A 71,389-nucleotide genomic window follows, 5' to 3' on the forward strand; every position below is an offset into this window, starting at 1 on the left:
GAGGCCAGAACCTGTTGGGGATCTGTCCTGACCATTCGAGCAGCAGCTGAGGCATCTCTTGGGAAAAGAGCATGGCAGACTAAAACAAATCAAACCTTGGGAGTTTCAGTGAGAGCCCCGTTCCCTCTGTGAACTTCACTTTAAATGACAACACGGGCTTCTGTCCCCTATTTTCTCAGCCCCTGGTCCCACAGCACTCTGCCACACCTGGGTCTCTGTTCAACACGATCAGTGCAGGCAATTGGAGTCACCTTTTGTATTGCCTTGATTTTATGATGCTTTCTTTTCCTCAACAGCTTGTTTCTGCAGCTTTATTGTCTTTATAAATCTAGCTGAGGTGCAGAGGTCTAACAGAATCCAGTCACTGAAAATAAAATAAAAACAGAATGATAAATAAGACAGATTGGCTTAGTCCACAGCAGCTTAGTGGTAATAACCTTGCTAATGTGCTTTTAAAATATTCCTTTACCACCTACCACTCACCCTCACACAGAAAATATGGGACTCATAGTTTAAGCTCAAAACTCTTTGAGTCAAGGGACTTTTTCCAGTCACATTCTAACTCTTTCTTCAACAAGACCTTTATTCCATTCCTTTTCTTGTTTCTCTGACACCACTTTATTGAGAAAAATAGGAAGGAATGGCATTACAGGGAGAGCTTAATGTTTTCCATCTATATTTAAGACCAGCAGAACCAGACCTTTTCTTCCAAGGGACAATTCAAGTCTTTCTTGGTAGGAATGGTAGGAAATAATATAGTTGTCCAGATGCAAAAGTTTAGAGCTATTTGTGATGTTTTAGGCATCTAAGACAACCGGAGTCTTGTCAGATATGACATGAAACCTATAGGAGAACTGGGCTCACCTGGAGGAGGAGCCAGAGGATCCCAAAGGCAGCACTAGATAACTACAGGTTTCCACTTGACTTGCATGCCAAGTGTTTAGGACAGAGAGGAGGGATCATCTGGAAGTGCCTGTCATTCTCCACAGATAACAGTTGGAATGTAACAGTGGCATTTTGCCTTGTACCTCACTACAAATGGTCTAATCATCCTCCTCTCCTTAAAATCAGTGGAGAGAGAAAGGCACTTCTAATACCCAGAGTATCTCACCTTGGGATGATGAAGAATGCCCTGAAAGGGTGTACTTTCCTCAAGTATATATATAAAGGAAGCCAGTAAAGGACAAAAGCTCTCATACACATTTTAGCTTTCTAGAAGTTAGCACAAGTTACACCTTGCAGCATCAGCTTTAGACTAAACCTAGGGGCTGTAACAAATATCCAAGGGTGTTTACAGCCATGATGTGAGGAGTTAAGCTGAATTAACCAGGTCATCCTCACCTTCCAAGTGTATGGAAGGAAATATATAGTGCTTATGGTATGATGCTGTTCCTCTGGAGGTCAGTAGGGACATTGCCATCACTGTGGGAAAACACCATAGAAAATGAGTCCCTGTTTGCTTACACAAGGAAATCTGGGGAAAAAATCCTATGCTTTTGCCCAAATTTGTCCTTGCTCATGGTAGGTAGGCAACTTAGATACCTACTCTAGTGCTATCCAGGCACCATCCATGTGTAAAGGTGTATCTCCATTAAGGTTTATCTCCATTAAAGGTGTATTTCCACAGGACTCCATCTCCTTAACACACTAAGATCAGATAAGTGCCTCAAAAACTTTAGTGAATGAATTTTTCACTCCAGCACTTCTGGAGAAATGCTAAAAATCACATGAATGATCCTCAGTGGTGTCTTCAGCAGAAACATTGTAGAGCTGTCCTAGAACATGAAATACTTGAGCGTGAAAGTAGGTAACCATTATTAAAAGTGAAAAGGAATCTCATTCTGCTTTTTCTATTGCCCGAACTGAGGGATTAAAAAGGGGAAAATCAAAATTTGACTATGTCAGCTATGCAGATTTGCCACATGAAAGTTTGCTGTAAAACAATTTAATTGTGAACCTCTACTTCTAGATGTGGATAAATTTAAATTAGATTTTGATGGAGGGGAAAAAATGCAAGAAAAAAGATTTTAACATCCTTTTCAATTTTCTCCACCTAAAATATCAACCTTCTGAAGACGGAGGAAAGACTGGTTGGACAGATTAATCTGTGAAACTGTTGGGAAAAAAGCATTTTATTACCATCAAATTAAAATTTCTTATACTAGAAATAATGTGCATACAGCATTATTTGAAATATTTGCCTCTCCAGGATATGGTCCAAAGTCCCAACAATAATTTATTTCAAGACTTACGTCTTTTGCTGTTACATAATCACTATGAGCCTCTGTTCTGCAGGCAACAAATTATTTTTGACCTGGATTACCCTTTGATCTATTAATATTAATATTAAATCTGAGCACTCTTCAAGCCCCAGAACTTCTACTCTTTGACTTAATGACCCCTATACATTTTTGGTAAGGTTCAATATAATTCTGATTCAACCTGATTGAACTGCTATGTATTCTTACCATTAAGAAGCTACCTGTACTTACATCCCAAACTTTCTGGTTTTTCCCATAGCACATTTTAAAAGCAAAATTCTTTCAAAATGTAGCTCCAAGTCTGCTGACATTCACGGGCTCTCTGTTTTTTATTTTTAATTCCACTCAACAATTTTATTAAGAGAAAAATTATTATTTCTGCCTTTTCTGCTGAACTATCAGAAAAGTTTGGTGTCCAAATACCTTTAGTTTTTGAAATTGGGACTTTCAGTGTGGTTTTAAGCAATGAGTTCACTGATTTTCCTGTTAAAATCTCGGCCTAGATTCTCATCCATTTATATTCCTGTGTTATCCACATGCCCAAGTTCCCATGTTATGGTTTTGGGGTTATTTTTATTATTTTCTTAGTCCTTGTCTCTGTGGAAGTCTTTCCATCTCAAAATACATTCATGGAGTAGATTAGCCTGCAGGAAGGGCACGATTTGAAGTTAGTGGGTGCTCACTGGTGGCAAATTCAATTTTCTTTGTACCATTTTGACTTGGAAATTATCTGACCTGAAAAAGAAAAAACAAAGTCTTCCTTTAAGAGATCGTGGAAGTGTTTATTCAATATCAAAACCACCAAAGGAGTACAGAAAAGTATCCAAAGTTCTGTGGCCAGGACAATGAATCATTATGATTTTTGAACTCCAAAAATTGATTCATATCCCAAGTTCTGTCTGAGTTGGATCCTGTTGTACTTCAGCCCATTGCTCAGCTCTGTATGAATTACACCTTTCTCACCACCAATCTCAAAACATTTTAAGTAGTTCCCTGAACTTACTCCTTATCCTAATCCCTGACACACTGGCTCAAAAAGTCCAGATCCCGATACTTGGATTTATTAGCAAATTACTCATGGAGTAAACAGAGTGATAACCACACACCTATTTTTGTAGAGCAAGGTGTTAGTCACTGTGAGTACAAACAGTTCATGTGCTGACTAAGATTAGAAGGTAAAAGTCTGGAAGAGCAGGAGAAACATTCCCACCCCCAGCCCCTGCCCTAAGATTTGGTTCTCTGAGCACACAGTCCTCCTTTAGTATCATTGCATGTCAGATATGTGGAGTAAAGGCAGAGTTTTATCAGATGATGAGAACTGGAACAGAGTTCATGTGGCCTGTAAAAAAGGGGAGTGACCACAGACATGCAGTGATGACCCTGCCACCCACAGCTGAAGACTGTCAAGAGTTTTGTCCTTCATGCTGCCATCTCTAACCCTAACTCCTTCTGGGTGTCATTCTGTTGCCTTGGAGAACTGGCACAAGGGGTGAATTTGGACCTTTCATTTACTTCTTTTTTAAAGATAAGCTCCAACATTCATTGGGAAAAGACTTCAGCTCTCCAAATCAACATGGAATCTGCTCTTTTTGAAGCTTCTCTGTAACTTTTCCTAAAACCAGAAAAATCTGCTCCAAAGCAGGCACAATGTATAGTCCTTCCAAATCCTGGACCTCTGTGTAAATATTTCCCCAGCTCATCTCTTCCTTTCAACACGACTCAGTGGCACAGGTGCAGCTCACAGTTTTGCAGCCAGGCTCCTTAAGGGCTGTTTATTGTCCCAAGAGCCAATTTCTCTAACTGCTACTTTTTGTTTGTTTGTTTGTTTCCTAATACCAACAAGCAGTTTTGGTCTTAGATATCTTAGGTGTCCAAAAGGGCTGCTGGTGAATTCCAAGGTCATTTGACTTTCGTTTATCCTTTGGAGAAATAGTTCTGCTGCTTTAATTCTTTATTTTAAGGACGAGAAGAAATGGCATTAGTAGAAGACACAAGCCTGCAACACAATGGAGAATCAATAAACATAATTATACAGGAACTGTATTTATAAAAATATCCTTTGCCTCTGTCCTCATTACAGGTTGGACAGGAATTCACATACAGCTGTGTGGGGAATGGGGGAGGAAGATATAGTCATTTTTCTTTGCCAGGTGAAGGTCATTTGGAGAGGTCTGATCTTTTTTATTGCTATTCTTTTCTTTATTTTGTACAATTAATTCTGTTCTGTACAGCAGCTGTTGTGATTGTATTTAAATGTGAGTGCGCACTTGGTCACCAACAAATGATGTCCTATTTATTGGTTTGGGGTTTTGGTTTGGTTTGGTTTGTTTTTTTTTTTCCTTCCACTTAATTTAAGTTAATTTATACTTCAGTGGTGAAAACATAATCTTTTATATTTCTATTTCCTATACAAGCTACCTGTTTTACATGAGTCTATGAGGATAATGACCACATTTGATCAAGCATTTCACGGCAATAAAATCTATGTTGATTTAACCCTGATTTTTCTGGTGCTTCAAAATAGTTTCCATCTCTGAATAAGTCTGGTTCCCAACTAGGAACCAGACCTATTACTTTGCAGGACCTAGAACTACCATCCAACAGGTAAGACATACAAAGCAGAGAAGTAGCAACAGTATTATTTCCATATTACAGCAAAGAAATCAGTTTATTCAGAGATTAAAGTTGGGATTTATCCCACCTAAATGTGGCTGGATTAAATAGTTATCTCATCTAGAATCTCTTAATGCATGTATGTACAGAGAAATATCTAATGCAAGGCGATTTGTATTGTCCTAAAGCAGGAATTCAAGCTGGTTGGGATGATTTATATTAGATTAATGGTAGATTAGATTAGTAAAAGTAGTAGGAATCCTCATAACTATTAACTCACAATGGAAGCAACCTAGAAAGCTTGCTAACCCTTGATATTTAATATTTAGATGCCCTCAGAGATGCCTTGCCCATGACTGCATGGAAAGTCTGTGACGTCACATCCATATCTCCACCGTATCAAACTAATTATTTAATTTTCTCCCTGAAAACTTCCAGCATTTCCTTTTCAAGTCCTACTTCAGCCAAAGGTTTTGGCTAATTGCCACTGCTCCCACTCCAGATTTTGATTCCAGTGTTGTGGCAAAAGGTTAGATCCTTCCCAGGCAGAAACAAGAGCCAAACGAGAAAAAAGCCCTTATGTGTAAATAGTATCCTCTTTTAGGTATGACTTAAAGCAACTCCAGCTCAGAGGTTTAACCAAACTTTCCAAAAGAAATGGATCTGAAAATTTTAACCAAAAAAAAGTGTAAAAAATATATGATTCTTAAAAGCAATTTTCTAGACATAGCCAGTTCCAAAACTGTTTGGGACTCTGATGGCAACCCTTTATTCTATGTTATTTCAATGCTTTCTGAGTAATTCTAGATAACAACACACCAAGGGCAAAGCTGCAGTGGCAGAAATTTCAGAAGGGTTTCAGGTGCAAAAGGAAATGGGTTGGGAGGAAGGTCCCACATATTTAAACTTGTTTTATCCAACCCCCCTGCCCCATTCCCTAAAAAGAAATGAACTCTCGATAATTAACATCACCCCTCTAACATTCAGGGTTTGGAAATTGTACAATTTCCCAGTGTGACAGTGAATTCCTCTGATCAATTCTGTATATGCTCTTCTCCAAAGTCAGAGGAAACATAATTACGACAAATTCCTCAGTATTTTAAATACAGTCACATGAGAGGCTGCCTCTCCTATCTCTCTTCACTTTGGTGTGTAAATTTTCCACTCACTCCATTAAAACAAAAAGGAAACAATCCTGTTGAGACTTGCAGAGGTGCAGTGCCAAAATACATGTCAGTGTACAGAAGTAACCTCTAACCTGTAGACACTGCAACATACAGGCAGATGAAAAGGAGAAAAGTAACAGGTAAAAATTAATCTCTGTCAGATTTTATATGCAAACTGCATAAAGAGAGCTTGGGAAAATTTGCATTCAAAGTGAACGACCAGACAAAAGAAAAAATCAAATCTATAGAATACTGAGTGTCCTGAACTCCTGGAATTAACAGAATTGTTGAAGTTTGTATAGAGTAATGGTAACATTATTCTATGATTCCACAGCAGAGCTCTCACTTATGTTATAAAGGCTGGGTGCTCATATTTTGCTGAAAAGTACAGTCTAGTTTCTAAATAGGCACCAAAAGCCTGAACTAACAAAATTTAACATCTTAACTGCTATTCAGGCTCACCTTTTCATTGAAAGACATGAATAAGAAATTAATGGGAACTTCGAGCCTTAATGGAAAGGGCACCATGCTCTGGGCAAAGTTTATGTTGTGAGTTTTTTTAATGGAAAGATATTTGAATTAGTGATATAGAAATGTAGTTCCTGAAGCAACTCAAAATGTCAAAATTTGGAGGATAGCCCTGTCTAACCTGCCTGGCTTCCGACTGATTCTCCAGCAGGATCGAGGTTTTACAGCTTCACTATATCTGTCAATCCCTTGTGCATGTTTTGAAATCTCAAGGAAACCTGAAATTGTGCTAAACATCATCTCTCAGTGGTAATAAATGTACATTGCAGTCTCTACATGCTGTCTACAGGAGTAACATTTTGGTTCAGTGGCCTGCACAGGGGAGCTGGGGTTGTTCAGCCTGGAGAAAAGGAGGCTGAGAGGAGATCTAATTGCTCTCTACAACTACCTGAAAGGAGGTTGTAGTGAGGTGGGTGTCTATCTCTCATTCCAGGATGAGAGGAAATAGCCTCAAGTGGCATCAGTGGAGGTTAGATTGGATATTAGGAAATATTTCATCACTGAAAGGGTGGTCAGGCACTGGAACAGGTTGCCCAGGGAACTGGTGGAGTGACCATCCCTGGAAGCGTTCAAAAAACTTGTGGGTATGACACTTGAGGACACTGTTTAGTGGTGAACGTGGTGGTGGTGCTGGGTTGATGGTTGGATTTGAAAATCATGAGGGTCTTTTCCAGCCTTAGCGGTTCAATGAATCTGTGATATAAAGTCTTACACACACGTGCAAGAGGATGAGTCCCATTACTGTTCTCACCTGGAGCTATCTGGTTTCCACATGTGCTCTTTTTTATTAATTAATGCATTTAACACAAATATTAATGAACCACTCTGGGCCATCATTATGGCCAGCTAAATGAAGGTGTTATCAAAGCACTGAGCCTTTGCCAGTTAATAGGCAGTGTGAAACCACTAATAAAACTACACAGAAAATTAGGACTAGTCAATAGAGAGCATATTAGTGGAACTGGATGCTCTGTGAATAAACTGCTGCCAAGATGTTATCTCCTTATTTGTCAAATTTGGATCTGGGAAATGAGTGGGAAAACTTTCCCTTGAAAATTACCTATGAAAATAACACAGACAATTGTGAAAATAACAGTGAAAAACGAGCACACAACCCTTTATTCACCAAACAAAAGTCTTGCAGAGTGAGCTAGGGAAAGGTGTATCAGGAAAACAGCTTAAAGAATAATGATTTTGAATCAGGTAGAAAGAGATTATGTTGGTGTTTCTCTCCCTTTATACCTATCAATTAAAACCAAAACTAGAAATGCTGTGTGGCTAAACCACTTTTGAAAACTGCATCAGGAGAATGAGGTGTTTGTGGTGGCACCAAGAAAAAAATCTTCCCTGCCTGATTAGGAGCCATATATGCTGTGGCAGCACAAGCTTCTGTGAACCGGTCTTGTCATTTTGTAACAAATTAATAGAGAGATACCTCTGGGTTTTGCTTGTTTTCATTATTACCACACCTTTAGTTTTTAACTCCTTTTAATCTGCCTTTCACTGAGCCCTTAACCAAACCCACAACTTTGTGCAGGTCTCTAATTTTAGACATAGAAGTCAGGTATGAGTTTAGACCAGTTGGTTGGAGCAACTCCATTGACTGGAGAGGAAGCCTAGTTTGACTAAATGCCTAACTTTTCAACAGAAAGGAACTAAAAAGGCACACTAAACTCACCTTCAGTTAAAATTAAATGAGAGAAACTTCTCATTACCATTAGCTCAGCTCGGAACTAAACTGATGCTGTTGAAGAAAGAGTTGCAACAACTCTCTGTCCATCCTGTCCTCTAGTTTTTCAGGTTCAATTCATCCAACAGATTGGATATTATTTTCAGTTACAGTCAGTTTGCTGGTGGTACAGCCCCTGCTCCAGATTCTGCACTGTTATTAACCTGCTTAGCTGACTCAAAGTTGTTTGCTCGAGGAAAAAAAAGAATCAGATCACCTCAAAAATGATCACTGCACAGACAAGCAAGAATTTGCATATGAAGAATATTCCTCATGGCAACCAACAGGTTCGCAGCAAAACTACACCAGTGGAAAACTAAGCAGTCACAGATGAAGTTATGAATCATTTGGTTTATTAGTTGGTTGGGGGTTTTGTGTTTGTTTTCTTTTTTCATTAGTGCTGCTAAACAGTGCTTAGACTGACCTCTGGCACTGTACAATTAAACTTCAGCCACAAACCAGACAGGGAATGGTCTCTAGACTGTGCTGAAAAGTTTCCGCCAGATAACCAAGGATGTGGTGAGATCCCTGACATGTGGTGTCACCTGCAAGACAAGCAACAGGACCACGTGATCTACATGCTCTTTCAGCTATTTCAGTCAGCAAAAACAAAATTGGGGGCAGTGAATATATTTCAGTCTTTATTGGTACATATTTCAACTCTGTGCATATTTTTTTTAATTAATTACCTGCCAAAATTTTAGCCAGATTCTATTCATTACTCATTCAATTAAGATGATAGAAGATGGATTTTGACTATCCAATCTCAAGTGCTATTAATTATTTCTGGGTAGCCTTTCTTAAGGAGTCTGTAATCTCAGGTTTCATAAGCAGCTTCTTGCCATTTTACCTGCCCCTTTCAAGTAGCTGATTATGTTTCACTACATAAAATGTTCCTATCAGTCACTTCTGACACACAGACCATCTTGAACTTTGTGCAAAGTGCAGTAAAGACAGCCTGCCCTCAGGAAGGTCATTAGAAACATTCCATAAAATATCAGCACATAATTCAGATCAGACAGATGTGCCACTGCAACTATCAACCAAGACCATATGGTAAGAGCACCAAAGATGAAGCCAAAACGAGAAGAAATCAATCACTCATTAGCTCTTGGATTAAGCAACACTAATCTTTTTCATTTTATAATGTAAAAATAAGTTTACAGAATTATGATCTGGATCTCCTGTAGCTCCTATTTCATATTTGTCAGTCCCATATTTCAGGGAAATCTTGTCAGGATCAGAGAAAACCTCAATGAGGTGGACATCCCCAGGCTCCAAGACATTCATGTGAAAGGCTGCATCGACTGTAGCTGCTGAATGACTCCGGGATCAAAGTAAGAATCCCGCCTTGTAGACAAAATAAAGAACTATATTATTCAAGTGATAATGATGTTTGTCAATCAAGACAATCTGTTCCATCAAATAACAGTAATAATAACAATACAGCCAGTCTATTTATATTCCAAAATGCTAAAGATTTCTTCTCGTTTTAGTCGTGCTCTAAGAATCCCTGGGATGAGAAACAAAAGTCTGATAATTTGAATAATATTTAAAGATGATTATATAGAGTGTATCTGCTATTTAACACAGTTCAAAATGGGCTTTCTTCTATCTCCTCTAAATGCCAGTTCAAATGGAACCTCCTAGTTTCTTGTTTTCACTTAGTTACAGAATACTCAAAACCAGTGATAATTCCTTTTATTTTCCAATATCACACTACATCCTTGATTTCTGGTACCCAAGTACCTTGGGGTTGTCTTAGTGACCCTATTCAGCCTTTACTTGAGTCAATAACAAAGTCACCATGGACTTCAATAGGACCAGGACTAATTCCAGAGAGCTCTGTTTATTAGCACTATATTCCCTCTTATTCTATAGGACTTCTTCTTGTGTTCCTCACAAATATGATTCTGAAGAGCAATACAGCATGGTTTTTCCCTTCAAAAGAGGTGACTGCATCCAGATTGCACAATAGGAAAAGTCTCTCTGATGTGTGCTACCCCTTTTTCCCCATGCTTGGGAGACTACTAGTTAATCCAAGCCCAAACTTTTCCAGGAGCTGTTCTAGCACTAGAAGAGTATGGGAGATCAGGAAAGACTGAAGAGCAGTGCTCAAGCTGTTTATTATTTTACTATTCCTTCATGATTACCCAGAATTCCCATTCTCAAAAATAACACTGGCAACAAAACTGGATTCTCTTTAGCCCCTGAAACCCAAGTGGCTGTTCCCAAACATCTCCTGTCCCACTAAAAACCTGCCCTACAGCCCCACTGTATGTCTGGCACACGGCTGAGCAACATTCAGCTGCTTCTAGGAGGAATACCAGGGGTCAAAAGAGTCCATATGTAATCACTGATCTACAAATTTCAATGTCCATTATCTGTATATTTTAGAGTTGTATGTTATCCATGTAGAATTTTCTTTCCTTGTGTTTCAGTTTCTGCTCTGCAGAGAATGTGCCAGATCAGTACAAGGAGTTGTTCTGATTTCATACCCATGTTGAGGGGACAATGTGGCACAAGGAGTGGAAATGTTTCAGTCTTTTTCAGGTGATTTCTTTTTCTTACATCTAACACCTGCTGGGTGGGTTTTTTTCAATATTCCATCTGAAATCATGGAAAGTGATTGTTTCTGGGTTCATGAGATTTCAAAATGAGAAAAAAGGTCCTATTTGTTCTTCAATATTTTCATTTAAAAACATGTTCATATTTGACTCTGTGCACATGAGTACCTGGGAGAAGATGTTAATAGCAGGTATCAGTGCAGTGCAATAATGGTATTAAACTAGACCAGCAGGTTCAGTAACCTCTCACAGCAACTGTTACTAATCCCTCAGAAGAAGAAAACAAATGCTATGGATACAAACAAAGGAATAACTTCATCTGTGGTTGCTCAATATTTTACAATATGACAATTTGAGGAGCTCTCAAAGAAATGATCACATGTCTGGAAAATAAATATTTCTTTTTTTATAACTTGGTGAAGCACTGAAGACAATTTGTTGCTAATTTTTTTAAAATATGAACAGAAAAATCCACATAATTAGATGCTTAACAGTCTGGCATCAGTTCTGTTCCCACTAATGAATTATCTGACTGAGGACTCAATTAATAAAAAAATTAAAGGAGGATAATATAATTAATACTAATCGATATGAGTTTACAGAAAATAAATGCTGCAAATGAACCTGTTTTTCTTGCTTTTAATGAGATGACAAATTTGATTGTGTTCTAGAGCATATTTAACTCACAACCACAGCGATGTTGACTACAAATATAACAATTAATCAAAATGTTAAATGGATTAAATGGATTTAAAGTTATCTATTTGAACCTGAAATGGATGAAGAAGAGAGAATAATGACTAAACATATAAATTTCTAGTAGATATTTAGGTTTCAGTTCCTACTCTGACAATAGTTTATCTTCTCATCTATGAGAATAAATAATATCTATTGATGACAACATTTGTAAATGAATGAAAGATTGCAGCAAAACTGTCTAAGAAGAAAAATGTGCCATGATCTGTATTGTACAACAAGCTGGATGTGAGTAAACAAGTTATTAACAGATGAAAAAGTAATTTGTATATCCAAGAAGAAAACACATAATTTTTCCCTTTGAGATGGTGGAGTCTGCTTAGGAAAGCAGCAGCTCTGAAAGCGAATTTTTGGGTTTAGGGGATGATACACCAAGTATGACCTTGAACTTGAATTTGAAGGCAGAAGGCCAGGAGTGTCTGGTCTCTAAATAAACAAAAGCACTACATAAGCACTAAATAAGTACTTAAAGTACTTATTTGTAAAGGTCATGTTGCGTCTCTCACAGATGTGAAGCAATGGAACATGAAATAATATCCTCCTTTTTTATATATCCCTTTCAAAAAAGCTGGTGGTGAGCTGAATAAAGTCACGTTGCACCACTGATGTCAAGCCAAAGCACTGTCTGAATCTTTACAGAAAATGACCTGAGGTCCTCATGGACACCAAGCTGGATGTGAACCAACAACATGTCCTTCCCACAAAGGGGATAAAACGGTATCCTGGTCTGCACTGGGAGTGTTGGAAGCAGATGGGAGGTGACATTCTCCTCTACTGAGCACTGATGAGGCCATACCTGGAGTACTCCATCCAGTTCTAGGCCTCTCAGTACAAGAAGGACATGGATGGGCTGGAGAGGGCCCAACAAAGGACCACTGAGGTGATCAAGATTCTGGAGAATCTCTCATGGGGAAAGGCTGAGGAAGCTGTGAGAGTTTAGCCTTGAGAATAGAAGGCACGTGGGGATTTTATCACTGTATATGAAACCTTGAAGGGACAAAGAGAACAGAGATAAGCTCTTCTCAGTGGTGCCCAGTGACAGGACCAGAGACTACAGGCACCCTCTGAAACACAAGAGGTTCTTCTGAACATCAGGAAACATTGTTTGACTGTGAAGGTGGCCAGGCACTGGCAGAGGTTGCCCAGGAAGGTTGTGGATCTTCCCTCCCTGGAGACATTCAGAAGTCATCTAGATGTGGTCCTGGGCAACCAGCTTCAAGTGGCCCTGCTTGAGAAGGGAGGATGGACCAGATGACCTCCAGAAGTTCCTTCCAACTTCAACCATTCCATGATTCTGTGAAGCGTAAGGGAATCTACTGTATAATTAAAGACAACACAAGCTTAATTTATTCATCTTAATAAAAAGGTGATTCACAGAACTGAAAAAGGTTAACAGATGCACCCAACCAGAATATTTTTTTACTGGTTTAACATTCACCTTCAACAAAACCGAGAATGGAAAACAGATTTGCATCCTTATCATATACAGTGACTAAGAAAGGAATAATTTGTTAAGTTAGGCAAAGATTTTATGTTCATGGCCTTAAAAACTAAAAACCAAGATAATGTTATTATTAATGCTTCTACAGTTACACTGTAGCTTATCCAGCAGTTGTTCCAGGCAGATTTTCTGGCCCTTGTTCTGCGGAAGTTAGATTAACCGAGCCACTGTGGCTTTTGTTTCTGTGGCCATCCCTCAGTTCCTGGTCTATTTTCATGACTTGCACAAAATGGTTTGGCTGCTGTACTTTACATGAATTCCATATTCAGAGGACGCACAACTGGAAACCCCTGGGGAATGAGAGAAGCTGACCAAACAGCAACACCCTTCATTTGCACAAGAGATCCTGCACAGCACAAGGGATTTTGACACAATGGGGAACTTTGCTGAATGCTGTTCTTGCTTCTGCAACACTGCTCTCTTGTACTTTTGGCAGCTAAGCATCTTCCTGATGTTCATGCCTCTCAGATGTGATCAGGTTCCTTTTAATTAATTGTGTGACAAGGCCAGGGTGAACAGGGCTTTGAGTAACCTGGTCTAGTGGAAGGTGTCTCTGCCCATGGCAGGAGGGTTGGAATGAGGTGGAATTTAAGGTCCCTTCCAACTGAAACCATTCTGTGATTCTATGATTTTAGGGTTCTAGGGTTCTATGACTGATGACTAACAAGGAACAAGATAAGACAAAATGGAGCTTCAGAAGCAGCTGTAGACCAAGGTCATACACATGGGAAAAATACAAGCAGGGCTAAGAGGGAACGATTTTCCTGAATTCCAGTCTCCCTTTCCACTACACCGATTAAGGTCCCTTCATTTATATCCCATATGTTTTAAAGGATATTTCTATTTTATATTTTCACTGAGGTTTTACAGATTCATCATAAACTTAGAAACAACTCTAGTTATCAGAGATTATTTTTTAAAAAGAGGATTGAAAAACAAGATTGGTCATTCAGGGAATTGTGAAACTGCTCTTGTGATTCCAACATGTGAGAAAACCCAGTTTAAGGCCCCTGAAAAAAAAAGTGGGCTGAAACTTGTAGTTACCCAGTTGGAGAAGAAAATCATCATGATAAATTTAAATAATAAAGACCAATGTTATCACAATGGAGTAGTAATTCTGTGAGCCATTTTATAAGGAACACTGTCATTACATATTTAGGAAGGTATTCTGAAAAACCCATAAAAAATCTGATTATCAAAGTGCAGTTTCTTGTAAGTTTTTGCACTGTAAGTTGTCTTCTGGTGGCGAAATCAAATCATTAGATGCTCATTTCAAAACTAGGGGTGGGAGAAAGGCTAAAATTTGAATTTTCAAGTCTCTCATTTTAATACTGGAGAACAAAATATTTAATTTCAGAGCTGTTAAAAATGATTCATTTACACTTGCTCATTCCTATGCCTTTTAGGCAGGAAACATTGATTTTTATTGTGCTTCTGCATTTATAATAATGAAAGCAATGATATACAATTACCTTAGGATTACAACTCTAAATTGCATGTTTATATTAATATTAATATCATGTTCTATTGCTAGAATGAATATTGCATGGAGAGCAGTGAGGATGCAGTTAACCTAATTCAAACAAGTCTGTGTCTAATTTTTTAGACTACATCTGAATTATGTGCCATGACTTAACTAGCACAGAATAGCTCATATCCATATTACTAAACTTTAAGGGACTGAAGGGACTCTAAACCAAGGTGGTCATACCCTTCTGATTCCTGGGAATACTGTCTGGTCTTTGCTGACCCCCAAAATGTGCCTGGAAGCTGCCCAAAATTGCTGATAAGGACCCAAACCATGGAAGGGAAGGGAAGGGAAGGCTTGGGAAGAGAAGGTTTGGGAAGGGAAGGTTTGGGAAGGGAAGAGAAGGGAAGGTTTGGAAAGGGAAGGTTTGGGAAGGGAAGGTTTGGGAAGGTTTAAGAAGGGAAAGTTTGGGAAGGTTTGGGAAGGTTTGGGAAGGTTTGGGAAGGTTTGGGAAGGGAAGGGAAGGGAAGGGAAGGGAAGGGAAGGGAAGGGAAGGGAAGGGAAGGGAAGGTTCTGGAAGGGAAGGGAAGGTTCTGGAAGGTTCTGGAAAGTTCTGGAAGGTTCTGGAAGGGAAGGGAAGGTTTGGGAAGGGAAGGGAAGGGAAGGTTTGGGAAGGGAAGGTTTGGGAAGGTTTAAGAAGGGAAAGTTTGGGAAGGTTTGGGATGGGAAGGTTTGGGAAGGTTTGGGAAGGGAAGGTTTGGGAAAGGAAGGTTAGGGAAGGGAAGGTTTGGGAAGGGAAGGTTTGGGAAGGTTTGGGAAGGTTTGGGAAGGTTTGGGAAGGTTTGGGAAGGTTTGGGAAGGTTTGGGAAGGGAAGGTTTGGGAAGGTTTGGGAAGGTTTGGGAAGGGAAGGGAAGGGAAGGGAAGGGAAGGGAAGGGAAGGGAAGGGAAGGGAAGGGAAGGGAAGGGAAGGGAAGGGAAGGGAAGGGAAGGTTTGGGAAGGGAAGGTTTGGGAAGGTTTGGGAAGGTTTGGGAAGGGAAGGGAAGGGAAGGGAAGGGAAGGGAAGGGAAGGGAAGGGAAGGGAAGGGAAGGGAAGGGAAGGGAAGGGAAGGGAAGGGAAGGGAAGGGAAGGGAAGGGAAGGGAAGATTCTGGAAGAGAAGGTTCTGGAAGGGAAGGGAAGGTTCTGGAAGGTTCTGGAAGGATCTGGAAGGGAAGGGAAGGTTTGGGAAGGGAAGGGAAGGTTTGGGAAAGTTTGGGAAGGGAAGGTTTGGGAAGGTTTAAGAAGGGAAAGTTTGGGAAGGTTTGGGAAGGTTTGGGAAGGTTTGGGAAGGGAAGGTTTGGAAAGGTTTGGGAAGGTTTGGGAAGGGAAAGTTTGGGAAGGGAAGGGAAGGTTTGGGAAGGTTTGGGAAGGGAAGGTTTGGAAAGGTTTGGGAAGGTTTGGGAAGGGAAGGTTTGGGAAGGTTTGGGAAGGTTTGGGAAGGTTTGGGAAGGGAAGGTTTGGGAAGGGAAGGTTGGGAAGGGAAGGTTTGGGAAGGTTTGGGAAGGTTTGGGAAGGGAAGGGAAGGTTTGGGAAGGTTTGGGAAGGTTTGGGAAGGTTTGGGAAGGGAAGGTTTGGGAAGGGAAGGTTTGGGAAGGGAAGGTTTGGGAAGGTTTGGGAAGGTTTGGGAAGGGAAGGTTTGGGAAGGGAAGGTTTGGGAAGGGAAGGTTTGGGAAGGGAAGGTTTGGGAAGGGAAGGGAAGGTTTGGGAAGGGAAGGGAAGGTTTGGGAAGGTTTGGGAAGGTTTGGGAAGGGAAGGGAAGGTTTGGGAAGGGAAGGTTTGGGAAGGGAAGGGAAGGGAAGGTTTGGGAAGGTTTGGGAAGGGAAGGTTTGGGAAGGGAAGGTTTGGGAAGGTTTGGGAAGGTTTGGGAAGGTTTGGGAAGGGAAGGTTTGGGAAGGTTTGGGAAGGTTTGGGAAGGTTTGGGAAGGTTTGGGAAGGTTTGGGAAGGTTTGGGAAGGGAAGGGAAGGGAAGGGAAGGTTTGGGAAGGTTTGGGAAGGTTTGGGAAGGTTTGGGAAGGGAAGGTTTGGGAAGGTTTGGGAAGGTTTGGGAAGGTTTGGGAAGGTTTGGGAAGGGAAGGGAAGGGAAGGGAAGGGAAGGGAAGGGAAGGGAAGGGAAGGGAAGGGAAGGGAAGGGAAGGTTTGGGAAGGGAAGGGAAGGGAAGGTTTGGGAAGGGAAGGGAAGGGAAGGGAAGGGAAGGGAAGGGAAGGGAAGGGAAGGGAAGGGAAGGGAAGGGAAGGGAAGGGAAGGGAAGGGAAGGGAAGGGAAGGGAAGGGAAGGGAAGGGAAGGGAAGGGAAGGGAAGGGAAGGAAGGGAAGGGAAGGGAAGGGAAGGGAAGGGAAGGGAAGGTTTGGGAAGGGAAGGGAAGGGAAGGGAAGGGAAGGGAAGGGAAGGTTTGGGAAGGGAAGGGAAGGTTTGGGAAGGGAAGGGAAGGGAAGGGAAGGGAAGGGAAGGGAAGGGAAGGTTTGGGAAGGGAAGGTTTGGGAAGGGAAGGGAAGGGAAGGGAAGGGAAGGTTTGGGAAGGGAAGGTTTGGGAAGGGAAGGGAAGGGAAGGGAAGGGAAGGTTTGGGAAGGGAAGGTTTGGGAAGGGAAGGGAAGGGAAGGTTTGGGAAGGGAAGGTTTGGGAAGGGAAGGGAAGGGAAGGTTTGGGAAGGTTTGGGAAGGGAAGGGAAGGGAAGGGAAGGGAAGGGAAGGGAAGGGAAGGGAAGGGAAGGGAAGGGAAGGGAAGGGAAGGGAAGGGAAGGGAAGGGAAGGGAAGGGAAGGGAAGGGAAGGGAAGGGAAGGGAAGGGAAGGGAAGGGAAGGGAAGGGAAGGGAAGGGAAGGGAAGGGAAGGGAAGGGAAGGTTTGGGAAGGGAAGGGAAGGGAAGGGAAGGTTTGGGAAGGGAAGGTTTGGGAAGGGAAGGTTTGGGAAGGGAAGGTTTGGGAAGGGAAGGTTTGGGAAGGGAAGGTTTGGGAAGGGAAGGTTTGGGAAGGGAAGGGAAGGGAAGGGAAGGGAAGGGAAGGGAAGGGAAGGGAAGGGAAGGGAAGGGAAGGGAAGGGAAGGGAAGGGAAGGGAAGGGAAGGGAAGGGAAGGGAAGGGAAGGGAAGGGAAGGGAAGGGAAGGGAAGGGAAGGGAAGGGAAGGTTTGGGAAGGGAAGGGAAGGGAAGGGAAGGTTTGGGAAGGGAAGGTTTGGGAAGGGAAGGTTTGGGAAGGGAAGGTTTGGGAAGGGAAGGGAAGGGAAGGGAAGGGAAGGGAAGGGAAGGGAAGGGAAGGGAAGGGAAGGGAAGGGAAGGGAAGGGAAGGGAAGGGAAGGGAAGGGAAGGGAAGGGAAGGGAAGGGAAGGGAAGGGAAGGTTTGGGAAGGGAAGGGAAGGTTTGGGAAGGGAAGGGAAGGTTTGGGAAGGGAAGGGAAGGGAAGGGAAGGTTTGGGAAGGGAAGGGAAGGGAAGGGAAGGGAAGGGAAGGGAAGGGAAGGGAAGGGAAGGGAAGGGAAGGGAAGGGAAGGGAAGGGAAGGGAAGGGAAGGGAAGGGAAGGGAAGGGAAGGGAAGGGAAGGGAAGGGAAGGGAAGGGAAGGGAAGGGAAGGGAAGGGAAGGGAAGGGAAGGGAAGGGAAGGTTTGGGAAGGGAAGGTTTGGGAAGGGAAGGTTTGGGAAGGGAAGGTTTGGGAAGGGAAGGGAAGGTTTGGGAAGGGAAGGGAAGGGAAGGTTTGGGAAGGGAAGGGAAGGGAAGGTTTGGGAAGGGAAGGGAAGGGAAGGTTTGGGAAGGGAAGGTTTGGGAAGGGAAGGGAAGGTTTGGGAAGGGAAGGGAAGGGAAGGGAAGGGAAGGGAAGGGAAGGGAAGGGAAGGGAAGGGAAGGGAAGGGAAGGGAAGGGAAGGGAAGGGAAGGGAAGGGAAGGGAAGGGAAGGGAAGGGAAGGGAAGGTTTGGGAAGGGAAGGTTTGGGAAGGGAAGGGAAGGGAAGGTTTGGGAAGGTTTGGGAAGGGAAGGGAAGGGAAGGGAAGGGAAGGGAAGGGAAGGGAAGGGAAGGGAAGGGAAGGGAAGGGAAGGGAAGGGACTTAAACCCCAATATTATCTGGACTAAAGTCCCTGAAGGGCACAGTGCTGTATATGAATGAACTGAACTGAGAATCCAGGGAATGTTGTGACTCCAGATACATTGTGAGCAATTTCAGGGGCCTGAAATGTGTTTTCCCCTATAGATGTAATTTGCTGACTTTGCTGTATCTCCTTTCATGTATTCAGAATGTTTTAACTCTCTAAAGCACTGCCTACAGTCATATTATCTGAGCACCTACTGCTGGAAAGCAAGTTAAGAGAGTGCAGGAATTAAAAAGAAAGGAAAGGGGGGTGATACTGGAGGAAAGAATGTATTCTCCAAACATTTAATAGTCCAAATCTTAGTTTTAATTCTCTTCTCTTAGTTTTAATTCTCTTCATGTCTCCTGTCATGAAATTTAAATAGCTAATTCACTCTCTTGTGTATGTCCTAAAATGAAAAAAGTGTATTCCATCATATAAATACAATTTCAAAATTGTTTTTTAGCTAAATCACATACACACTCTTTGCACCCACAGAAATGTAGCTGAATTAAATTAAACTAATAAAAATGGAATCTTCTAACTTTCTGTAATTTAAAATATTCTAGAAAACTAAGACTTCCCTTTAGTGGCTGCATTTTGCCTGTTCTTGACTATGTGTCTCTATTTCAGTACAAGGGAAGGGGGGTTCTTTTGGAGTGGGAACAATAAAAAAATAAAAAGTATATGCTTTATTCAGATGAACAATGTTTCCAATGTAATATTCCATATCCCAGCTGAGGAAACTGAAAGATAACCTTATACAATTAGTTTCAAAGTTTTAAGGAAACGGGTTTATTAAGTTTTCCGTGTGTTTTGTTTGGCTTCTAGGAGGAAGCAGGTTTAAGAAGGATTAATTCATTTTCAAAAGGTGTATGTGGAGAGGAGGGACATGCTACAGCTCTGCCAGCAGCTCATGGATCTCCCCAGACTCCCATTTGTGTTAGAAAGGATAAATCATCCCTTGGTAGATCATGTGTAAAGTCTTCAATTTAATGCTGTATCGCCTAACTCCTGTTTTTTCTGTTGGTCATGGAATGACATGGAATTGGCACTCAGAATCCCTGCTCAAAGAGGAGGTTTTGATCCTAAGACAAGGAAACACAAGCCAACAATATGGGGCATCCAAGCTCATAGGAAGGGGTCAAACACTTATGAAGTTCACTTAACCTAAGCTGAGTACCTACATCAGATCAAAATAAAGATTGAGGGGTAGTGATGTAAGAAACGTTCTTCATTCTTACCCTGGGAGACTGATTATTCCTGCTCCAGAGAGTTTGGAGTGCGTGGAACAGTTCAGGAGAGGGGATGTCGAAGCTGCAGCTTGATGTTTGGTGAGGCATCCCATCCCATTGCCTCAGGGTCTGGGTCCTTGTTGACAATGTGTGCCCACATTTCTTGGGGAAAAAATTGCAGTACAGAGGGATAAAACACAGAGACATGAATTGCAAACAAAAGTAAACTTGGATACAAGAGTAATCCTCAGTCCAGTTACAGAGAAAACACTTAGAGGTGCTCCCTTTTCCAAACAGCCCACAGGATGTGTGAGGCTTGTTCTGGGAGAAGTAGACTGCGTAAAACTGGGTATGAGCTGGAATGTGTGGGCTCACAAATAGGGATTCCTGCTGTCAAAACCTGGAGAATACTGGAGATAATTGAGTGGTATTTGAGCTGATTTTTTATCATGGTTAGACAAATCAGTGTGTTCAGTTTTGAGCCCCTCACCACAAGAAGGTTCTGGAGTGTGTCCAGAGAAAGGCAATAAAACTGGTGAAGGGCCTAGAGAACTAGTTCTATGAGGAGCAGCTGAGGGAGCTGGGGTTGTTAAATGTGGCAAACTGTTTGGACCTGTCCCCACAGGGGCTCAACACATGTGGCTGAGCTTTCCTGAGTTGCTAAAAGCTTTTCCTGATATCTTTCTCGCTGCTGGGTTTGGTGATGCTCCTCATTGAAGAATGAGCACTGGTGGTTTTGGGAAAATGTCAAATGATGGGGACAGAATTTTTAGCAGGGACTGGTAATGACAGAACAAAGATTCATGGTTATAAACCAAAAAAAAAAGGTTAGGTTCAGACTAGATATAAGGAAGGAATTTTACAATGCGGATGGTGAAACACTGGGCACAGGTTACCCAGAGAGGTCGTAGGTGTCCCATTCCTGGAAACCTTCAAGGTCGGGTTGGATGGGGCTTTGAGCAATCTCATCTGGTTGAAAGTGTCCCTTGTCTCGTTGAAGGGGGTTGAAGTAGATGACCTTAATGTCCCCTTCCAATTCAAATTATTCTATGATCCTGCAATTGTATGATTCTATGAAAAACCCCTATTATATCTACAGAGGTGGTAGGAAAACTTAATTTACCAAAAAACAATATTGGAAGTTGGATTTTTAAGAGAAGAGCCTTGGAATTATTCAGAAAAAAAAAAAAAAAAAAAAAAAAGGTGTAAAATGGTCACCAAAGCAATGATTTTGTAAATCCATCAATAAGCAGGCAGTAAATTTTAAGCTACATTTTGAGATACCTGCAATGTTATGTGATTTCCCCCCCCCCCGTGAATTAAATTGCAAAGCTTTTTGATAAAACATACTGAATTCTGAAATACACGTGAGAACATGTGGAAGAAAATTGTCGGGGGGGGGGGGAAGAGAGAGTTTGAAGGCTTTTGCTAAACCTCGGAAATCTGTCTTTACATGAGAGCAGCGAGCAGCAGAGGGCGCTGGGATAAACGGATTTGTTTTAAATTCCAGCCAACAACATAGATGTGCTGGGAACTGGATACTGAGAGAGATAGATTTTTATTTATAGAAATCCACGCTGGATTTAAAAGGCAGATCAGGACTGAAAGTCCATTTCTGAAACAGAGCCTTGACTAAGGACAGGAAAATTTAAAAAAAAAAAAAAAAAAGAAAAAAAAAAAAAGAAAACAACCAAAACAATAATCTTGGAAACAGGATATGAAATGAGGGCAGCATAACTTGTTCACTAAAATCAGATTTTTTTTCAGCTTCTCACCAAAGTGGCCATCACATTATTGCAGGTCCTCTCCCTCCCCAAGCTATCAACAGTTATCTCACTGGGATGATTGGGATATTTGACCTAATCTGTATTCTAACCATCCTACGGTGAGTAATATTGAATGTATTTAACAGTGGGGTATGAAAGTTTCATTCTAATTATAAGGCAGACATTCAAACACTGAGTGACCTGTTAATTAAAAATCGGTGTAAGTAAGAAATTGTAATTTCATCCTTATGGGGGAAACTCTCATAACAACATCATTTCCAGCAGAAATTGTAAAATCCCAGTTATGGATGTGGATCTCTTGGATCAGTCCAGAGGAGTCCACAAAGATGCTCAGAGGGATGGAGACACTGCTCTGGAGACAGGCTGAGAGAATTGGGGTTGTTCAGCCTAGAGAAGTGAAGGCTCCAAGGAGACCCTAAAGCCCCTTCCAGTGCCTAAGGGGGCTCTAAGAGAGCTGGAGAGGGACTTTGGACAAGGGCATGGGACAATGGGACAAGGGGGAATGGCTTTACACTGAAAGAGGGTATGTTTAGATCGGATATTAGGAAGAAATTCTTCCCTGTGAGGGTGGTGACACTCTGGCACAGGTTTCCCAGAGAAGCTGTGGCTGTCCCATACCTGGAAGTGTCCAAGGCCACGTTGGACGGGGTTTGGAGCACCCTGGGCTAGTGGAGGGTGTCTCTGCCCGTGGAAGGGAGGTTGGAAGCAGATGATATTTAAGGTCCCTTCTTACTCAAACCATTCCATGCTATAAGGGTCGGAGGTGCAGTGGATTTCGGGAGCAGCTGCTGCGGGCAGGGAGTCCCCATCAGAGGGCGCCGCTGTCCCGCTCATCGCGCTCCGGCACTCCCGGCTCCCGTGGGGCCATCGCCCGCATCACCAGAGCTGGAACGGTGCGGGGGGCTTGGGGAGGGGGGGGGGGGGGTCCTCCGGCATGGGCAGGGCCAGATGTAATGGTATCCTTTAAAAAAAAAAAAGTATAAAATATTCCTTTGCCATCGCAGCTGCCAAGCTGAGGTTCCAGTGCCCCTGCTCAGCTCACCGCTGAAAAAACCGGGGTATTCCTTAGAAGAGGTTGCAAAAACACGCCCCAACCTGCCGGAAAACGGCTGGTTTTCACCTTTTATTTTGCTAGTTTTGGAAATATAGGTTATAATGGTCAGTTCTGAATACGTGTGTCGCCTCTTGGACTCAGCGCTCGTTGCACATTTGAGGTATAAACCGGTGCGAGTGTCGCTGTTTGGAATTGCTGAATTAGACTGGAGACAGCTGCGGGGGTGAGGGGTACAAAACAAGCGAGAAAAAATTGCGAAGAACCTTTGTTCAGTTTGATTTTCTAAATGGTCTCTTGTTCGTTTGTCGTGTTTTGCAAATGCAAGAGAAATGTAATAATAGTGGGGTTTGAAAGTCAGAATTTACGGTCTATACCAATCTGTTTGCAAAGAGACAGTGGACGTCAAGTCTATTTTAACTTCTTTTTTTTTTTTTTCCACTCCTTTCCTCTCCCCTCCCCCAACACTCAGAGCATATTTAATTCAGGGTGCCACGAAATTGTAAAGCATTAGCCGTCACGAAGCACATTCACTCTGCCCTGTGCCAGCCTTCATGACTCAAAGACTTTAACAAAAGTGATGGCAAACTGTCCTTTTATGAGCTTGGCATTTTTCTAAGAGGGTCATTCAGATCTATAGGTGGATAAGGGTGTCTGTCTGGGTATCTCCGCACATCCGCATGCAAACAGCACACATCCTTTCTCCTTTTTCAGCATTTTTTATTCTATTGCTTCAGTTGAAATGAGCAGTCCAACCCACCCAATGATGTGCTCTCTTTCTCCTTCTCCTCAGTGCAGCGCTGGCTGTGCTAAGAAAAAACTCGTATCTACCTAAAGAACTTCCAGCAAGACCGTTGTCCAGCTCCTGCTGTAATATCTGGCTGTTATTTGCCTCTTGCCTTTTGTGGGTTGAGGTTTTAGAAGAAGATGTACACGGTGAAATGGGGAGGGGTGGTGGGGTGGTGCAGAGGCTGAGGGGAAAAGAGATGAATTTATACTTTCTGCCTTAATTTGAGGCCAAAGCGAACAGAAAAAGCAAAGCCCACCCTTCCCACCAGCCAACCACGCACCAGCAAATGTGTCTCCTGACAAAGTTCTCTTCGTTTCCGAGATTATACATATATATATAAAAGCGTCTTTACCTGTAGGACCTTTGAAAGTACAAAGGACACTGTGCACTTTCCCATAGGATCCCATGCAGAATAACAAAGATTTGTAGGAACCTTATAGGCAGGGCTTGAAATTTCCAGAGACAGGACCTTGAATTTAGAAACACCTTCTTTCTCTCTGTCTCTCTACCTCTGTGTCTCTTTTTTCCCCCGTTTTTTTCCCCCTCCTGGTGCAGCAGCCCACTGCAAAGCTCGATTGTTTCCTTTCAAAGGCAGAGATGGGTTCTGCTGCCTGTGCCGGCTCTTTGCCGTTCAACGTGTTAAAAAAATCGGACAATGAGAAGGAAGGTTCTCCTGGGGAAAAAAAAAAAAAAAAAAAAAGGTTAAAACTGGTCCAACTCCTCCTCTCCCCTTCCAAACCGAGGGTTGTCCGGGAAATGCACAAATCCAACTCTGGTTTTAATCATTTTCTGAAAGTACTAATCGCTATTCAAATACGTGCAGTGAAGGGTTTACTAAACTCCTTCCCCCCCCCCGCCTTTTTTCCCCCCATATAAAGTATTTCTAAGTTATAAAATATACAATTCAAACCTAAAAGTAGAAGTCTTTCCAGTGGAAAACATTGATCTAAATTTACTCCTTTTAGATTTGCTTGAATGTGCTTTGATGAGACGCTGTTTTGGTGTTTAACTGCATATGAGAAGATAATTTCTGGACATGTAAATAAAAGCATATTGCATGGGGGGAAAAGCATAATATCTCGTTGCAAATGATGAATCGCTTAGTGCAGAGGCAAATTATTCTTTATTTTATTCTAGGGAGGATTGAAAATATATTCATTTAATTTCTCCATTCTACCTATCTATCTGTCTATCTATCTATCCATCTATCTATCCATCCATCTACTAAAATAGCAGATATATACACTACATAATACATATATTTAATCCATCTATATCAACATATATATGTCTAAATGTATAACTAGATACACAGATATGCATTTAAACACACTCCTACATAAACTGACCAGGCTTGTGTGCATATGTGCATATATAAAGTGTAGCATCCATGTGTCTACGTGTGCAAAAATATATATAATTTACATACCTAAATGTGGCAATTAATATGTCTATACGTGGAAAAAAGTTGTCCGTTCAGAGATTTATGCGTGTATATGTACATGTATGTGTAGTCTGTGTATGTGCAACTCTGTATATGTATATATTTTATATGCTGCATATAAGTCTCTATATGTGTATATGTCTATATCTAGTCACATATATGTCTGTAGCTATATGTAACTATGTAACAGATAATGTTTTTTACTATCCCATTGAGGTAGACTTGTGCAGCCTATTGTTTCAGACAACAGATATAAGTTGCGATGGAAGAGGAACGTCGGATTTGGTGTCTGTCCCCCATTTCCAATTATAGATGGATCATTACAGACAGAGAAGTACTGAGAATCCAGACATCTGCTCTTCACATGAATGCACTCACCTCCTAGAGAACAGCCTGCCATCATGCTCTGGAAACTGGTTGAAAATGTCAAGTATGAAGATATCTATGAGGTGAGTATATAATATGCATATAAGTAAGAGAGTATATGTATATTTAAATATACATCTAGTATATAGATACAGGCATGACTTTATAATACATATATACCTCTACATATACATCTAGGCAGAAATAGAGACATACACCAACACACACAAGCATAGAGACGGGAAACCAAGCGTAAATGCTTAAATGCTTATTTATTTGCATATTTGTATTCAGCATGCCGAGTCTTAAACTTTTTTTTTTTTTCATGGAAAAGCTGTTTCATGCGATTTAAAACATCAAAGAAATGATCTGGGGATTGGAATGAGGCAACTTAAAGGCAAGAGTTTGATTGTTTAGACGTCTGATTAGATATAATTCGATTAAATATGGACAAATATCGAGAAAAAAAAAAGAAAATAGAAGAAAAACACAATCTGGTATTCAGGGATCGGATGCATTTCATTCTTTTATTTTTTATTTTGCAATTCCGAGCTAAGCTCAACCTGAATGTGGATTATTTTTTTTTTGTTCCCTTTTCTTGTTTTCAGAATCAGATACGTATTTTACGACTTTTTGTGCCTCTATAGCAATAGATAAGATGTGCATGTATACATATACTCGCAGTAATTAAGCGGCACATACATTCTAGCACGTATGTGAGCACACGCACCCAAACCGATACAGTCAAAGGCAGCTCCGCACAGTCCGCGGGCACGAAAAGTTGTGAGCTTTATTCAGACCTTATTTTCGAGGTCAAAAAGCAAACCAAGGGTGGTGGGGGGTTAAAAATCACAGCTCAAACACCGCGAAACCTTTCCTAATTTTTCACGGTTTCCTGAGCCGGATCTTTCCCAAACGGGCTGGGGGAATGTATTTCTTGTAAGTTAAACCAGCGTGCGAGATTTGCTCAGAAACGGGGTTGGGGAAATACGTGTATGTAAGTGAGGAATGGCGCTCCACAAAATCATAATTTTTCTCATTATTTTTATTTTTTTAATTGAGGGGAAGGCATTGGCTCGGCGATCTCGGAGGGGCGGGGGGGGTGATTTTCAGAAGGGAGTAATTCGTCAGCTCCGGAGCGGGAGTTGCTCCGTGGGGAGGCGGCCGGGAAGGAACCGGGACCTGGGAAAGAGCCGGGGACAGGGCAGGGACTGGGGATCGGACGGGGATCGGGGAGGGACTGGGCGCTGAGGAGGGACCAGGCACCCGGCAGGGGCCCGGCAGGGACCCGGCAGAGACCGGGCAGGGACTGGGCAGAGACTGGGCAGGGATTGGGTAGGGGCTGGAGATCGAGCGGGGACCAGGGATCGAGAAGGGACCGGAGACCAAATAGGGGCCGGGGAGGGACTGGGCACTGAGTAGGACCAGGGAGTGCTCAGGGGCTGGGCAGGAACCGGGTAGGGGCTGGGCAGGGGCTGGGAATCGAACAGGTATGGGGGACCCGGCAGGGACTGGGTACCGAGCAGACACAGGGCACTGAGCGCGGGGCTGGGTACTGGCCAGGGGCTGGGTAGGGACCGGCTAGGAGACTGGGCAAGGGACGGACAGGGGACCGGACAGGGGCCGGGCAGGGGCCGGACAGGGCTCAGGGTACCGGGCAGCGGCCGCAGCCCCTCCAGGGAAGCGCCGTCGGGGCCGCCCCGTCCCCGAATCCCTCCCCTCCGGCACTTACAGAGGGGAAACTCCCGGGAAAAGCGGAGAAAGAGATCGAGGGGAAGGTACAGCTCCGGCTGTTCCCGGCCGGAGGAAGGACGGGATGGAGGGAATCGGGGAGGGGATCCGGCAGCCACACGGGAGAAATGTCTCCATTCCCAAAAGCTGCCGTCAGGATAATTATCCTTGGCAAAACCCGGCATCTGCAGAACAAGCGCAGAACGAGCACGTGTGTGTGTGTGTGAGAGTGTGTGTGTGTGAGAGTGTGTGTGTGAGTGTGTGTGTGAGTGTGTGTGTGTGTGTGTGTGTGTGAGAGTGTGTGTGTGTGTGAGAGTGTGTGTGTGAGTGTGTGTCGGTCCCCGTGTGTGTGTCCCCGTGTGTCCCCAGCCCCGCGGAGCCCTCGCTGCTTTTCCCTCCCCATCCCCAGGCACAACCCGGCCATTGTCTCTGCCCGCAGCAGCAGGCGACAAAACATCTCCCCTCCCCGGCTGCCGCGGTCGGGGATGAGGGGTTTTATTCCACCCTCCTTTTCAGAGGGATTTTTAAAGCGCTATGAATTGACGGACACTCGTGTTTGTAGGTTGCCGTGGGAGAGAAGCGGAGTTGGGGGAGCGGTTAGGGGGGATTTGGCTGCGGGCTGGGTATTCCCGAACTTGGGGGTGCGCTCCGAGGCATCTTGCAACGTGCAGCATTAGGAAAAAAAAAAAACTGTAGATTTTTTTTTTTTAAGCGCTGAAACCCTCTAGATTTGTCTTAAAAAAATATTTCCCTCTCTTCTTTCCGATTTATAATTAACGACACGATAGTAGAGGCGTCTCAGCCACTTAAAATGAATCTGTTCTTAAAACAAAAGTGCGTGTGTGCGTGTATGTGCGGGGGGGGAGGTTGCTCTGGGAAGTGTGAGTCTATTTAGGAAGGAACGTAAGTTGAACTTTAACAGAAATGGCAGACAGTCCAGTTGAACGGGTTCCTGCAACATCAAAAAGGTTTTATATCGCCCCTGGCTTTGCCTCAAAACTATAAATTTACTATCCTTTAAAATTCACTCCATACATTTCGCATTTGGGTGAAAATCGGGAGATCTATGTACATTTATACTTTTTTTTTTCATATCGGGCTGTAGAAATAGGATTCAGGAAAAAAAAATGAACCAAACAACGTAGATTCAAGTATTTATTTGCCTATTGCGAATAAATACGATCTGTAACACGCACCAGAAGGGCTTAATCTTCGCTGTAAATAGGCATCTATTACAGTGACTGCACAGATCTTCTTCCATTTCTTTAAAAATAACAACAAAAAAAAGGATTAAAAAAGCCTCTTTTTCTTCATTATTTGTTTAAAAAAAACCCCAACAACAAACTAAAAGAACAAAAGCACCAAAGGCAATCAATTCCTCGTATTAAGAATGTATAATTAAATATATATTTAAAGAAAAAAAAGGGAATATGCTTTTCTTCTTCGCCTCTAGCATTGCTTCACCTCACTTCCTTGCTCCAGCTCAGCAGTGTCTACTTTCCGCATCTTCCTCCGCTCGAGTTAATTGAAGTTCTGCCTCTTCCTTGCTAAACTTTTCCCCCCCTCTCCCTCTCCCCAAACTCTGCCTCTGCCAGCCCCCCTCGTCTGATTACATCTAGTAATTCTCCACTGAATGAACGTCATTTACAATAGTAGGGGAGCTCTCGAGCTGGCTGCCAGCTTCACGCTCCATTTGGTCCTGCATTCTCCCTTTAAAGTAGTCGTGTAATATTAATAGTCATGAATATCAATTATTATGAGGCGGTGTAGAGAAGGAAAGGGAGGAAGGGGTAGAGGAGCAGTCTGAGCCTAGCCTTGGGTTGAAGAGGATTGTATTTGGGAGCTCAAAGGCAAAAAAAAAGAAAAAAAGAAAAAAAAAAAAAAACAACAAAAAAAGGAGGAAAAAAAAAACCTGAGAGGGAGGGGTAAATCATATATGTAGATAGAGGTTTCCAGGCTCAGTTTTGGGGGCATTGGTCTTTTTTTTTTTTTTTTTTTTACCTCTTTTTTTTTTTTGATGGATAGACTTCGAAATATCTCAAGCTGTTCTCCTGTGTCCAACACGTCCCTGTGCAGATCTCCTTGATATTTTTCCCTCCAGTTATTAGTATTATCACCATTATTTTATTTTTAGCTATTACAAGACTTTTTTTATTTCCAGATGTTAGTCCACACCTATTCCGCCATGGTGAGTTTGGATCCATGTTGTACTAGAATTGCATGTTCTCTCTCTCTCTCTCGATCTGTTGTCTCTCTCTCTCCCTCTCTCTCTCTTTTTAAACGCCTTTGGCTTGGTAATTTAGCACAATAATTGGAGGAGGCTTGCAGCTGCTTCTCCCTTTTTGCATTGTGTGTTCCCGATTTGAGCAAGGGGAGTCTGGGGGGAGAGTAGGGGGAAAAAGAACTTTTTTTCCTTTCTTTTTTTTTTTTTTTTTTTTTTTTTAACCATGTGTGCCAGTGCTTGTGGGGATTTGAGCTACACTTTGTGGAATAGATATTTTTGTTGTTTACTTTAGCCTCGCAGCTTCAGTGCGAGGGAGTTGGACAAAACTCCTCTCCCACCTTTTCTCTGAAGCCTCTACACATTCCCCCCCCCCCGCCCCCCCGTCCCCTCCACACACCCCAAAGACTTTTCATTACAATTAACCCCCATCCCATACTCCGGAATACAATATTGGAAAAGGAAACAAAAGACACTGGAAGTTGCTGCAGAAATCATAGCGACTGGATTTGTTCAATGCCGATGTTTCATTTTTATTTTGTTTGATTTTTTTTAAATTTGTTTTTTAAGGAGTAGACTCTCTTTAAGCAAAGATCCTGCGTGGGTTTTATTTTGGGTTTCTTTTTTTTTTTTTTTTTCCCCCACGTCCTTTTTTTGCGCAACTTCTCACCTCGGAGTCCTCCGAGAAGTGCAACTTTCTTTTTGGGCTTTTCCACGTGAAAATGGGTTGGTGATTTTGAGGACTTCAGTAATGGGAATAAACAAACGTTTGGAAACTTTAGGCAGGAGAAGGGGTGGGTTGTTTGGATGGATGGGTGGTGTGAGGCTCTTAATTTTTTTTTTATTTTTATTTTTATTTTTTTTTACCTTTGGTTTGATTTGGGGGGCTGTGGATGGAGAATTATATTGCTGGACTGAAATTGCAGATCATATATGCGTATGGAGCACTAGTCCTACAGTTTTAATTTTGACATTTAGCAATTCTCCCTCACACCCCCCGCCCCCTTCCCCCTTCTCGATGGTTACCGGGAACAGACACAATGTGGGTACGAAACACTGTAACATTTCTAATCTGTGGCAGAGGAAAGGGGCACATCTGAATCCCAGTTTCCAACTGTTTGCCGTTTTATTTTAATTTTTTTGGGGATGGGTTTTGCTCCTTTTATTTTTTTTTTTAAAGGTCTTCCTTTTTTGTCGTTGTTTTTATGTCATTCCGCCTGTAGGACCGGCATGATGGAGTACCCAGCCACAGTTCCAGGCTGTCCCAGCTGGGATCCGTCTCGCAGGGACCCTACTCCAGCGCTCCTCCGCTCTCTCACACCCCATCCTCGGATTTCCAGCCGCCTTATTTCCCACCCCCCTACCAGCCTCTTCCTTACCACCAAAGCCAGGACCCTTACTCCCATGTCAATGACCCCTACTCCCTAAACCCCTTGCATCAGCCCCAGCAGCACCCCTGGGGACAGAGGCAGAGGCAAGAGGTGGGATCAGAAACCGGGTCACTGCTGCCACAGCCTCGGGCCGCCCTGCCCCAGCTCTCGGGACTGGACCCCAGGCGGGACTACCACTCAGTAAGGAGGCCAGATGTCCTCCTGCACTCAGCTCACCATGGCCTTGACTCCGGCATGGGGGACAGCCTTTCTCTGCATGGCATCGGACACCCAGGGATGGAGGAGGTCCAGGTAAGGCACCGCGTTCCTTTCTCCTGGGCAGTGCAACTGGAACCCCCTTGCCTGGGCTGGGAATGATCAGTGAGGGATTTCCAGCGATATTGCTGTGGGTTGCCATTCTTTTTTTCCGTTCTGGGATTATAACTGTGGTACTCCCCCTCCCTCTCCCTCTATTTTTCTATATTTTTTTTTTAATAAGAGAATTTATTTCCTTGCTGTCACGCACAGGCTGTGCTCTATAAACCCTCCCCTACATGGCAAGCCAGCAGAGTGCAGGGGGAAGGCGGACATGCTGCTCCAAATATTCCACGTGTTTCAAAAACTGGCAGAGTTCAAGCCTGGCTTTTCAAATTCCAGTTATTTCCCATGCAATCTCAGCTTCCACCCCCCTCCCCTCTCCAACCAATTTCCTGCCGTTCAGGGATTTTTATGAAACTGTCGAATTACTACATTTTTCGTCCGGGAGGGAGGCAAAATATAAACAAAACCCAAACCAAAAGCAATAGCTGGGAATCAGAAACAAGTCCGGTGTCCATCCCCCCCACTCCCTCCTTATTTTTTTAAGTGTAGTTGGTGAGGTAGCACTGATTTTAAATAGTTTTATTCTCTCTTTTGGGTAACAAAGGAGTTTCGCCAGGCTCAAAGCACAGTATTTCCCAGCTTTCTTCCATCCCACGCGAAACTCATCATCACGTGTTATTTCCTAAAAACAGAAAGGCCCTTAACAGCTTCGGTGCTGGGCTGGTTTGCACCTCGCTGGAGCTGGGCATGCACAGCCCGTGGGGACCCCCGAGTCCGAGGCTGAAGCCTCCAGGGGTCAAGTCCTGCATTAGTCTTTACTAATCGGGATTTTGGGGGTTCTCTTCCATTCTTTTTAGTTGTTTTGTTTTTTTTTTTCCCTAGAATTTCTATATCATATATTATATATATGTATATATATATATACACATATGTATATATGACACGTATTTAGTCTTGGAATAAATAAAGAAAAGAATCATTGGATGAAATACGGACTTCAAAGTTACAGAAAGGGAAGAAGAAAGGAAAAAAGAGGAGCTTGGGAAGAAAAAAAAAAAAGTAGCCGTGAAAAAGGATGTGCTGAACATTATAGGAATCAGCAGCAGGGAAGCGGAGGGAATGTATTGCTTTGGTTTGTGGCTTGGCTTGTTCTAGGGCTTCACGGGAAAATCCCCGATCTTTGCTGGGTCGAGATGCTTTAGAAGTAGAAAGGTTTTGCCGTTTGGATTTGCTCCTGCCTCCGAGCTCGGTGACCGTCGGGTCGCTGGTTCCTGCAGGTTTCCAAGGTGGTTTTGAGACCTGGGGGCAACCCCTGACCCCCACGGGCGCGATGCGCAAGTCTCGTCTCGCATTCCTGGCTCAGACAAACTGGTCTGCAAGTCAAGGCGAGTTTTACCTCTGTGAGTGCAGGAAGGAGATCGCTCTCCTTTCTCTCTGCAGCCGATAGGCGTTAAATGCTGTTTGTGCTTTGATATTTACACTTTCCCCGAAGAAAAGCCGGTAATTGTTGTGCTTTTGTGAGGACAAAAAAAAAAAAAAGAGAAAAACAGAAAAGAGGGAAGGTAAAGGATAGAGGTAAAAGGGAGAGAAGAAAAAGATAAAATGCAGAAAAAGAAGAAAAGTTAGAGGAAGGAGAGAGGGAAAGGAGTGGAAAGATATGGAAAGGAAGAGAGACAGACGTAAAGAAGGAAAAAAAAGGAAAGAAAGAGCAGAAATAACAGGGAAAGAGGAGCTCAAATGAAGCAGCTCTCCATCCCTTTTCCAATAAAACATCCCTCTGCGGGCAGGGCACAGTACTGGCGGCAATTGCCTCCCCTCGATGCCTCCGAGTGCAGCGGTGACGACCCGCGGCCATCCCCGACCCGGGGATGGCCGGGCCGGGGGGTGGGATGGGGTGGGATCGGGGTAGGATGGGGCAGGCGAAGCTGTGGACCAGCAGAGCTGGAGTCCTTGTTTTGGGGTACTGAGACAGCAGGAAATTAAACAGACCCTTTATTTCTGTAAGTTTGGTCGCAGGTTGGGGGGAGGAGGGTGTCTCAGGGAGAAACACATGAAGGAAGAGGTGTCCAACTGCAAGTCAACACAGGCAGGAGGGAAAGCAGCCCAGAACTCGCTTCTACCGCTCAGCATTTTCTATTCTTGTCCCCTCACTAGTGACAGATGAAGTTGGGCAGTTTTCCATCCTGATATTCAGTATGGATTTATTCTAGATTCGAGGAATCCATTCTAGCTACAGGGATTTTTACTTAGACCACATATACTTATTATCCACCATCACTAGATAGAATTTCCAGGAAGGATTTCAAGTATTATTTTTTTTAACAGTCCAGAAAGTTGAACCGATATCTAGATATACAGTTGGATAAAGATGTTTCTCTTTGCTTTAGTTTATGCATGTCTTATCAAATATGTGCCATGAGGATGGGTTGGGCTGAGGAGGAGACAGAGAAAGAGAGTGCGTGACAGAAAGAAACAGTGGTTATTTTATAAACACCAAATCCAGGCCATGTGTGAGCCATTGTCCAGGGCTAGAATTAAGTGATTGTAACATGATAGCGCTCTGTTATTGTAAACAGGACATATTGTATTGCTATTGCTGCCCCTTTCGAGAGGAATTTTCAATCTGCGATTTACAACCTTCAGACAGGGAACAGAGAAGCCAAGACCTACTTATTGAAAAAAAATTTGCATCATCTAATAGAGACTCTGAAAAAAAAAATAAAAATTCACCATTGTAACCCCAAATATTTTTTCCTCCCCACCGGCTGGACAAAAGTAGGGTTATAATAGTAAAAGATATAATGAAGGAAATATTCAGACTCTTTGAAGGAAAATAAAGACTGGATTTTTCAGGTTTTCTCTCAGATATGTCCATAGCTGTTGAATAATGTGATTATAAATAGCATTTAGGAAGCTCCATGCTATCAGATTATTGGAGGAGGGAAGGGAATCTTCCCCTCCAGATTTTCCAAGTACATCTGGAAACTCACCACCTTTCCCCTCCCTGCACACACACCTCCGCTCCTCCTCCTCCTCACTCACGCTGCTACTACGTGCCAGCTAGAGACAAGGAAAGTTAAGTTGCACCAAAACACCCAAGTCTCTTATAAAGTAACCCCTGGTATCACTTTTAACTAAAGAAGTCTAGTAATTAAAAGTCTGAGTTGTTTTTCCACGTTTCCGCATGCAGTCCTAATTAAATCTTTACGATCCTCTCTGTGACTATTAACTGCCAGCATGCTGAGCGAATATCCTGTACAAAAACCCAGCAGGAGGGCGTAATTAGATAGAAAATCAGACAGGAGTCTTCTCATTAACTACAACAACTAACCCACGTTGCTGATGGAGCGAGCGGAGCGCATGCACACGCATAAAGGGTGTGCACAACCATCGACTCCAGAGACAGGGCGAGATCAGGAGGAAAGACGGAAAAAAATAAAAGGGAAGGTGGTGTTTCATGTTTACCTCCAATTCTGTGCCATCGAGGTGCGCCACGCTGCACTCCAGCAGGCTGCAGGATTTGCTCATCATCCCTCGTCGGGAGCTGCTCAGGGAAAGGAGGGAAGACTTTGTAATTTTATTTTGTGCCCTTTAGGTATGTAGCCTATTGATTATGAGAGAGAGACACAGCCATGCCCAAACACATCACATAAGGCAACCCTCTGCGTGTGTGTGTAGGCTCGTTGGAGGGTGTATTCAAGGAAAATGAAAGGAAAGCTCTCGTAGAAAATATTGTTCCGTCACGTTTTGGGGAGATGTAATTTTCTCCTAAATCATATTCCATCAGGAATGTCTCCGCTGAGCACAGAGATGGAGATAAGGGTTAGATCCGGATAAGCTCAGCCTCTCGGTGTAGCAAAGATAAAGTTAAAATAATAGTGACGGAAATCATTGCTTTGCTGTGAAGGTGTTTTCCTTATCAAGGAAAAATGTGACAACAGCCCAACATACAATAACATTGAAAACCCTAAACCCTAAATAGCAATGAGAAAAATAAAATAATAAAGCCAAGAAACCCACAGGTCCCTCCTTTCTCTGGAATCGACCCCAAAATGGAACCTGTCGGAATTCTGCAATAAATTGCTCTTATGACATCTCGTCTCTTTGGGAGATGATTTTACTCTGCCGGACGCAGATTCAGCGGTAGTTTCAGTTGTTTTGTTTGGGGTTTTTTTTATATATATCCCACTTTCGTGTTGAGAAATGGAACGCAACATTTAGTGTGTCCTCTGTGCCCGTCTTTGTTCTCTTCCCTGCCAAAGAAGTTAATGCCGTAATAACAGGTGTGCTCCTCAGCGGGCTGAAAAGAAGGGGGAAAGTGTGAAAACACGGCTTTGAAATCAGGACCTTTTTTCCTAGGCGATCAGTTTGGTGGTTCATACTTTTGATAACGTATATTCCCGTTCCTCCCTTCCCGTCCCCACTAATTCAGGACATGGAAGCAACCTCGGGAGCTGTAAATCTCTTTCTGCTCGTCCCCTGTACAATGTGGGCGTTGCGCTGCGCTTCGAAAGGCTCAGGCTTTAATTAAAAGTCCATAATGTAAACTATGATATATAAAAAGTAAATGGCCCTTGAATTATTAAGATGTAGCAGGGTTAAGCAAACAAACAAAAAAACAAAAAGAAAAAGGAGGAGGGGAAGGAAAGGGGAGGGAGCATTTAAGTTGTCCTTAATCGTGTTCATTTATGTCATGCAATAGATCTTGCAGATGTTGCCAAATTGCCACATTTTCAAAGGGAGAAATATAAAGCTTTATGGAATGCAAAGAAGTCTATGTGATATCTATGTTTTATAAGATAACAAAACCACTATTGCTCCCCATATGCTTCACACCTTTTTTGGTTTTATTAGAAGACTATATAATTTGTAAGAATTTCATTTCCTTCTCGATTTGGGGAAATAATAACAATAATAATAGTAAAAGAAAAATTCCCCCTCCCCTAGTGAATTAATATAAATGGAAATAACAGGAACTCCAGTTTGGAATGACATGATTTATGTACGCGATTCTTTAATATCCAGTCAATTTGAATAGTGATGTTTTTATATCCACAGTCAGTTGAAGATGCCAATAACAGCGGTATGAACTTATTGGACCAGTCTGTCATTAAAAAAGGTATGGATTATTCCAACAAGCTAGACAAACTTTTACTGTGTAGCAATATCTTCATGATATATTTTGACTTTGGGGCAATTAATTTCTCCGGGAAGCAGGAATACATGGCAGCAAGATGAATAGTTGATTGGATCAGCAGATAGAGTGAGGGGATAAGATATATGAACAGAAAAGTTTATATCCCCGCCTCCCCCGTCCTTCAAAGGGTTTAGTGACACAAATGCTCTCTAATGGAGCACCCCATGCTCGAATGCAGTTTCCATGGGCCCTCCTCTCCTCTTTTCCCCCCTCACCTCGAGTGTCTTCGGTGGGAACCCCTTGGCTTTTAACAGAGGATGGTGGTTGATTCCCTTTGGGGCTTAAATGCATTTCACAGGCGAATAAAACGTGGAGAGAAAGAGATGCCCATGGAAAGGCAGCCCCGGCCCCCTTCCCTGCTTCCTCCAAGATTCCTCCCTTCCCCCTTCCTCCAAGGTTCCCCCCTTCCCCATGCCCATTTTTTACATCTTTCTACATATGCGCCCATGATTTAGTGTAGCTGCAGAATCACCCCATACTGTTAAAGGGAATGTGATATTAACAAATGTTTGCAGTCTCTTGTACAGCTGTAAGCAAAATAATTAACTAATTAAACTAATTAAATGTAATTACAATAACTCATTTTGGGCGTATTGCAGCTGCTTAATTTTTTTACATTTCTCTGACAGTCCCTGGAAGATGCTCGGCGATTAGTGTTGTGTTATGCTGATAGACATTAAACAGATCACACACTGCAAATGGAGGGAAAGCTATCTTTAATTATCTAAGGAGTTTCTATTTCTAGATTCAATTTTAAGTACCAGAGATGAGGTTTGGAAATGCTGTCCCTTATGCTTACTATCAGCAGCACTTATCTCCAGGACCTTGTTATTTGTCAAATGCTCACAAACGGTTTAATAGCGATGATCTTGTAGGATGTAAAGCAAAATAACGCGGAGGGTGTTTGTTTAAAACGTGTTGAAGGCAGCACGAGGTCCTTCCGTGTATTTATGGTTTGTTTTGCTGTTGTTTGCTTGGTTTTTTTTTTAAATTTAAATCTTCATGTACGGTCTCTCTTTCACACACGTGATCAAGGTCTAGTTATTTGAGGGAGGACAGATGAAAACTTGAAGACCCTTTGGCAGCACCATTTATGACTGTTGGTTGAAAAGTCAAAGGTTTTTTGGTTGGTTGGTTAGTTGTTTGGTTTTTTTTTTTTTGTTTTTGTTTTTAAAGAAACAGAAAGTTACTTACCTTTAAAAAGGAAAAAAAAAGATTTCTGCTGTTTTGGTTCAGTTTGAATGTTTAATGGGGTATCTACTCAGGGTCTGTAACCTGATGGTTTCTGGTTGTATTTTTAACCTTTTTCTTTTTCCTCGCTCTCCTCCCCCTTCCCCACCCCCACTTGACACCTCATACACTGTGTTGTCTCTTGTGTGTATTTGATTAACTGGTGCTTGATTTGTGGCCGAGAGACTCCTTCCCAATGTTGTTCCGCACTGGTTTTTCACAGAATACACAGTTCAAAATACTCTTTCTTTTTTTTTTTTTTTTTTTTTTTTAACACGCACACGTCTGTGTCTCTCCCTCTTTCAGCTGACGAGGACAGCAGAGACATTCCACGTGTGTGCTCGGTGGTACAGTTAGAGAGCGAGTAGCACTAGAATGTGAATATCAATAATTCTATGGATCAGGTATAGATTTTTATATGTGTAAGGTATACATTTAGGTGTACTTTTTATGTGTGGGCATTGCAACGGCCCCAGGTCGAGCAGCTGCTTCCTAAAGAGACCCAGTCTCGTCTATATGGGATTACATGTGCCTATTTGCAGCCAGAAGAAGAGATACTCTGAGTTTACACATGATGAGAAGGAGACATATGCACTTTGGAAATTAGGTTGCTAAAAAAGACCCTGAGATGTGTTTGCAACTGTTTAAAAGTCACTGCAGCAGCGTTTTCTTCCTTAGAAGTAATGCTGAGCTCTAAGAGACTTCCCAGCATAAAGGAATATTGTATTTTCTCGCCCAGCGATTTTCCTGGGTATGGAGGAAGAGAAATGGGTAATAAATAGCAGGTCACACTTGTGGCAGTCAATATTTAATCAGGACGAGAGAAAGAGCAACACAGAGAGTGCTCAGTATCAATTTCGCTTTGTTCCCTGCAGTTTGTAGCTGTGAGGTTGTACTTTGAAGGAAGAATAAGTTATTTAAACTCTGTGAGTCGTTATTGCAGGCAGATGGTACAGATAGATAGAGAGACAGAAAGGTATTGACTGATTTTTGTCCAGTGGAACATTCTCGTGATACCTATTTGCCAGTCGAGGCTTGGAGGGGGTCTACTTCACCAAATCCTAGTTTAGTGCCTAAAATTCTTTAATTACAAAGCGGTGGGAGAAGTATGATGGAGACCTGGAGTCTAAACTTAATTATATCACCCAGACTGTGTCTGTTCATGGTCTTTCAGGCCTGCAGAGGGAATTATCTATCTATGCAAAAGCTTTGCCAAATTATTAAGGAAATTATATAGGGATTCATACACGGCTATTGATTTATCTCACGTATCGATCCCCCACAATAGATTACACATACCCAGCCTCTTGTTATGTTTGCTATCTGAGCTTACTTGACATTTCTGAAGTAATTTAGTTAAGAGGAAATGAGTTGTTCCCAGTAGAGAGAGCAAACGAGTGAAGTGAAGGTAGCCAGCGTGATAAATGGCTCTTTCATTTGGAGATCTCCAGAGCTCGTTTAAGGCTAATTTTCTGTATTAGCCCCCTTTGAGCTATTAATGCAATAGGCAGGGACCGTGGCCCCTCGTCTCTTAGCTGCCCCATTAGAGCGAGCATTAAGCTACCAAGCCTGAACTCCACCGTGGTCGTGATGGTGGTGGCGGGGAAATAATGAAAGGTGCTTTTTAAACTCCCCTAATCTAAACTGGCAGAGGGTGGTTAATACGATTTGAAGGGGGCTGGTCAATGAACAATCAATAAACTAATAATGAGAAGGATGCGGTACATTAACAGCCTAAAAATGCAACGAGACATTAAAAAATCATCCTTAACTCCTAGTTCCATTAAGATTTGGGTGGTGGAAGTGGGAGGGAGGGAGCCAGATAAATCATTAAGATGATAATAATAATCACCAAGAGCATTAATATCAGTCATAACTAAGCTTTCAGAGCTTACCGGCTGCCCGTATGGAGGCCTTTCCTTCGATTTCTGCTGAAATGAAGGGAAAGCTTTCCATGTGTCAGGAATAAAAGATAGAGCTCCCTTGTCAAGTGCTCATCTGAAATCTGCTTGGCACCGACTGTGGTGAAAGAAGTTGTCCTCTTGCAAAACCTTGCGTGGCCCAAGTCCCAAGTTAATTTTTTGTGACTCTGGGGCACAGTCAGAGTCTTAAAATTATTCTGATGTATTTATTTACTTTCAGCTCTTTCTGACGGTCGCCTGCACACTCACACCTGATTTAGCACGGAAGGCCATTTTAACTCGAACACCTTAATTCGTGGTCTCCTTGCAAACACACTCTATTGTTCCTACTACTTCGGGGAAACATACGAAAGAAGGTGTCCTAACCTTTTGCTTTCAACTCGAAATAACACGACATGACTTTCCTCCCCACCTCTTGAAGTTTCGGATAAATGATTAACTGAAAACCACTCTGGCCTCAGCCTTTCAGGTGATAGATCTGGGAATCGGAGATGGTGCTTTGCTGCCACTCAGCTTCGTGCTCATTCCTGGATTACCCACTGAACCTTAGGATCCCCTTTAATTGAATGCAAAACAATTTCGAGGGAATACGTTTGACTTTGAAATTTAGTCCCGGCTTGCAGAGGAAAGGGACTGCGGTTGGAGGAGAGGGGCGGGAGGAGAGGAGGAGACGAGGGGGACAGGAGGAAATGGGAGATGAACACACACTTTCCGTATTTGTTCCTTAAAATTAAAATAAGATCCGGGTCTTTTAGATCCAGCGTGTAAGACGCTGCTCGGGACTTTTTAGAACTGGGGACTGAGTAAGATCAAATCACCAGTTACACCAAAGTCCTGTTGTTATACTGGACAAAGAATTTTCTACTCATTTCAGGCCCAGTAGGCAGATAAAAAAAATTGAAAGAATTTAACAGTTGATCAATAATTAATTTGTCCATGATGTTTGTTGGTAAGAAATATAAGAAACATTTCCTCTGATTGATTATTTGATTGATTGATTGATTGATTGGTTGACTATCAGATTATTCACCGGGGTTATTGCAATAATATCCATAGCTTTAACCCCTATTATTCAGCTATTTTCAGGACATACATCTATTATTCCTTTATATTTAGTGTCCATAAAATAGCTTTTATTTCCATTTCCTCTTGTGCCTTCACATTTGTGCGCATTTTCACAGGTTTTTGGCAAGAGACCCAACAGAGAACCACCAAAAAAAAAAAAAAAAAAAAAAGAAAAAGAAAAAAAGAAAAAAAGAACCCTAAGACTTAATGTATGCACAGAAAATTGTAAACATGTAAAGAACTGAAAGCTTCACGCTGAGTTTCGCCATGCTCCATTTCCCCACCATTTCCTGCTGTCGTTTTAAAGCGATCTCACTCATCTAGAGATCCCGTTTGCAGGAACAGTATGCTTATAATTACTAACAAATCAAGCGGCTACTGTTGCTCTCCCGGTTTATTGATAAGCTGAAGAGAAATGGAAGGGGGAGAAATGACAAAGAGGCTGGAAGGAACCACAGGAGGAGAAAGAGGAAAGAAAAAGGAGGGAGAAAAAAAGGAGGATGGAGGAAAGAGAGATAAAGGCATGGAAAAGGAGAAAGGAGAGAAGAGAGACAAAGGAGCTGAAGAAAGAAATATAAAGCAAGGGAGAAGGCAGGGATTTTAAAAGGGGGAATTATAGAGTTTGGGAGTGAAAGAAAATCGAACAGTTTCTGCTGGGGATAACAAGAACTAAATGGGATGAAGTGAAAGCAGGAGTGATGGGGACGCTGCGTGGATACGTGTGTGTTATTCTGTTTTATTCCAACAGTTGTGGCAATTCCCAACCAACTGGGAAAGTTGACATCGGCTAAAAATACACCCTGCATTAGGATTTATTTACATCCACGCAGGGATTTGACACATGCAGCCGCACACACGGATCTCTTCACCCACAAAACCTCCACGTTCCATTATCTCTGCTGCTGTCTGGGCTATATCTGAAAAGCTCTAGCCATGATAAACATATAGATATGATATAGATAGAGATAATTCATTCCATGGCAAACACTTTTTTGAGGCAGCATTAGGTAATTTACAGAAGATACAGAGCCTAGATAGAATACATCTCTCTGAAGCTATGAAATTGCAATAGATATGCTTACACCGCCTGGTAAGCCTCAAAATGGGTTCGGAGTTATCAGGCTCCAGCTGGTGGGTATGTTCCTGCCGTCCTTTTCAGGGAAACAGTGGTGGGAGGAAAAGCTGAGGAGATCCCAGCGTAGCAGGGAAGGGAGCCAGCCTGCTTCCCAAAAGCAATTTGCAAGGGAAAAAAAAAATACCGAGCACGTGAAAATCCATATTTCAAAGGTTAACTAATGTAATGAGTGCTCCGAAAGGCCAAAGCGAGTGGGCTGAGGTGCATTTAAGCATTGCACGGGTCCTTCTCTCTTTAGTGAGTTTGGACTAAGATCAGATGTTCGTGGAATTGCTGCCTCTTGTTTAATTTCTCAGTTCACTGGACAGTGACCTGATAAACTGGTCACTAAATATAGCCACGGTAAAGGTGTACTCGAGCCACTGAGCCCGTGAGTTTGTCCCAAGAAAAAAATGCCAGTCATGAAGATCTGTCTGGTGGCATTGCTTTAATCTAACTTTTTTTTTTTTAGTTTATTTTTTTTTAACTTGATACTTCACTCAAATAGATTATAGTACATGAAATAAGTGATATATTTGTGTGTAATGGGGGAAAATACATATGGTTTTTTGTTCTGCTGTACTACCTCTGATACACAAAAAAAGTCTTCCTATATAGAATCGATAGCAAAAAAAAAAAAATCCTATTAATAGCAATGAAAACAGGAGCGGGCCTCTAAGTCTTTTATAACTGTTTCTGAGCCGTTCGCAAACTATTTGAAACCGCCTTTATGAGCTGCATAAAGTACCTAAGTAAAAATAATAGAGAAATAGGAATCCATTTCACTTTCTGATTCCCTGAAGTCAAGCCACTCAAAATAATTTGTTTATACTGGAGACTATATACAAGGCATAAGAAGCAATATGTATATCTAAAATCGACATGCCTTTTGGTTTTTAGCTGTTATAGAGCTTTTATTGTGGGGGTCTGGTCTGGCAGTAGGAAATGATCTGTAATAAAAACAGTGAAACACGGTTGTGTCTATTCCATACACTGAGGTTATAAAATTGGCAATTGCCCAGTAGTTAGCACTTGGTAATATATTAGGATACCCGATCTTATTGTTTAGCAGCTCCAGACGACTTAAATATCCGCTCAACCCTAATGGTTTGATTCTCCAGATATGTTGCAAATAAACAGGGCTTTTATGACTTAACTGACATGTATTATAAGTACCTAAATAGCTGGCATATGTGCATAATAGAACCCTATTATTTGCCGAATTGGTTTTGCAATTGATTGAGTGGAAACGGGAGATTGCGAAGTAGTATCTGCTCGAAGAGGGTGTGTAATCAATTAGTCTTCTCCTCTGAAACATGCCCGCTGGACTGCCAGGGCTCCGCCACCAGTAACCCCCCCAGTTTTGGAGTATATTTTCTATAAGGAAACGTGTGTTACCGTGAATCCAAGAGGAAGCAGCAGTAGCAGCTGTCAGCTCTTATTAACTCCTGCATAAAACATACCTTAAGTACGGTTTGTTATCAATTACTTGCAGAAATGAAACAACTGGGAAAATGCAGTGAGGCTCCCTATAAATTAAAGTGATTGGGTGATTGATTAGAGCACCTGCTGTAAATCATAACAGTTACACACAATTATGAGAGAGCTATTTAAGTTCATTTGTAAACAAAATTCATGTCACGGGGGAATTGCTCTCCGTTTCAGTTTAGCCAATTTTTTTGTTTATTTCTGAGTGTGTCTGGTTGCTATTATAGGAATTTGTTCATTATAATCCCCTTGGTTACCCTTAAAATAACCTCACTGGTTTCTCAGAGAAAAGAAATATTTCGTTTTATCTTAGGCAGAGCAACATGGTTTTATTTTATTTAGCTTCACTTTATCGTTCTCTTTTTATTTTTCCCTATAACTACCTTTAAATATGTGTTACAGTAACTAAAACAGCTTTATTTAGGGGCGGGAGAGTTCCCAGTAATTCACGGACAGCACAATATGATCAGAGTGGAGAACACCATGGTAGGACCAGATATTTTTTTTCCTGGTGTTCATTTTTCTAAAGGAAAAGACTCATTTTATTTCATAAACCAGACTTAATAAAAACACAAAGCAATAACAGAGCTGTCTTCTCGTTGCTGTATCCTCCAGCCTTTATACTTATTTAAGACAGCAACTCCCTTCGTGTGCTGCATTTATTCCTGGCTCAGCTTAGCAGTAATGGAAACATTAGCCAAAAAAAAGTAAATTTTCCTCTTTTTTTCCCCTCCAGAAAGGCGCTGTCCGTTGTACAAAAGGCATCGGGGGGCTCTGGGTGAGACACAGGCTCAAACCCGAAAGTTGCCAGGTGCTTGCCAATATGTATTTTATTTCCCAATGATTAAACCCTGCATAGAGGCTGTACTGTACCACCCTTCTCTCCATCCATCATTCATGGAGCAGTTTCCTAGAGGTTGGGGGAGCAGCACCCTTTAGGTTGCTGGAGGTAGCCAGAGTTTCAAAATTCCCTTTCATTTTGCTGTTCTGTGCATGTCAGAGAGACTGTGGTTATCCCGTGCTCCTTCGTGGCGTGATGATTTCTCTCTCCCCTCCTCCCCTTTTCTTTCTCCAGTTCCGGTTCCTCCAAAATCTGTTACTTCTTTGATGATGAATAAAGATGGCTTCCTGGGTGGAATTTCAGTCAACACCGGAGAGGTGTTTTGCTCTGTCCCCGGCCGCTTGTCTTTGCTTAGTTCAACTTCAAAGTACAAAGTAACTGTGGGAGAAGTTCAGAGGCGACTTTCCCCTCCAGAGTGTCTGAACGCATCCCTCCTAGGAGGAGTCCTTAGAAGGTAAGAGGCACGAAGATGACCACGTGTGGGTCTCCCTGCACACACCAGAAATACTTGGTCAACAGTAAAGATGATTGCAAATATGCATTGACCTTATTGTCATAGCCTGTGTGTGTAACTTTATGGATAAAGTGGAGATATTCAGTGTTCAGACGTTGAGATGAATGTTTGGAGAGCAGAGAAAGATTTGGCCCTGTTTGCTCACAAATCAAGGAACTGAGGCAAGGAAGATTTTTGCTTTTGTACATGAACAGAATTTCTATCTCTTCTCCTACTCACACTTCTCTCTTAGAAAGTGGGCAATATAAAATGCCACATTGGATGTGATTCAGGGTGAACTGGAGGTTTTTGAGGACTTGACGTATTTCTAGGGATTTCCTGGATAAATCCACGAGGCTTTCTCTGTATGGCAATAGCAGTCAGACAATTATGTCAGTTATGAGACCTGTTGTCACACAAGACATTATTGAGATCGGCAGGGAACTAATAGGCAAGGTAAGGTAGAGAAGTACCTGACTAAAGAAAAGTCGTCAACAGGTAGCTCTGAAAGTCAGAAACTTAGTGCTTCATGCAGAGAAAGTTGCTGGAGGAATCACTCACAGTTGGGCTCGAGGCCTTTGCTGTTTAATATTTGTGCAAATCACCACTAAAATCCCGGTGGATTTTGCTGAAGACCTCAAAATATTTGGCAATATTGGTGCTGAGGAAAATGGGGAGGTCTTGTTGCCACTCGATCATATCAAGTGAGAGATTGTGGTTTTATCTAAAAGAAACAAGAGTTCAAGCTCTGAGGTCATTAACTGGAAATACTAAGAGGGAGAAAGGCTTTTTTCTTCTTGGCAGGGACTGAGGGACTGTGATTTGTCAGTATGACTTGGCTGTAAGAAAGGTGAGCCAAAGCTCCGTCTCCATTCAGAACAGAGAAGTCATGAGGTGCCAACATGAGGTACCAGTTCACCCACTCAGACTGACAGGAGATAAGACTTCATTTTCTATGGGAGAGGTGGACACTAGACTGGTAAGAAAAGCAGGACTTTTAGGCAGGAACAGACTTTAGGCAGGAACAAATGCATATAAATTGACAGTGAACAAATTTCAGATCATGTTTAAAAGTTGCTAATCTTAGAGGAGAAAATATCTTGACAACTCCTGTAGCCACAATTGGGATGTGATGAGTCTAAGGTGGTTTAAAATGCAGTTTATGTTTGGGGTTTTCCCCTTACCAACCCCTGATGTCGTCGGGGTCTCTGGCTCCATGTCTGGAGATGAGAGGGAAAGTTCTGCTCCATGCAGTCAGTCACCCAAACACACACACGAGAATCAGGATCTCCTAAAATAGATGCAGTTCCACGTGAATGTCTGTAATCATTGTTCAGCTGCGAGCCTTGCCAGTGAGAGCAGCAGAGACTTTTACTTACAGATGCTAAACCTTCCTGCTCCTTCTGCGCAACCACAAATGGAGCAGGGAGAACATCTGAGAGATACCCTCAGATGTAGAAAATACGATTATCAAGGTAAAGAAACATTATTATTGAACTTCAGTGGATTTCTGGAGGTGGCCCAAGCCGTAATCATTGGCTACTGCTGACTTCAGTTCCTATCTCGAATCTAAATTTTAGACAAGCTTTTGGTTCAGAGCAGATGAAATATAAAAACCTGCTCTCTTGCAATTCTGCCATCCCGTCCGATTTACTTTGATATAAAATAGTGGGATACCAGTCTGGCTTCTCTGTAGTTTTTGATTTCCTTCCGCTAAGTGTGACTGCTAATTCTTAAACAAATTTTAAGTGAAGAACTAAGAGATAGTTGGGACAGACTCTGCTGTTAGGTGCCAAAACTCTCCTGGACTTCGCAGGTGGCAAGATTTCATCCCTGAGGCTTTACATATGTATGGGCGTTCGAACAATAGGTCTGAATTTCCCTCCCATAGCTCACTCATCCTTTTATTGCCCTTATCAGTAACCTCCGACAGATACTCAAATCTTTCCCCAGGCAATCTGTTCCCTCTATTCCCTCTATATAACGCCCCCTGCCTCAGGTGAGTTCTTCCCCTCAGCATCGCCTTCCCGCGCAAGAACACACGCGGGCTCGAAATGGTTTAATAAATATTTTCCTCCTCTTCTATTTGTCCACAGGCGCACACATTCTCCCTTTGAGCTTTTCCGATTTTTTTTTTTATTCCCTCTTCCCGTTCTGTCTCTTTAAGGGAAAAAAAACCCAGGTGATTGAATCTTCCTCCACCTTTCTGCCCATCCCTTTGCTCCATCGTAATGCAAGTTGGCGTCATACAACAGGAACCGATTTGTTCTCTAGATCGGAACCTTTCCGTTAATTATTGCTATTTGGCATTATTTGATTTCCCTGGATAAAACAGGGAGAAAGTGGGTTCATCCCCACCTCTACCCTTGGGAGAAATTAGGCAAATCTCAGCAAAGCCGAGCAGAACTCAACACCCCCAAAGACCTTAACGTCGAGTGAAAACCCTCCCAGGCTCCGCTGACTGCACAGACTAAATGTTTCTTCCAGGAACACTGCGGGGTTAATCACGATGTTAATTTCTTTGCAATTCTAGAGCCAAATCGAAAAACGGGGGGAGATCTTTGCGAGAAAGGCTAGAAAAAATCGGTTTGAATTTACCAGCCGGCAGGCGTAAGGCCGCAAATGTCACTTTACTCACCTCCCTGGTGGAAGGTAAGCCGAGGGTCGCAGCTCCCTTCACACCCCTGCCTGCTCTGAACTCCTGTCTGACATTTTACCAACCAAAAACCCCCAAAAACAAAAAGAAAGAAACACCACCAACTTTGGGGATCAGGTGGGAAAACCTTGCAGAGGTGAAACTCAGGGCGGGCTAGGAGAAACACCGGCACGATGAAGGATCCCATTCCCAAAAATGAAGTCATTGGCTGGAGGATCATTGATCCTTCTTGGTGGCAAGAATGAGGGAGTGTGTCTGTGCCTGTGCGTGTATATGTGTGTACCTGTGTATGTATGTGTAATTCTGCAGGGCAGTCCCATTCCTCGTTGTTATTCATTTCCAGTCTGTGCCCTCCGACTCCACATCTACTCCATCCTCTCGCTAATTCGCTCCTCCCGAGCTGATTTATAGACGCTACAAGATGCTCAATAGGGAAAAATAATACAATTTTTTTTTTTTTTTGTAAGAAACCAGAACAATTTAAGACTCGCAGAGCTCGGTTTCCCTTAAGGTGGCTGGAGCTGAACAAAGAGACCAGCTATTCCCGAGGAAGGAGAGAGGGAAGGGGAAAGTGAAGTTTCAACACATTTCAAGTCAGCTAATGGCATTTTGGTGGCCTTTGATTTGTTGTTACTGTACCGAGAAGGAAAATTTAGAGTCACTAATAAGTTTAGGATATGTGCGTGTTTATGCTAAGAGAAGTTGGACCTTTTCCAAAAAAAACCTATCCGGAATAGTATGGATGCAATTATAAATTCTATGTATCTGCACGACACATACACACCGAGAGGCGTATAAATAATCCACTTATCTCGCCTGCATGTAAGCGTGCATAAATATTTGTGCTAGATACTAACTTTTCAACTCTTTTGATTGAGTTATGGGAGCGATAAGACCTTTTACCGCGTGCAGAGCTGAAGGCAGGCTCGCAAAAACACTGCGGCTGAGAGGCGGGAGCTCCTCCTGGTACCCGCGTGGAGGTGACGCCGAGCGAGGCACGGTGTAGGTTACGGATACAGGATACAGGGGCTCGCTGTAGGAGATGTGAAGCGTTTCGGGGGTGACAAGTGCCCTTTGGCGCCCGGGTTAGCGCAGCTTCGCCCCCGCTGTGTGTGTGAAACCCCAGTTCACAGCCCCTCTCCGAGGCTGGTGCGAGGTTCAGAAGCCGGTGGGGTTGTGTAGTGACGCTGAGCTCTATGTCAAATGTGCAGGAAGGTGTACATTCCTGTGCTCTCCCCTGATTCCCTCACAAATCAACAGTTTACCTTCACGGAGATCCCTCCCTTTGGAAGAAGCTGCACCTGATGAAGTTTGATTTTTTTTTTTTTTTTCCCTGCCACCAGCCAGGCTTTTTTTCCTCCTGTATCGCCAGGAGCAGGAATGGTCCGGTCGGTCCCCGCCTCTGTTGCCCTAACGCTGCCCGGGAGGACTCTTCCCGGTGCGGGAATCCCACTTTCAGGCTCTCCCGGGTGCTCTCGCCTTCATTAACCGGTTTGATCATTAGCGAGAAGCATTGGGAAGCAGGAGATGACGTTGGAAAGCAACTCCTGATAGTTAAAAATAATGTGGTCCTGGAGTTATTAGACATACCTGTTTTACGTGTTGGAAATCTTCCCCCTCGTCCCTCAGGCGATGCTTTAAAGGGTTTAATGCTTTATTCTAGAGGGGCTGAGCTATAATCTGGTGGAATCCCCCTAGAGTGAGGGGTTTTTTTCCCCTCCTCTTTTCCTCCTTTCTGCAGCTACTGTCTTCTTGTGGTATGAAGTACACCAGTAGGAGTTGGATGACACAAACCTCTGGAGGCAAGAAACCTGAAACCAGGCAGGCAGGAAAAATGACAATTAGAATTAGAGTTAGAATAATAATTATTTTTTTTTTCACAGAAAAAGTTACCATTAGTTGTTATCTTTCAACCGGGTAGAGAGGAGTTCCTGTTACATGATGGTCAGTTAAAAATGCAGATTATTAAATTGCCATCGGGCTAAATACAGTTATCTCCATAATTTTATAAACGTGGCACTAACTGTGATAATGATGCAAGTACTCTGTGTGGATAAAATGTGTATATAATGTCCCACAAAGAATTAACATTATATTCACAATATATCCACATCTGTGAAGTTTTGGACAATGATCTGATGTGTTGAAATAGGAATGGTTTCTCTGCTCTTAAGAGGAGTTTGAGTTCTTTAGTCTTTCAGGATTCTCTAGGTTTCCCTTGTGGTTTTTTGGTTACCTTTTTTTTTTTTTTGGCCCTGCTAATTTTAAAGTTTATTCTGTGTGTGAGTGGTATGTATGTGTTTTTCCCTGTGTTCTGCACAACCATTGTAGCAAAAGCAAATCTCATCAGCTCAAAATCTGTCCCATCAACTTCTGTCCCCAAATTAGGGCTTGTGGAGGGAAAACACATACTTGAGCCCTGTCCCTAAGGTGGAAGGGATTCTATGAAGCCTGTCCCTAAGGTGGAAGGGATACTATTAGCTTTCCAAACACGGCCCGAAGGAGCTGGTGTCTCCCAGGGGAGCGGTGGGCAGGTCGGAGCCAGCCCAGCCCGGGGCCGGCGGTGCTCGGAGGTGTTAATCCCCCTCTCGTTCCCTCCAGGTGAGGCCGTTCATTTAGCTCGGGATTTTGGGTACATCTGTGAAACGGAGTTCCCAGCCAAAGCTGTTTCTGAATACCTGAACAGACAGCACACGGACCCCAGCGACCTCCACTCCAGGAAAAACATGCTGCTTGCTACAAAGTGAGTGTGAAATTAAATACCCCCCTTCTGCCCTTCCCCTCCTTAAACCCTTCCACTGAGCTCACTGCTAGGAGAAAGCAGACTGAGTTTCCACTCCCCACATTCCAATGATCCCGCGGGGAAGAAGGATGCTCCTATCGCCCCACGGACCTCTGCATCCCCTTGCAGTGGGGATCCTATCAACAGACTCTGCCCCTATAGAGGTTGTAGGCCACTGTTCCCTGTCTATTGTGCATAATTTCCAAGCCACTCCCAGTTAAGGGGAAGAGGGGAAAAAAACCCTCTACATTTTGCTTCCACAGCATGTCTGTCTGTCCCTCCTGCTGCTCACACACACCTGTCTGTCTGCTACCAAATTGCAATGATTTTCCGTGTGATTTAATTAAAAAAATATATATTAAAAAAAAAAAAAGAGGAAAAAAACGAGAAAAAATGGAAGAACAACACCGTGTACTGCTGATGATTCTTGGTTTGGCCCCTCCAAGCCATGTCTGTCCCTAGGGACTTCCTCGGTGGATGTGCTGTATGTGATGATTTACACTTGGCTGTGCCTCCCAGGTTTCTCACTGGAGGCTTCATGGTTTGCTCGAGTCCTCAGCAGTGGGTGCTGAGTGTTCACACATCTTCATCTATCTGGAAAAAGGAAAAGAGGAAAAAAAGAAAAATACCAGCCCAAACAGTTCTCATTTATTTCATGCTCTGGGACGTGCCTTGCCTCCGATGACAGTGTAATTTAAAGAAATATATGGAGGGTCGAAAAATCATTTGCTCAAATTTGTCCAGATGTTTTTTAGACGTGATTGGAATTTGATTGCCCTTTCCGCAGGGTCAGAAGATATTAATGTCCCAGAACTTTAATTGCTCGCAGACCCTGCTCTGCTCTTTGAAGATGTAAAATGTTGGACTCATTACTGTTTGTTCTCCAAATTCAAAGTTTCCTCTCTTGCACTTTCTTAATGGATAATACACATAGAAGTAGACCTTTATCTTCCCCCACCCTCTGAAACCTTTAACCCACTGGGAATTTCAGAGGATGAGAGCTGAATGTCTTTTTAAAAGGGTTTCTTTTTTCCTTTTTTTTTTTTTTTTCTTTTTTAAATTCTGGCCTTTTTTTTTCCCCCTCCAGTCCCTGGGTAGGTATCTGTCTTAAAAAACCCTATTCCTTTGGGAACCCTTAAAGAAACTCTTCCTTTGGGAGCCCCACCAGCCCCCAGGATTTCTACATTGCCCAGGCACTCGTTGACTTGAAGGTCTTGTGGACCAGAGTAAAGCAAAAGTGTGTGTGTGTGTGAATTCATTAGAAAAGTCGAATCTGATTTTTCAAAGGTGCAGGCAAACAAACATGAGCCAGATGTCTACTCTGATGTGCTAATTGGGGTGTCACCCCCCCCAAAATAAAATTAGAAGTGCTCACTTTGTTCCTCATGCCATGAAAAAGCAATCATGAAGTCCCACAGTCCTGCTTTTTCTCAATAAGGTGGCCCAGCTTCAGCGGTGTCAGAGGAGGCTCTGTTTTGACCCTTCCCTGCACCAAGTCCCAGTGCAGCCAGTAGCTCTCAGTGCATGGTTGTGCTTTCCTTTGGGAACACCACTGGTGGGAGCTGCTTTGAGCCAGAGTCAGGCCTCCAGGAGGATGGGTGGTTGGCAGACCCAAGGCACACGTCCCTTTCCTCCTGGTTGTTTCTAGAACCACCAAGAAGAGCTGGGTTTTCACAGTTCTTTGGGAAAATCCTCGTGGCTGCTGGAGAGATTTTTATGTCCAGACCTGGTGTTATCCTGTGAATGCAAAAACCTTTCCCCTGAAGAACATCATTCTGAGCTGCTGGCTCACCACAGCTGGTCCTCAAGCAGTTTTGGGAAAGGAAGGCAACAGAAAGGTCCCATCTTCTGTCTTGGGATCAGCTTTGGCCTGACCCTGCCCCTTCCTTCAGCCTTGGTTGTGGCAGAGAATGGTTGGACGAGCCTAACGACCACTTTTCTCTCTCTCTCCCTTCCTCTCTTTGGCTTTCTCTCTTCCCTGCAGGCAACTTTGTAAAGAATTCACAGATCTCTTGGCCCAGGACAGGACGCCCATTGGGAACAGCCGGCCCACCCCTATTTTGGAACCGGGCATTCAGAGCTGCTTGACTCACTTCAGCCTCATCACTCATGGCTTTGGGGCCCCCGCAATCTGCGCTGCCCTCACGGCCCTCCAAAACTACCTGACTGAAGCTCTCAAAGGCATGGACAAGATGTTCTTGAACAACAACACTGCTAACAGGCACACATCTGGCGAAGGACCAGGTAGTAAAACTGGAGACAAGGAAGAGAAACACAGAAAATGAGAGAGAAAGAGAGAGAGAGAGAGAGAGAGAGAGAGAGAGGAAAAAAATTAGAGAGAAAGAAAGGAAAAAGAAAAAAGTTAAATAAATAAGAGGAGAAAAGGGAGAGAGAATCTTTTAAAACAAAACCTTCTTAATTTTAGCTTTAAAAATACTGGATTGGGCTTTGGAAGAATTCTATTAGGTAGGACAAAATAATAATAATAAAATAAAAACAATAATAAAGAAAGACAATAATTTAAGATCAGAGGAGCACAATGGCGCAAGACCAGTGGTTCAGAGTCTCTTGCCAGGAACGTGTGAAGACAACCACCAGGATTTTTTTCCCACTTCTGTTCTTTCACATTTTTTAAATAATGATTTGGGGGGGAGGGGAATATAATAATAATTAATAATAATAATAAAAGAAAGAAATGAATAACTTATTGCAAGAAATCGCAGAAACCTTTTTGGTGTCAGTGCTTTGATTTCTTGAGCTGCACAGTCTGTCTTGCTTTTATTTTTTTTTATTTTATTCTTTTTTTTGTTTGTTTTCAACAACATCCTGTCTCCACCTTGACTAAAATGATCTTCCAGAGTGTTCCTTTCTGAGCAACCCCATCATTCCCCCCAACTCTTCCCATCTCATCTCGCCACCCTGGTTCTGTCTAGACTAGGAAAGGAGGGGAGGTGAGCGCACAGACCCCTCACCAAGCCATCAACCAGCTGCTTTCATGGCAGCATCTTAACTTCAGGTGCCACCAGAAGGGGAGTTTCGAGTCACTATAGTTCAGCTGAATTAACCAACTCTATTTTTTAAGAACTGCTTTGTTTTTCCTGGTCTAGACAGACTCTCTGTTTAGATGACCAGTGTTTACAGGCGTGTCTGGGTGTGTGTGTGCCTCTGTGTGTGCATCTGTGGATGTGCACACACACCTCCTCAGGGGGGTGTGTGAATGCTGTGTATGTTTGTGTATATATATGTATATATGTGGATATATACATATATATATATATATATAAAATATGTGTGTAGAACCGCACATATTAATGCATGCAAACATACCTTTGTAATTTAGTACTTGTCCTTGATGGTAAAATGCCTTGTCTATAAATGGGTTGCAAAATCTGGAAGTAAGGTCTGGTAAAATGTCAGCACTATCTGATTTCTTAATTTTCTGAGATCTCCTCTTTTTCTCTAGGGAGTTTTATATTCCTAACTATGCCAATGTTTCAGTCCTTAATTTCCTTGACTAGTGTGTGTGAGAGATATCTTCCCCCATTTTTAAAGAACTGTTAACAACAACAAAAAATGAGTGATATGAGTATGTAATTCTTTCTCAGGAGTATGCACTATTTTATTTTCTTCTGTTTCCTAAAGCTTTGCCCGCTTGGCTTATGAGCTTCTTCAAAGAGGACTAGAGATCCCTACACAATATATCAGGTACAGAGAAAAAAAATCCACAATTCTGATATTCTGATACTTTTTATTTTTTTGCTTTTTTTTTGCTTTTTCAAATCAAAGCCAGTTGTTACAGAATTCTGTAGGTGCACTTCTTTAAAGAAGCTCAAAGGGAATAATTTGAATGAGATAAAAATATAAGTTGAAATCAAGGTGTACTCTTGCAAAGAAAATAAGAGCTGTGTTGAATGTTACCGCACTTGCTTGGCACTAGGGTTTTGTACCCAGGGAGGAAAGGGTTGCCATGTGAGCTGGTTCCTCGTGATGGGAGTGGGGAGGGTTTGCCAGGGAATATCCTGATTTCTGAACTCAGTCTGAGGAAATCTGTTTCTCTTAGAAAGCTTTTTAAAAAAAATATCTTGTGACTCTTTGCTTTTGAACAAGTCGGTGTGGTAAGGGGGGAAAAAAAACTTCTTAATTCCAATGTTTTTCTCGGTGGTTTGGTGTCTGACAGGATGTCTTATGCATATGATTTGGGCTGATGAGGGTGGAGGGGAATTCTTATTTCTTTCCTCTCTTTTTTTTTTTTTTTTTAATTTTTTTTAACATACGTTTCTTTGTCTTCTCTGGTAAAAATAACTCTGAAGTGTAAGGATGTGAATTTCTGTTTGGATTCTGCTGTCTCGGGTACTTGCATGTGTTTCTCAGTGGGGTAGGGTTCGTGCACTAACACATCTTTTTGCTTATGTCAGAACAGTTACTGGGTGTGGGTAAAACCTCCTGGAGTCACTGGCAAAATTCCACTGGGGTCAGGTCTCCCCCCAGGATCCCTGTTAAAGCTGCAGGACTCAATCCCACCACCCCAAGCAGGCCCACCTGAACTCAAAACAAGAGAGAGAGAGAGAGAGAAATAAAAGAGAAACCTTAGCCTTGCTTTAATTTCTAGATACCTTCCAAACTGGATGGTGGGGGAGAATCAATTCAGCAATACTCTCAACATCCCTCAAGAGAATTTCCTTAAAACATAAAGCAAACAATCCTCTTGTCACCCTTAGTGTCCTTAGCTCCCTGAGACATGGTTACACTTGAGGACCTGCCCTGCTTTTCATATCTTTGTGCAGCAAGGTCTCAGCTCTTGTTCTCTATTTGTGATTTGGGCATGTGTGTGGCAACAGAAACCCAGGAATCATCCGGCTCCAAGGAGCACTGACCCCTGTGGAGCTGCTCCTTGTTCACGGACCTTTGGTTCTTCTGGGGCAGAGTGCAATAGGGGATCTCCCGTGAGAAAATGGGGGAACTGAGGCAAGTAGCCTTCTCCATGGGCTGTTGGGATGAGTTGCAGGTATCCTTAGACCCTGGTATGTCCCTGCCAGTGGGTTTGGTTGTGGCAGGGGTTGGCACAGCCCTGAGGATGTCACCAGAGGAGGTGTGGTGGTCAATCCTCATGGATCCCTCACCAGCAGGTTGGGGATTCCCAGGCTGAAAAGCAACCCCCAGGCAGCTCCCAGTCCTCCAAAACCTACCCCTCGCCAACCACCTCCACTTTCATCAGACCTCTAGGGAAGGGCACTCCAGACTCCAGTGCAGGGCATGTCCCAGCAGTGATGTGCGGGACAGGGAGAGGGTATGTGTGTGTATCCGGGGAGGAACAAATGGCACCACCCCAAAGCACATCTTCCTTCTCTACCTGATGAGAATATTCTGTTTATTGAAGCAGAGCACAAAGTGCTGGATGTTGCTTTGTCTGCCCTCTGCAAACAGGATTTTTTGGGTCCAGCCCTCCAGAATCACCCAGTGGGGCTTTTGGGTGTGGGGAGCCCCCAAGTTGGCTCTCAGTCTTCCACCTCCCCAGCTGCACACACAGGCCCATGGGGACCTGCTCCCTGCCATCCCAGAGCTTCCAGCTGAAGGCTCTGGGGGAATGTTGGGATGGTCTTCCCTTGTCTTTGGGAGAAATATTGGGAATGCTCTTTTTAACTGCAGAAGGCAGTTATCCCACCACCACTGTGAGTTAATGAGGAGAGGGAACCTTTGGAACTTCTTGGGGAAAGAGCTGCTCACACGTGTTAAGGCCTCATCCTGCTGCTGCTGAAATCTCCCCTAGGCACAGATTTGGTCACCTGGATCAGGACCTAAACGTTGAGCATGTTGAGGAAAGAGTTTCAATCTGTCTCTCGTGCCTTCTACCTGGAAGAGACAGACTGCACTTGTCAGGCTGTGCATCACTCAGGCAAAATAAAGCCAAATTCCCATTGATCGCAGGGGGATGCCCCCTATTTGTCCCCCAAAGTATGGAGACAAAATCCACGAGGTTTGTGATTGAAATGCAAACAGGGAGAAAACATAACATAGAAGCACATATCTCTGTTTTCCCTCTGGCTTCGTGCTGCTCTCAGAGGGAAATATCCTTTACTTGGTGGCCCCTATCAGTGCTGAGAGAGATGTTCCCCCCCAAACTAAACTCAACCTCCCTCTGGAAGGCATTTTCCTGCTCCCCTCCACTTTCCCAGCCCGACTACTTGTGTTGGCGGGGCACCTCAGACGTTTATCTGATAATTGAGTTATTAAAAGATTTGGTTTCCTCGGGATCATAAATCAATAAACAGGAGGATTAACACGGCAGCTTTGCTTTGTAACTCAAGGGAAAAGTTTGAGGAGAGACCGTGAAAAGTTTGTTTTCAAACCAAACAGGTGGGTTGCTGTAAATTTTATTTCATTCTCAGTCTCGATTTTTTTTTTAATAACAATTCTCTGTTTGCCGTTGGAAAGATCTTTGTTTTTGTACGCTCCCTGACCTTTTTTTTTTTTTCCTGGTTGTTATTCATACAAGATGTGAAGGAAACAAGAAGCCAGTTTTATGGGAATCCTTTTACAACCCGATGATTTCTTTAAAATCGGGTCGTGTCTTGTCCCACCTAATAGAAATTCTCTGTGAGAAGCTGTTTAAAGTCCCTTTGCATCCCAGACCAACCTCCTCCCAAATCCCCAAATTTGCATTTGGGACCGGGAAGGAGGGGGGGAAGGATGGTTTTAAGACCTTCAGCTGTGCCCAAAGGGCTTATTCCCTTTCCCTGCTCATCTCTTTCTGACCGGTTTACCATACAGACCTGTCCGGCTCTATTTTAATGCGTTTCTCGGAGAATTTGGTGCTTGTTTCGTCTGCCGTAAGCGTTGCCAGATCGATCCGGCCAACCTCCCCCTCCCCTCCGGCTTCCCTGTGTGAGAGACCGTAGGCTTTTTACAAATAGTATATTTTCTTATACAAAGGGAAAAAAAATAAAAGAAAACATCCCCAAACACACTGGTAAACGCCTGAACATTGAGAGAGAGACGAAACACTGTGTGCCAGCAAGATATAAAGAAAAAATAAAAAACCCCAACCAATGCAAAGCTCTGAAAAAGCAAATGAGAAACTGGAAAGATGAAAGAAAAAATAATAAATTCTCCTTTTATGCCCCAAACAATCCTTTTCACCTCCTCTTCTTGAAAAATCTGACCATGCAGTGAGAAATATCAGTTTATCGACTCTTCCTGAGAAGAAGTGCGGAGAGGCATTCAGTATTGAGTTTGTATATATTTATTTATGCTTAATTTAACGGGAATGTGTAAATATGGCGAGCAAGTAGTTTTTGGGTTATTTATCTGTGACTCTATACCTCTGTGAATGGGTGGGGGAATTTAAAAACAAAAAGTATATAAAAAAACAAACAAAAAAGAAAGAAAAAATAAAACCAACAAAAAAAAAATCCCGCTTGACTAGATAGTATCCTATCTGAATCTTTTCTGTTCTTTATAGACAAGCTGTTATGGTAATGGGTAGAAATTGGTTTCTTGTCCAGTGATGACCTGATTTACATAAATAATAAGAATAAGAATAAAAAAAAAAGAGATTGTTGTGTTTTGTTGTATTTTCCTCTTCAGTTTTTTTGAATGTTGGTGCTGCTTTGATTCTGCAGACGGATTTACTTATAACGCCAAGAAGTCTTTATTTTCCCACTCTAGGCTTTGGGGAAATTCAGGACATGTCTCTACATTAAAAAAAAAAAAAAAAGTCAAAAAAAAGACAATAAATATTGCTTCTCAGAAATGTTGGTATTTTATTTCTGTCTGACTCAAAAGTGTCCATATTTTTTCCCACTCTTACCTCCTCATTCTAAGCAGACCTGTAATAAATCTCATGTCATGTTAACGTGAGCTTTCGTTTCATTTTGCTTTTACCAGTTGAATTAGGAGTAAATCTTTTTCATTCTAAAGTATAAGCCATTAAAAGAAAATGTTATGTAAGTCTGAAATATCAGCAAACTTTTTTTGACCCCACTGTTGTGTTACTCTTATTGTGCATTTCATTTCTGTATACCTGGATGTGTGTGTATATATATGTATATTTATACTCTTATATAGAGATCGGGAGATGTTCGTATTCACAATGCGGGATTATTTTCTACCTTTGGGTCTCCACCTGCAGCACCAGCAATTAACAAAAGAAAATATTCCAACGAAAACTCCTTTCTCCACCTTCCCCCCTCCCTTCCCCTCCGTTCCCAAATCGCCTTTATTTAGGTTTGTAATCGTCGCGGAGCTGAGGGGAGAACCGGATCCCCAGGGCGAATCCGGAGCCACTCCGCAGTGACTCGGGGTTTACCCTGCGGTTGGGGGAAGGAGGAGGGGGAGCAGATTAAGGCCTCAGGATTTTTTAATTAATTGTTTTCTACTGGTATTATAGAAAACACTTTTTTTTTTTTTTTTTCCTGGAAAGGACTGTCGATTTTAACCCTGCACACAGTCACCCTGAAAACAAACACATGTGTGTGCTCAAACAGGGAGCCCTGAGGGTGGAAAACCGGTTTAAAGCCTCGCTTTTACTGCGGCGAACTATTTCAGTTAAATACCCGCTCCGAAGGCTCGTCTGGGTTGGGATTTATCTGTTGGTTTTTAGAGAGAGCGGTGATTGGAGAGGGCAGACAGAGGTGCAGGAGCCCTAACAGGCAGTGGATCAATTTTTGCAACTTGATAGTTCTCTAGGAGGGGATGGAGGAATAGCAAGAAAATAAATCCAGCCCCACCTCCATCTCCCAAACTACCTCCCTTCTCCCTCTCCTTCCAGCTTGGACTACAGGAACCGGCTCAGCTGATCGCCCAAGGTGTCCAAAATAAATCATCATCTTCATCATAATAAAAAAACCTAAACCAAACAACACTGCAAACGACGACCCCAAAGTGTGTTCTATGGGAAAGCTTTCGAGGCTCGGCTGCCTCGGCTTCCGCCAGGCTTGGACTCAGCCGTGACCTACTTTCTCTCCGTGGTGTGATGGCAAAAACGCCCGGAGCAAGTTTGTGGGGCCCGGAATGGAGGAGGCGGGTGGGTGGGCGGATGGGGGGGACGGGAGCAGCAGTGCCCGGGGTCCGAGAAGAGGGAAAACGAGGTGGGGGAGCGGCGGAGCTGCGAGAAAAGAGTAGAGGGAATCCTTCCCCCCTCCCGCCTTTTTCTTTCCTCCTTTTCACTGGGGCTTTACAGGCCGGGGAGTGGGGGAACCCCAAACCTCCCCTCTCCAACACCTCCGACCCAGCTGCGGGCAGGTGTGGTGGCGAGGATGCCGGTGGGCTGGGAACAGCAGCGGCGCTGGAGCTGATTCCCCAAAGCCAGGCGGTACGCCGTGCTTTTGGACTTTGTTTTGTTTGCTTTTGTTTTCATCGCACCGATGGTATTATTTTTAGTAGAGAACATGTTTTGCATGAAACCTTTCAAAATAGCCCTCACCGCTCCCAGTGGAGTCTGGGAGGAGGTTGTTTGGGGGGAAAAGGGGGAGACCAGGAAGTTTCTCTGTTGTCCATGAACTGTGTAACACTTATGTAAAAAGAGGATTTAAAAAACCCCAAACTAAACCAAAACAAATGGATCGCTCTTTGGTAACTCTGTAGAACGACCTGCTTGTGGAAACCGAGGGCTCCCTTTAAAACGGGACCCGACGAAGGGAGGAAGGGCTCACCCCGAGTTTCCCAGGCCCCAGGCGACAGTGCTAAGCTTGCAAATTCAAAGCACATATATGTATATGTTTACAACGAAGTGAAGTTCGCTACTCCGGGAGGGAGCGGTGTGTCCTGCCCCGGCGGTGCCCGGGATGGGCTCGGGCACTGGAGCACGGGGCTCTGGAAACGAGGTGGTAGGAAAGTAGAAATATTCCAGCTGATCTCCTCTTCTCCACTACATTTTCCCAGTGATCTTGAACAAGCCAAGATCAGATTGATGCCTTTCTTTCTTTCTTTCTTTTTCTTTCTTTCCTTTCTTTCTTTCTTTCTTTCTTTCTTTCTTTCTTTCTTTCTTTCTTTCTTTCTTTCTTTCTTTCTTTCTTTCTTTCTTTCTTTCTTTCTTTCTTTCTTTCTTTCTTTCTTTCTTTCTTTCTTTCTTTCTCTCTTTCTCTCTTTCTCTCTTTCTCTCTTTCTCTCTCTCTTTCTCTCTTTCTCTCTTTCTCTCTTTCTCTTCCTTCCTTTCTTCCTTTTTTTCTCTTTCTCTCTTTCTTTCTTTCTTTCTCTCTTTCCCTTTTTCTTAATTTCTTTCTCTCTTTTTCTCTTTCCTTCGCTCTTTCTTTCTCTCTTTCTCTCTCTCTTTCTCTTTTTCTCTCTTTCTCTTCTTCTTTTCCTTCCTCCCTGCCTCTTGGTCTTTCTACTGTTCTCGCATCTGCTGCAGCTCAGGTTAAACCCAAACTGAGTTTAACAGTAGCAGCAGTAACCCAGCAAACCCAGCAGAACCCCAGCTCAGCACCGCGCTGGGTTCTCATCTGCTTTTCCAGCCATGACCAGCAGGGACCTTCCCTCCCTCCCTCTCTCTTGTCTTACACCATTTTCTTCCTAGAACTCCAGGTAGTTCTAGTTTCCATTACAAAACTTCACCGTGATTTATACTGTCATAAACATCAGTTTTGTCTTTCATCCCTTTGGGGTGAACTCTTTTTTTTCATTCTTCCTTTGGCTTTTTTCCCCTCCCCCCCTTTTCCCTCCCACCTGCATGGTATGACCCACATTAATACGAGACTTCATAAATAACATCTGGTGTCCCTATGATGAAAAGGGTCAAATGTCTTAAATAATCCCCAGGACCGATACATTCACCGAATTCCTTTGTTTTCTCTGTCTCCCTCGTAAACAGGCATCCACACATATTTCTCCCTGTAGCTGGACGTGCGTCTGTGTCCGTGCAAAGCTGTACCGGGACATTGTGTCACACGTCGTGTCACAAGTGCTCGTAGCTCGAGTCGGTTCCATTCTCACACCACCACTGGCTTTTAGGAATTAAGGGAAAAAGAAAAAAAGCTCCTTGTTTTTGCCTTCGGAATTTAACCCTTGCAACAGAGTCCGGCCGGTGCAAGGGGCCGGTCCTTCCCGGCGCTCTCCCCTCAAGGCAGGGCTCTGCTGCTTCCCGCACATCCCGATGTCCCAGCGTAGGAAAGGCTGCCCCGATTTCCCTTCCAGCAAAATTCCCCCGTCTGCCTGTGAATGTTTCCTGGGGCAGGGAGAAGTAAATCTCTGGGGGTTTAGGAGTTAAGAGTGTCTCTATACTGTCTCCTTAATATGAAGACCAAAAAAACCTCAGAATCTCAAGCAATTACGAAATGACCGCAATCACTTTGGAACTTCCTCCAAACAACGCTAAAATGAAAAAAAATGCGTGTGTTTGCACATGTATTTCTTACCCGAATTTTCAGAGGCAAGAATCTTTTTACCCCCGTCCGGTCACGGATGGGACAAATACTAAAAAAAATCCACGCAGGAAAAAAAAAAAAAAAGAAAGAAAGAAAGGTTTAACATTTGCAAGGTGTTTTTAAAGCAAAGGCAAACAGTCTCTTGAGTGCAGTGGGACCTCCACGACTCCCTAGCGTGGGGAGGTGCTGTGCCGGTGATTATTACTCCTGTTAAATACACAGCGAAATCTCCCTCGTCTCCCGACGGCACGCGAGGAGGATGCTTTCCTCAGGTCCAGGGGAACATTTCCTTTAAAACAAAACCCACTGGTCCTTCCCAGGTGATAAATTAGTGCGTGTTGAGATTTATGAAGAGCATTGTCTACAATTGCAATTATATCCAGAGTTTCACTTGTTTAAAACGCCAGGGTGAATGGAATGCTTGTGGGCATTTCTTTTCCTTGTAAAAATCCATCAAAGGACCAGGGGAGATTTTTTGCCTCATGAAACCAGCGCTAACAATAGTTTATCTCAGTGCACAAAGCATCACCTGGCATTTTTTTGCTCCTGCAAAACTCCCAGTGACTTAACCGAAAGCTGCAGTTTTCCCAAAAAGCTGTGAGCAACGATCGGGACGAGACAAGCCCCACTCACCCATAAACTCCGCTTTATTCCAGTGCAGAGTGGATCCTGTTTAGGCTGGGAAAAAGGAAACCTGTTTCCAGTTCTGTACAGAAAAACACAGTACAATAACTGGTAATGATGAGAAGAGGGTGCGGGGTGGTGGTGGAAGAACTGCAAATGGGGCTAGAAAACATTTTTTTGGGTAACTGGTTTTCACGGAAACAGTCTGGATTTAAAAATGCATTTTAAATTGGTATAACGCGAGTAGAAAGGAACGAGGTGAAATACTTGAAAACGAAAAGTTCTGGATTTGGTTATTGAGATTAAACGGTGAATGTGAGATATTGTTTTCCTCAAGGAGTAAAGTAAACATGGGCTTTAACCTGCCCCAAAGCCGGCTGTTCATCCCTACACAACGACGCCGTGCAGCCAGATGAATAGGGAAGACTGAGAATGTGAAGGGAACTCTCGTTAAACCCCTCCAGTCTTTCTTTCCCGGGATCTTGCCATCGCAGCCGGAGCCTGGAGGCTTTTCCTTGCGCCCTGCAGCTGCCGGGGCAGTACGGGGGCGATGGCCGAGGCGTAGCAGGGACCTCCTTCTCCTTATGCTTCACAGGTTCCTTTAAACTTTAACTTAGGAGTGACATGAGACCAGCGAAAGTAACCGAGCCCCGACCTCGCATTTTGGAAACAGATTGGTTTTCTACTCCCTTTTTTTATTTTTAATATGTACACTTTGTTTTTCCTCACCCCCCCTCCCCCCCCCCTCCTTGTTTTGACTTAGGAAGTTGGGGCTTGTTTGGAAAGTTTGGAAAAAGTAATCACTAAAAAAAAAAAAAAAATATGGGATGAGTTGGTTGCAGAGAGTTATCCTTCTGGATAAAATATGGTGATTGTAGCGGTTTTCTCGCTGATGTGGAGCAATACCACCATCCCAAATAAACACCCAGAGGACGAGTGTGAGAGTCAAGTAGGGATTTCCCTCCTCCTCCAGCCGTAAAAAAATCGTGCCTGTGTGTTTGTGTACATATATGTACTTGTGTCACTGACCTGCGGGAAATATTTTACAGCTACTTATTTCTCCCAGGGCAGAAAGTGAAGGGTATAGGGTGGTTTTCTCCTTTCCACACTGCTTTTCCCACCTCTCTGCTTCTGTGCTCCATCCCGTGCAGGCAGCCTTTCACAGGTTCTTTTATTTGCTAAGAACACCTGACACACGGCTCCAGGAGGCTCCTTCTCCAGTCTGGGCTCCAAGCCCTGCCAGGAGGGATGGCCCCGCTCCGAAACACGCTCGGACAGGGCTGGTGCAAGGAGAGAATTAAAGGTGATGGGGCCGGGGGGAAAGTTGGGTTAACCCCAGTGATAGTCAGGGTTAAGGTAATCCTTACCAGGATAAAAAAAAAATAAAAATAATAATAATACCACCAATATAATAATAACAAAGTTGGGAGAAGAGAGAGGAAGAGCTAAGAGGGGGCTCATCCTTTTCCCTCATCACGACCTCCCTCAGCCCCGCAACTCTCTCCCCTTTCTAGGGGGGTCTGCACAGCCCCAGAGCGGCTCCTTCTCCCCTCCGTGCGGGCTGATAAGGAGATTGCCCTGCCCGCTCTGCTTCCCCGACCTCCCCCTTTCCCCTCGCCCCCTTCCCAACATCCTGTCAAGCAATAGGTTGTAAAATAGTTATCCAGCCCAGCACACAGGCAAGTGCCGTTTGAGAGTAATTTCTGCCCCGAGCACTTGGCCGGGGGCAAAGCAAGCGTGCTCTCTAACTGATCAACCTGGATATTTCATTATTCATTAATTTACTGTTTAACCAAATCCCACTCATTATCAGAGGCAACGCTTGGCAGAGCCCAGCGAACAGTAGCAGTTGGTGTCAGGCGTGGAGAATTGGCCCATTTGATCCTGGGCTGTTTTATTATTCAACACCACTGACTGAGAAAAAGGCCCATGAATAATAAAGAGCCAAAGCGTGTTTGAACTGAGAAGCATGACACAGCCTTACAAAACAGCAGTTAGGAAATTAAAGGCGAGGTGGCCCAGGCTTTGCATTTTTTATCCTCACTGTGGGCGCAGGCATTGGGATCCCACATTTTTGTTGCTCCTGTGTTTATTGTTGCTGCTATTACTATTTTCCCACAAGCTGTTGGAGAGGTGTGAACCCAAAATGTGAACTGGGATCTTTTTCATTGCAGAGTTGCTCTCTCTGCTCTATCCCGATTATCATTTTGCTTTTAATCGAGGCATAGATTGTGCTGCACGATTTTTCTCCCTTCCTTTACTCGATTGGAAACAAGCCACTGGAAACATCAGATCTGGATCACTTTGGCTGTAAATGCACAAAAACACTGTCGAGAGAAGGTTAACTGAACACTGGGATGCCAATAGTGCCATAGAAACTCTACTGAGATCCCTATGGACCCTCAGGGCTGGGACTAGTCCATCAGGATCAAGCCTCCAGAAAACTACTACTCTGAAGGCATTTTTCATATTTTAATGAAAAATCAAAATGGGCAGTGACTGATCATCAGCTGAAAAGCAGAATACACCTCCTAGACAGTGACACCATTCCAATTTTTTTTTTCAAGTTGGTAGCAAACAGTATAATAGTAATCCTTATTGTCATGGTTTTCACTCTTCTGAGCCTGAATCTTTGCCTTTTGGCCCTAATCCTTGCCTTATGTAAGGCAGAAGCTCACGGTGTTATGTCAGTCACATCAGGATCAAATTGCATTTTCCAAAACACTTTCATTTTTTGTAGGATACCTAAGACTCTCCTATGGAGTGGTGACATTTAGCATGGCTTTTAAAGAAATGGTGGCTAAAATATGGGGTCCTGAAAAAGAAGGAGAAGCAAAGAGTGAACAATACCTTTGAAAAATGTTGTTCAAAATGTCATCCAAGAACACTGCAGCAAAATAGATTCTCTGAAGTCACAATAATTACAGGAGTGAACCTGGAGTATTCACAACAGCCTGGCCTGAATCTCACCCTTTTAAATATGAGAGTTTTGCAAGGTATTTGGTCAAAATATCCTTTCTGTGTTGCCCTTTTGATCTTTGTTGATTAAGACAATGCTGTGGGGAAATAATTCCTAATTTCCTTATGTTGCATTGTAATTTCTCTTAGAAACAACATCCCTGATGTCACCAGGGTGTGGCAAAGATCTGGCTTTTAATCTTTCCACTAGCAAATGGCTGGATGCATTTTGCCCCTTGTACTTTTCTCACCTCCTTCTGTTGACTTTACCAAGAGTTATGGTAGGAGCATTCATGGTCTTTCAGTCCTCCCTGTGTACAGTGATGGGCACAGCATGGGCATGGAATGGGGGTGCCAGGTTGAGACTGGTGTGTCCCTCCTCTGTTGTTTGCATCTGCTCAGACTCTGGCAGCGCTTACGATGTTGGGATGATGAAAAACGTTTGTTCCCCCTGTTTGTGTCCCTCCCTACCTTCTCCCTCATCTTCTCTCCTGCCCCTCTGGGATACACAGAAGTGGGATTTCTCTAAGATGTGCAGGGAATGATAATTATAAGACCAAGTGCAAGTTATCTGCACATATTAGTTCTGGTCAGGATCAACAAAGACCTCCTAAATGATTTAGAGTTACTTGATGTGGATCAATTGTTTATTTAATAAAAAAGTGGCCAATTCAACCCCACACCACATGTCTTTTTTTATTTGTGGCCTGGCTCCCTGCAAAGGCATCTTTGAACAGGCCATGTGTATCCTATTGTGGTGGCGGGCACTTATCCATAGATTCTGTCTCGTCCTGCAGAGGTTTTTTTACGTTTGGGTGGTTTTGTTTTTGATATTTTTCTTTTTTTTTCATTATTCTTTCTCCTTTACCTCACCACCTGCCATTACTTCCGGGAGTGAATTTAGTTTGGACTTTGTCTTGATAAAAACCCAAGTCCAAGTCTCTGTCAGGAATATGCAATTGGAAATTTACTTCTCAGATAGAGCTTTACCTTATCTTTCTAAATCGAAACATGCTTTAGAAATTACTTCACATTATCAGAGCTTCCTCTTAAGTCTGGTTCAGACTGACTGTGGGTTTTAAATGTTGGAAAAAATAATAGAGTGTCTGGGCATGCGGGTGCACATGGGTTGGTTCAGATGATGTTTACTCTGTTTGTGCCTCTAAAGTGTCTGTACACAACCTTTTTTCTATCCTCTTTTAGTTCAGATTTTTTATTAATATTCCTGAATGTGGTTAATGTTCCTGGAATTGAATTTTTCCCATGAAACCAGTCCCATAGCAGCCCAGATTTCTTGTTAACATTTGTGTGGGCTTCACACACCTCTGAGGTGGGTCTTATCTTCATCAAGACCTGATGGGCTTAAGGGAAAGGTCATAGAAGCATGGAATCATGGAATGGTTTGGGATGGAAGGGAACTTAGAGATCATTTAGTTCCAAATCGCTGCCATGGGCAGGGACACCTTCCACTAGACCAAGTAGCTCAGGGCCCCATCCAACCTGGTCTTGAACGCTTCCAGGTTTATGGTCACTGAAATAACCTTTTGGATGACTTTAAGAGGAGGATTTTACCTGCACATCACCATCCCCAACTGCTCAGGATGGCCATGCAGTCATGCTGAAGGGACTATACACACAGATCACCTCAGGTGACTGTAGACTATTGGGCAGCAGTGAGTGGTTGTCCATGTGTCAGGGAACACCAGGAATTTGCTTTCATAACACTTCCATGGATGCAACAAGGAATTGAGTAGGTGACCATATTCCTCTGTAAGAAATTCCATCAGTTTCTCCAGATGAAAGATAGATATAGCTGGAATCTCTTTATGGTTGGAACTGCCTTTTGTTTCAAGTACCCAGTATTTTGCAGATTGGGACCTTGATTTAATTTCCCGCCAGGTACTGAAATAAAACCAACCACAGCGGACATTTATCAGGAGGTATAAAATAAGTATCCAAGGTGATTTCCTGGGAAGGCAACATTCCACGGGAACAGTGAGTCCTTCTGTTCCTCAGTAAGAAATGGGTGCTCTTTGTGTCACTGAAAAGAAAAACTGAAAAACCCACTGCACTGTCAGGATGAAGGAGGGAATGTGGTGTTTCCATGCGTGCAGGGATGTGACGAGCAGACGTGCACCCAGTGAAGGCTGTTGAGTGTAAGTGGATGTGAATGCCGGGGAAGGATTATACTGTAGGTGCAGAACTGCAGGTTTAATCACATGTGATTATAATTGAATGTGGGGGGAGGTGGATGGGCAGCCCTGGTGGTGTAACTGGATGGGGAGTGTGAGGGTGTGATTGTAATTAAGTGTGGGTGTAACACTCTGGACATAACTGGATGTGAGTGCCAGGGGTTGGGTACGTAACCCAATGTGAAAGTGTCTCAGTGAGTACATGTTAGTGGAGGGAGCAGGGCATGATTGAAGCTGAAGGTGAGTGTGGCTGAGTGTGTGTGTGATGGGGCTGGTGTGTGAAGGAGGGCTCTCAGAGACCAGGATGGCAGCAGTAGGACCACAAGGGAACAGCTGAACGCTCGTGAACCTCTGGAGTGAGGGATGTGAGGGGCAAGCAGCGTGTGTGTGTGTGTGTGTGTGTGTAAGCAAAATGCAACCTGGGCTTTCTAACCAGCAGTTTTAGCCGGGACAACCTTTCTGCTGGTGTCCTCAAAGTCACAAGCAATCCCACTGACTTTACTGGAGCTGCATATGCATGAATAAGTGCTCAGTGTCAGCAACAAGGACTACGAAATTAGTGGATGCAATTAATGAACCCAATAGTGAACAGTGCTGGGCCAGTCTACAAAACATGGACTATTTGCTCAAATAAAATACTATACATATTTTTCCATGTTCATACTCCTAGTGCATTGATTTTTTTTACATGTACTTAACCTGTAAGTTTACTGCAGGAAAATATGTACAAAAAAGAATTTCCAATGACTGTTAGAGGATGTTTGCGGCAGAGGTATTTGAAAATACTTTTTTTCATGTGTAACACGTGTTTCTAAGAGCTACATTAATCCAATCAAGGCAAAGACCTAACACATCATAAACCATATGTAAAATCAAAACTAATTAGCACAGCTTGATTTTCACGTATCAAATATATACAATCAACTGCTCATAGACCTGAGACTGAGATGCCTCCAAGAAATTATTTGGAATGTGAATTCAAATAATGACTAAATTGTAACCTCGAAGACCATGTGCGAATGAAAAAAGGAGGTGAATTAATTCAATCCTTCTTTTCCCCTCCTAGTTGTGCAGCTCCAGTTATTTGTGTGCCAGAATGACTTAAAATGATGCTACCAGCAACACACTCGTTGCCTTTTACCAACACAGGCAAGTTTCTATTATTTTCACCTTCCTTTTAACTGCTTCTCATTGAGACAGGCACACACTTCTCTTCACATGCCTTAGGGCTTCTTGACACTTTAGAATTTACCAGAATAGCTATTCCAGAATTCTGGAATAAAACTGGCTACATGGGGGCTTTAATTAAGCAACTACTTGGGAACCATTATCCAGAAACAGTAAATTTCCAGGAGTAGAAAATCTTTAGAGAAACACTGTGGCTCAGTGAGTAGTGACATGGCGTGGGAGTGAGGAAAAAATACTGTATTTTCTCAGCTCTCCTGGAACAGCTGCCTTAACCCTCATTTTTTATATTCGTGAGCGGGGATAGAGAATCATATTTTGATTGTTTGCTGAGGACTGAAGTTAATCTTACTAGGTTTTGCTTGGCTCTGAGGGAGACACTTGTATAAGTTGCAAGGGTTCCCTCTGCATGGATGGAGGGAATTTCTTCTGGGAGTGGCTTGTGTGACTCTGACCTGAGTATCCAGATTGGCTGGATGAACATCATCTGCACGTCTCTGTTTCTCACTGTGCTTGAGAGGGACCCAGAGGCCTCAAAGGAGATGTTGTGAATTGCCTTTTACACTTACTAATGCCCTCAATGAACTAAGAGGCCACATCTGATTGCTAAATTTGACATAGGTGAGTGGTAAAAAAGTGTTTGTTCCTGGTTATTTTATGCTGAGAAGCACTTTGAGGTCTTCAGATATAAAGAACTGCACTTCCCCAGCAGTCTCGATGTTACTACAGAATTTCCTCCTTCCTTGTGATGTGCTTCTTTGTACAAGTGGATTTAACTTCTGACACAGCAGGATTCAGCTTCTGTGGCCTGATAGGTAAGACGTGAGTTCACCTTTCTCAGTATCTTTAGTCACAGATGTGCTCACCACACCCACTTTGCTCTGACACCATTGCAGTGCCTGGTGTTGCTCTGGAGGAACACACAATGTCCCCTGGAAGCAGAGGGTCTCTGAATGTGGTCTCTCCATTTAACACTTGCCACTGTTTGTGATACAAAGGTAGCTCTAGGATGCAAAATAGCTGTCTAAATGAAAATCCTGCTCCTTCCTGTTTCCTCACTCCTGGTTTCACAGTGGTTTAATTGCAGCATGAGGAAGTGAGACTCTTTTTCTAAAGTAGCCTGGTGGTTTAAGAGGCTTTGCTGGGAGACAGGCCTGAAACCTTTCAAGAGGAACAGGGCACTAACCTCAAATCTCCTTTTTCCTGGAAAAAACAACTCTTACTTCAGCTACCCTTTGAATAAAAGTGGTTATGAACTGGAAGTAACACCACTTGTTATTCACCCACGCTGCTCAGATCACAATGCACTTGCTGGATTGGACCCCCTTGGGATGCTCAGGAGCACCCTTCTTGTGAGCCTCAGCCATGTGACATGTCAGGTCAGCTCAGGACAGTGCTGATGAATGCAAGGGGAGTTCCTAGAATCATAAATCATGAAATGGGATTGGTTAGAAGGGACATTAAAGACCATCCAAGCCCCCTGCTGTGGGCAGGGGAGCCTTCCACTACACCAGGTTTCTCCAAGCCCCATCCAACCTTGAACACTTCTAGGGATGGATCATCCACAACTTCTCTGAGAAATCTGTTCCAGTGCCTCACCACCCTTTGACAAAAGAACGTCTTCCTAACATCTAATCTAAATCTCTCATGTTTTAGGACAGATAATAGTTTTAAAACCATTCCCCCTTGTCTTGTCACTATCTGTCCACACAAAAGGTCTCTCTCCCTCTTTTATAAGCCCCCTTCAAGTACTGGAAGGTCACAATGAAGTCTCCCCAAAACCTTCTCCTCTCCAGCTGAACAACCCGAACTCTCTCAGCCCATCTCCATAAAAGAAGTGCTTCAGCCCTTTGATATTTCTATGATTTGTTATTAACTTTCTTCTTGGTTGTAGAGATGAGCTCTTAGATTGTTCTCCCAGCCTTCCCTGAGATTTGAGAGTCTGAGGACAAGGATTTTAGTCTGATCTGTGGGTGTTAAGTCACTGAGTGTCTGCTTTAACACCCATCCGTCACTGCTAAAGCTTTCAGTGACATCAGTGGCCCAAGACTGGGGCCTTCAAGTGCAAATTTTAAGGAATGAATCAGTGCACACTCCTATAAAGGTTCCTGCTGGAAATGACTTGATTAAAAATAACACACTTAGCAGAGGTGTTTCAGCTCCAGCCAGACCTCATTAACAGAATCACTCTTGATGTTCTCCTTGGCAAGCCTGGCGTTAGGTCTGCTTGGAACTTGTTTATGAGGTTGTTTGAGGTTTGTGCAGCACACAAGATCTACAGTTGGAGAAGTGTCACTGCATGAGGCTGTAATCCTCGCTGTGGTCAACGTGTTGAGAGTTTTATATTTCCTGACCGCAGGATCTTTCCATAAAGTGGAGGGGGGGAGGGAGATTATTGTGATTAACCAGCTGGTTTATTAAAACTTCTGGAAGCCACGGTGAAGCTTTAATGAGATTATTGTGTCCATAAACTGCAAAGTTTCTTCTGCTCTTTCTTGTTATAGGGAAAAGAGGGGAACTGGCCAGGCCTTTCTCAGGCCATGTGAAAGGTTTTAGAGACCATAACTCTGGGTGTGAATGGTGGCAGTGAGAGAGGGAGAGGCTTTCCTGATGCACTCACCAGCTGAAAATTTGTGAGGTGTTTTTTCCCTTCCCCATGGTCTCTGGAGGTGTAAACTGCAGCAGGAGCTTTTGGCAGCTGCTGCCAAAACTAGAAATAGGGACAGGAATCCCTCCTACCCTCAAATCTCCCTGGTTAAACCTGCAGGCTGAAACACAAGCAAGTTTTCCACAGGCTGACCATGATCTGTGGTTTGAAACCATATATTGCATTTATAGACCCTGTTTTGGCAGGATCCTTAAGCACCTACACAACAGCATGTGTGTGACTTCAGCCTGGTCTGGCTGTGTCCCCAGTCACAGACACACCAGGCTCCCTTTTCATCTTGTAGGATGGATGGAGCAGCATTTTTCACGTGATAACAACAAAATTTAACATTTGTATAAGGACAACATTTTTTTGCCCTGCTTTCCAATATCAACTAACTCTGCCAGGCAGCAGAATAACACGATACAGTGCACAAGGAAGAGGTTAAGTTTGTCCTGGATCTGAGGAACAGCACTAATAAGGTCAGTTGTAAGAATTTCTTGGCCTTTCCTTCTGATTCCCCCATTCTTTCTAATAACTTGAAATGAAATGTGAAAAAAAATAACAGGCCAAACTAGTAATTTCCTAATGTTCTCATTGCTTGTTAATTATATGTTCTAGATCTTAATTTCCTCATTTTA

The 71,389-nt window shown here is 43.1% G+C and overlaps 1 protein-coding gene across 4 annotated transcripts; it reads left to right on the forward strand.

Moving 5' to 3' along the window:
- The first annotated feature begins 25,261 nt into the window (after positions 1-25,261).
- TFAP2B (transcription factor AP-2 beta) lies at positions 25,262-58,616 on the forward strand. 4 transcript variants are annotated; one of them, XM_032684186.1, is made up of 10 exons: positions 25,262-25,434; positions 30,527-30,985; positions 36,053-36,113; positions 43,747-43,821; positions 44,086-44,305; positions 46,878-46,996; positions 49,602-49,743; positions 51,767-52,026; positions 53,425-53,487; positions 58,550-58,616. In XM_032684186.1, the coding sequence occupies exons 1-9, from the start codon at positions 25,354-25,356 to the stop codon at positions 53,463-53,465; spliced, it is 1,458 nt and encodes a 485-aa protein (XP_032540077.1). In that variant the 5' UTR covers positions 25,262-25,353; the 3' UTR covers positions 53,466-53,487; positions 58,550-58,616. The 4 variants fall into 4 exon arrangements, with proteins under 4 accessions (XP_032540077.1, XP_032540076.1, XP_032540079.1 ...); XM_032684185.1 differs by lacking the exon at positions 58,550-58,616 and having other exon boundaries at positions 53,425-57,507; XM_032684188.1 differs by lacking the exons at positions 43,747-43,821; positions 58,550-58,616 and adding an exon at positions 29,244-29,270 and having other exon boundaries at positions 25,264-25,434; positions 51,767-57,507.
- Positions 58,617-71,389: the final 12,773 nt, after the last annotated feature.

This window comes from Chiroxiphia lanceolata, chromosome 3 (assembly GCF_009829145.1).
Source record: "Chiroxiphia lanceolata isolate bChiLan1 chromosome 3, bChiLan1.pri, whole genome shotgun sequence".
Classification (NCBI taxonomy): domain Eukaryota; kingdom Metazoa; phylum Chordata; class Aves; order Passeriformes; family Pipridae; genus Chiroxiphia; species Chiroxiphia lanceolata.

Coding starts and splice junctions, on each gene's coding strand:
- TFAP2B (XM_032684186.1), top strand. CDS start 25,354: ATGCACTCACCTCCTAGAGAACAGCCTGCCATCATGCTCTGGAAACTG. Junction 44,306..46,877: donor CTAGGAGGAGTCCTTAGAAG/GTAAGAGGCACG, acceptor TTGCAATTCTAG/AGCCAAATCGAAAAACGGGG. Junction 49,744..51,766: donor AACATGCTGCTTGCTACAAA/GTGAGTGTGAAA, acceptor TCTTCCCTGCAG/GCAACTTTGTAAAGAATTCA.